General features: G+C 46.0%; 2 protein-coding genes across 8 annotated transcripts in view; both read left to right on the top strand.

The window, feature by feature from the left end:
* The first annotated feature begins 3,863 nt into the window (after positions 1–3,863).
* Positions 3,864–32,605, top strand: DAZL (deleted in azoospermia like). 6 transcript variants are annotated; one of them, XM_075586896.1, is made up of 11 exons: positions 3,864–3,975; positions 6,761–6,898; positions 6,985–7,076; positions 14,292–14,343; positions 14,591–14,657; positions 14,783–14,916; positions 17,819–17,899; positions 18,006–18,056; positions 18,851–18,967; positions 25,725–25,820; positions 30,943–32,605. In XM_075586896.1, exons 1-11 carry the CDS (start codon positions 3,934–3,936, stop codon positions 31,000–31,002), a joined length of 930 nt encoding a protein of 309 aa, XP_075443011.1. In that variant the 5' UTR covers positions 3,864–3,933; the 3' UTR covers positions 31,003–32,605. The 6 variants fall into 6 exon arrangements, with proteins under 6 accessions (XP_075443011.1, XP_075443010.1, XP_075443015.1 ...); XM_075586895.1 differs by having other exon boundaries at positions 25,722–25,820; XM_075586901.1 differs by lacking the exon at positions 3,864–3,975 and adding an exon at positions 4,065–4,144 and having other exon boundaries at positions 25,722–25,820.
* Positions 32,606–59,417: 26,812 nt separating this feature from the next.
* The window catches only part of RFTN1 (raftlin, lipid raft linker 1), a 252,601-nt gene continuing 247,997 nt past the window's right edge, over positions 59,418–64,021 (top strand). Inside the window, exon 1 of one of the 2 annotated variants that reach the window (XM_075586894.1) lies at positions 59,418–59,809. The gene's annotated coding sequence lies outside the window, so the exon portion shown is untranslated. Of the gene's footprint in view, positions 59,873–64,021 lie in introns of both variants that reach the window. The other variant, XM_075586893.1, reaches the window with a different exon arrangement.

Here is a 64,021-nt window from a genome sequence, read left to right as displayed (position 1 = left end):
GGGCCGCAGACAGATTTCCCGGGACCCAGGACTAGAGTAACGACTGAGCTACCCCCCCACCCCCCACCCCCCCCCCCCACACACACACACACGTACGTTTCGGCAGTCTTGTTATTTTCCCCATTTCACTCATCGTGAGCCCCCTCTATTCCCCCCCCCCCCTTCCCATGTATTTCTCTCCCCTCCGTCTCACTCCCTCTCTTCCTCACTCACCCCCTCTCTCACTCTCACCCTCCGTCATTTACACCGCTCTCACTCAATTCCTCCCCACCTCGTATGTATTTTTCTCACCAACGTTGCACTCTTATTCCCTCTTTTACTCACTCACTCCCTCACCTCCTCTCTTCTCTCTCTCCTTTCTCTTCATCAATTACCCCACTCTCACTCAATCCCCCCTACTTACAATCAATCCCTCCCTCTTTCCCACTTCACACACAATCTCCCCCCAAATACATACAAAAAAAACCCTCAAATGGATACAGACCCCCCATATACATACTAAACCCACCAAATACATACCAAACCACTCTACCCCCCCAAACATATACCAAACTCCCCCCACCGCCAAATACATAAAAGACAAAACATCCCTTAAATACAGAGACCCCCTGTACCCCCAAATACATACAGCCCCCCCAAATACATACAAATTCCCCACCACCAATACATTAAAAAAAATCAATACCCCCCAAATACATACCAAAACCCCAAACCCCAATACATACCAACCCCCCCACCCACCCCCCAAATACATACCAAATCCCCCACCCCCAAATACATACCAAACTCCCCACCCCAAAATACATACCAACCCCCCCACCCCCAAATACATACCAACCCCCCACCCCCAAATACATACCAAATCTCCCACCCCCAAATACATACCAAATCCCCCACCCCCAAATACATACCAAACTCCCCACCCCAAAATACATACCAACCCCCCCAACCCCCAAATAAATACCAACCCCCCACCCCCAAATACATACCAAATCCCCCACCCCCAAATACATACCAACCCCCCCAGCCCCCAAATACATATAGACCCCAACCAAAAAATACAAATCCCCCCCACATCTCAAATACATACAAAAGAAAAACACCCCCAAATACACCACACACACACACACACACACACACACACACACACACACACACACACACACACACACACACACACACACACACACACACACACACACACACACACACACACACACACACACGCAAATACAACTGTATGCTCATCTGCATGTCTTAGGCAGGTCTGCAACCCCACCTTTCACCATTATCACCCAGCATACAGCACTTCCACTGCAGCAAGGGATTCTGGGAAATGACATGCAAATGAGCACTCAGTGCCACTTTTTGCTTCAAAAACCATTTTTAACATGGTTCCCTATAGGCTTAAGCTTGCTGCATGGTCACAGCTTTGAGCACAGCCAGGGTTAAGGTGCATACCCAGAAAACCACCCACAGACAGCTGTTTCGACCTTAATGGGTCTCCTCAGTGTATATATATATATACACATATAAACACGTAATTAATAATACAAATGCACCTACCTTAGGGATGGTCTCAGGCCTCTGCTGCCCCGACTCTCCCCCAACTTCTTTGCCCAGCTGCCAGTCCTCTCATTGCCGCTGGGCCTGGCTCTCCCGCAGCTGCGGGCCTCTACCTCACTGACTGTCCCACGCCGAGCCTATGACGCAGGACCTCTCTCTCATGCCGGGCGCTCCGGAAGCTGAGCCCAGCTTGCTTCAGGCGCCTGCCGACGTCAGAGAGGCCCGGCGCGTGCCAGTGTCAGAGGCTCGGTGTGGGAGTCAGTGAGGGAGGCCCGCCGCTGGGGAGAGCGGGGCCCGACGGCAACGAGAGGACCGGCATCCCGGCAAAGAAGTTGGGCCCGGCCAGAGGCCCCCCGCAGCACCGGGCCCGTGACACTTCTTATATAACTTTATCATTATCATAAAACTTATTGAAAAATATCCAGAGGATTTGTATTTTCAATCAAAAACAATTACTGCCATTGAACCTAAGATTTACAAACGCTTAGGAATTTTCAGAACCCTTTAAAAATATAAATATTGGGACTTCATAAACCGCAGAAATAAAATGATTGGATCTTGAAGACTACGTTTTTATTATTAGGAAACCTGACCGTCTGGAACCTCAGGGTTCCGCAAACAAAACATGTTGAAAACCACTGCTCTAAGAACTTTGTAAGTGCTTTCCTCCTAATCGGACTCAAAGCACATCACAAAAACAGTACAGCAGGCAGATGAGGTTACAATCTATGAATTGAGTGCATGAGGCCCAAGGCAATAAAGTGACTTGCCCAATGTCATAAGGAGCCGACGTCAAGAATTGAACAAGGGTACCCTGAATCAGGGTTCAACAACAAACTGAGTGTCGTTGTTGACAAAGTCAGCGTCGTTACTCACTGAGCCGCTCCTCCCTAGAGAAACAGAGTACAAATTACAAAAATTAATTAAAGCACATGCTCAATAGGTACAGGCGTAGCCAAACTTAGGCCGCGGCAATGGTGCGAGCGACGGCGCTTGTGATGGCGTGCAGCTCTAACAAAATGCAGGGGATCTATGAGGCCGGCCATAGTGCGAGAAAGCACGACGGAGCGGCAGATTTTTCAGGAGACAAAAGGAATTTTTGTCGCACCACGGCCGTGTCACGTGAGCGGTTCAGCCAATGAGGGCGAACCAGCCTCGTGATGTCACGGCCACGTCTCCCCATCGCTGTGGATCTCAGTTCCACAGATCGCTCGGCCGACAGGCTCCGTCGCACGCACACTAAATCCGAGGTCTTACGTTCCCCAGCACTGCGGCAAAAAAAACCACAATGTGTCACAAGTGTCAAAGTTACAAAATGAGAAAAGTGGCAATGTAAATAGTCCATCAAAAATAGAAAGAGAGGCACTCCACTGGTCTTCCAAAGATTATAAAATGTATTGCGTAAGCATCAACGTTTCGGTCCTCTTCCGAACCTTTGTAAAAACATAGTGCCATAGTGTGTTAGTACTGTGTTTCTTAAGTGCCACTTCTTTTGAAACTCAGAGTACTACTATTTTTCTTTTATTTATACACTTCTGATTTCACTTTCTCTTACAAGACCAGGGGATTTATTTTACATAGGGTGAAGATTGATCCAGCCACACAGCTAGTCCCAATGGGGTTGGAGGGGCAGGGTAGTAGGAAATGTTTTATATGCAGATACATATCCTTTTGTTGTTTTGTTCAAACTAATGCTACACTCACCATCAGTAGCCAAAAAGATAAAAGGGAAGAACAAAAAGAAACGAATAAAATTAGAACACAGGACCCAGAGAAAACAGAAACATTCATTTTTGCACAAGAAAATATGTGAGAAGTTTACTTGCTGCATGATTTTATCTTTTTACAGAATCTAATTCAATTGATTAAGTGGGGGGGGGGATAGAGGGTCCCTAAATATTATAAAGTTGTATAAAATAAATGGAAAAATATGGCTTGATTTGAGAGGTGGGAAGAAGTTAGAAAATGAATTTGACAGAGAACATAGAGATGAAGCCATTTCTGAGGTAGCCACTGATCAGGCCGAGGGCTCTGCGGCCTACTTTCCAAAACATCAACCGTCATAAAGTTGCACTGATCCATGGTAGAATTAGAAGTGGCTTTGTGTTAATATAATCGTCTATGATCTCAAAAAGTGATCTTAAACATGTGTGTGTAAGAGATCATACACTCCTTAGGGGCAGAGCCACCTGAGCCTGCCTAGTCACATCCACATCAGTGTGTATTTCTATTTGTGGTCAGCAAACTGCACGCAGCAGAGTTAGGCCAAGCCTGGGAACAGACTATAAACACGCAGGGCTGAACCACTGTGACAGGAGCAGGCATGGGGCACGCTGGGAGGGCTCAGCAACCACAGAAGTGCCTGTCATGCACAGCAACTGTCGCAGATATTTACTAGGCGGTGGCAAGGTGAAAAGCTTCTTTCTCTCCCCCTCCATATTAAAACGAGGCCAGCCCCTCCCCCTCCTCCTTTCCCTCCCCCTCCCCTGTGTGGTTACTGGGCAATGTGCTGCTCCAGGAGAGGGTATAAATACCGGTCACCAGCGTGAGGGTCCAAAGAGTCACCATCAGGGGCAGGGTAGGGGTGTTTTTGATTTTAAGTTGTTTTTAATCTTTTATTTTCCCCCTCCTTTTATATTATTTTCTTTGCACTGAAGTTGTTTGCTGTAGCAGTAGCAATGGTAAGTAGACACCCCACATCAATATATAATGTGTGACCCACACTACTCCTATGATCTTCAGTGAAAACAGTATGAGGGGGTTACTGGGACCCCACGACATTGCTCCCCGTTATTTGGATGGGCACATCACATAAGTGATAAATACATGTACGAGTGGGCAGATGACTTGTTTGTGTGCGTGATTTATTGCATGTCCTGTGAAAGGCTCTTTTGACCAAGGGTGGGTAACACGTGAGATTATTCTTGGTTTCTTCTGGTAATGACAGATAAACCTCATTTATTACTGGGGAGTTTATTGGGGGGCGAGAGATGATATTCATATTTCCTTGGGAGCAGATTTGTGTTACAAGGTCAGGCTGTATTACATGAGCATGTGCTTGGGGTAATGTATGGGAGTCATACAGTCTCTATTCCTGAGAAAATGGGCTTGTGAAAATCTGATTACTATTATTTTTATTTTAGTTTTTTTTGTCACTATGGTGCCGTGTGGACTAGAGCTGGATTCAACTAATTATTCCCCTATTTGCCCCTTGAGAAAAGTGTTTAAGTTTAGCCCTGTCCCTCAAATTTGAGATCTACACCTCCATTTTGAGTGGCCTTGTATAGACCTACAACCTCCCAGCAATATCTATCCCAGCAATACCACATGATAGGCACCTGATCGGGAAAGAAACGGTTACAACGCGGAGTTGTTAATTAGTGCAGGCTGCAAGCCATTAACAGGATGACCGGCCACGTTAATGAGTAACGCCCAGGCTGCGGCCCCTGCAGATCTGACCCACTGACCCCCTGCTCATTGCGCTACAGCCATACAGCGCCTCTTGTCCTACTCTGCCTGGGTGTCCGCCCTCTGCGGACCCGATCTGAGGGCGGTGCAGGGAAATTACCCGGGAGAAGTCATGTTTAGTGTCTTGTTGCATTTACACATTAATCATTTGTGATACATTTTGCTGTCATGGGCTCATTTCATTTCAATTTCTCTCGCGTTTTTCTTGAACCCGTACAGGTCAGCAGACATTTTACCTCAGGTTATACTGGCCCCTGTGGCATTAAGGTTACAGGTCCCTCCCTGCCCCGCCTCGGGATAACACCCATTGGTGGCCCCTGAGCAGTAAAAGGTTACAGGTCCCTCCCTGACCGACCCTCGGGTTTGATTCGCAGCGGGTGTGGTATACACAGTTTGGCCACAAGGGGCGCATGTGCTGCCTTGTCCCTCAAGCTTCTAGAATCCCGAGTGAACATGCCATAATCGTGTGTGGGTGCAATTCGATTCAATGGAAACTGACGTGAGGCTAACCCTTTTGGCAATTAGAGTGGACCTAGAGTGTTTTGGTTTCTACTAAAATTGGCTCTCTTTAAGGCGAAGTTATACCAGATTTTGATTACCAAAGCACCGAGTGTTAGTCAAACCCTTCAATTTTTATTTAGTTTTGTCACTGACTTTACCTCACTCCGCAGAGCCACACAATTCTCATTAACCTTGTCGAATTCCGACTGATCCATGTGTAATTCACACAATAACCAACAGCACCTTCTGTATCCATTCAGTGTACTGTACATGTGCTTGGATTTGGCTAATTATATGTTTTTTGTTTTACTTTGCCCTGAAAAAATGAGCAAACAAAACTTATACAGCACAACTTTTATCAACACATTACCACTCGTGACCACGGTGAATAAAAAAAAAAGGGACTGATATGAGGTCGCAAAAATAACAATTGCAACCCATTCATAGAAGTGCTGCTCCTCTAGGAAAGCATCTGATTAGATGCACAAAAATAACAGTACAGGCGGTCCTTGGGTCCTTGGTTATCCAACAGAATCCGTTCTGGAAGTGGCGTTGGATAGTGAAACCGTTGTAAATTGTACAATCTGGAGTGCAACATCACCAGAGTATCTAAAAACAATTGAAATTGTGTAATAGTTTGTGGTAATGGAATGTATACTATAGTTTGCCAAGTTTATGCTCTTCTGAATTGAGTGTAACATATCACACAAACTTGTGTTGTTTTTTATATTCTCTGGGAGAGGTTGCGCTTCTGACTTGTTACGAGTTGCATTTAAAAATGTAGGTAACCATGTAGTATCAACTTAGGCTGAGCTCACACTGCCTGCTACAGCCGCGCGCCTCCACCACGCGCTCCTGCAGCCCAGCGATCTGAGAGCTTGCTGCAGGTCGCGGCGATTGGTGGCGTGCCGGGGGGGTCTGACTAATGCGAGCAGGGAGGGGGGCGGGAACAGAAAAGATTGCGCACCGCTGCTGTATCACAAAATCCGCCATTCTTTTGTCATCAGGATTGGTGAACTAATAACTTTATAGAAACTTCACTGCTAGTAGTGTCTAGCAAAGCATAGCTTGCCTCTGGCATCAGCAGGGTTAAGTCCATTGTGCACGTAGGTATTTTGAAGACTAATTTGCCGATCAAACAATGTTTTGACAGGGCAGCCAATTACTGTGCAAACGCCGTAAAATGTAATTACATCCGGTAATAATGTTTTTCTGCCAATCATAGTCTGCAGTCCCAGAGGCACACAGTGCACCAGTCCCGGGAGATGAGGAGCCCCAGTCTGTGGCAACCAGCCAGGGTTATGTACTACCTGAGGGGAAAATCATGCCCAACACTGTGTTCGTTGGAGGAATTGACATCAGGGTAACATTGTTTTTCATATATTTTAATATGTTTTTGGCCAAATTTTTTTTTTTTTTTTTTAAATTATTATTATTTCATTTCCCCAGATGGATGAAATCGAAATCCGTGATTTCTTTGCAAGATTTGGAAGTGTAAAAGAAGTAAAAATAATCACTGATAGAACTGGTGTGTCTAAAGGGTGAGTTAAGGCGTAGTCTGAACAAACTGTTAAAGGTATTTAGGTTATAAAGGTAATATTTTTATTTGTGTATATACACAAGCTGCCCTTTTGTTGGCGGTTTTGTGTCCAGAAAGCTGAATTGAAGTCTATATGGAAATGTTTGTCTCGAGCAGCCGCTACGGCATATGACGACAAGCTGTGTTCTAACCACTTACATTTGTAAAAAGAGGATGCAAATATTGATTGCAAATGTGCACCTTTTAAATGTGCAGTCCTGGGTAATTTTATTTTGTTAACATTTTAATGGCGTTTATTTTATTTTTTCCACACATAAATGGGAAGGATACAAAAATAAAGAGGGGGGTGGGGGGACAAGCATTTTGTATCAAATGTCTTACAAACGGCCACATGTACATATCATACAACATTTAGTAAACACCATATCCTCTCTCTCCCTCCGGGAGCGCACCCTTATCCAGCATCCCAAGCTTCCGAGACCATCATACTTCCTAGTGGTGTGGTTCAGAAACGAGGTATGTTTCTCCATTAATTGAACATCGTTGACCCTTCTAATAACCTCTCTTTTGGAGGGCGGGAGTGTCTTCTACCACGCCGCTGCTACAGCGCATCTATATCTAGCTGCTGTAGCTAGATCACAATCGCCATAAATTAAAAGCCCAAATACGTGTCAGATTTGTCTAATTGAAAATTCTAATCCGCAGATGCCGCCATTTTTAATCCGTCCGGTCGCCATCTTGGAACCGGAGGCCGTGGTGTGCATGTGCAATGTAAACTCATCCGGAGGCGAGACCCTCCTATGTGCACGCATGCGTGACAAAACCTTTAATTGAAGTAAAGCGGCGGCCATCTTTGGGGCCATGCTCAAGCCTGCCAATAGAGAATGTTGCCAAGAGTGGAGAATGACACTGCAGGAAACAGATAGCTATGACATACAAAGCAAATAAGCAATAAACAAATCCAGGCATCTGGTTAGACTAGGTGTGTCCGTGTGTGTGTCCGTGTGTGTGTGTCCGGCCACGCCACAATGTAATGGGTTTAAACCATCCCAAAGAAATTACAAAAGGTGCACATCGGAGACACTGGTGCATGGATATAAAACACCTGAAGGATAAATACGTGAACAAGTCCTATATTTTAATTCCACAACATGTACCTATAAATGACAAAAATACCAATATGGTGAAGTACGTTTATGATTAAACCCTAAGAGGATGAGGGACTCTTAGTAGATCTCCCTATTTTATGTTATATTCAGGACTTCTAACTGTCTATCTATTTGCTGCAAAGCCTTATTTAAAGACTATTGGGACTGTTATATCAATCTCAGAATTGAGCCCTGTGGCTAATCTCAGTGAACAGCCAGCGGTTTACCTGTTATGGGGAGTGACGTCACCATCGGAGGACCCGCGTAACTACTGATTACAGCTGAGCAGTGACGCTTCCGTGTCTGAGCACACAGACGGAGTGAGCGGTTTCTGAGATTATCAGCCCCTTTGCAGCGATCTGAAAGCATTTTACTGATATGCCTGTTATTTCTGCGACATTGTAAGTAGCCTCTGTTGCTTGCGCAAAAATTTTATTCCTAAATGTACTTCACCATATTGGTATCTTTTTCATTTATAGGTACATCTCGTTGTGGAATTTGAATATAGGACTTGTTCACGTATTTATCCTTCAGGTGTTGTATATCCATGCATCTGTGCCTCTGATTTGCGCCTTGTTTTTTTGTATTATATGTATATATTTATATATTGTATTTCAGGCAAAAGGTGACGCACTGTGACCATTTGCATGTCATTTCCCAGAATCCCTTGCTACAGTGGAAGTCCTATATGCTAGGCGATAATGGTGAAAGGCAGCAGGCCTGTCTAAGACTTTATTGGCTATATGCTAACAGTGGAGGTTTTGTCACATTTTTCACCCACCATAACTTAAATGTGTATGGTAAACCTACCCAGTATGGTAAACCTACCCAGATTGCAAACCCAGTACAACCAGACCCACAAGGTCGAAACAGCTGTCTGTGAGTGGTTTGACTGGCTTTGCATCTAATACCATGCTGTGCTTAAACTGTTAACAGCGAGCATTTGCTTATAAGGGTTCCATGTAAAAATGGATCTCGGGCAAAAGGTGACATTGTGATCTCATTTGCATGTCATTTCCCAGAATCCCTTGATGCTGTGGGAGCACTGTATGCTAGGTGATAATGGTTGAAAGGCAGGGGTGCAGACCTGTGTTAAGACATGTGAATGTGCTCACAAGTGATATTCTTTATTAGGTATGTATGTGTAGCCGAGCCCCCTCGTACCTCCTGGTGCGAGGAGGGGAGGCTGCAGGCTGAAGGGAGCTCCGTAAGGGTCCCGGAAGACTGGGTCGTGCATGCGCAGTGCAATGCTCGGCGCATGCACAGTCCGTTGTGGCGGCAATCTTACGACTCTGCAAGAGACAAAGTCCCAGGAGAGGCAGATAGATCTTTGGCGCGACCCGGCAACGTGCGTCAGTCTAGCAAGAGCCAGCAGAGGGGACAGATGCGTCCATGGAGCAGTAGCCCCATGACTAGGCCAGAGTAACCCCCTAGGCCCCGAACCCTAGAACAGGTTAAGTGTTGCAGGGAAGGCCCTATGTAGGGAGCCTCCCCTTAGTATTGCAGCTGCAGCTACTGTGCGGTCGAACGGACTGACATGCGGTGCCTGGGCCCAGGGCCCTATAGACACTGCTGGAGACGCCCCTGCTGGAGCTCCCCCACCAGGCGCATCACCTGTAACGCGAGAGGGTATTTTGCAGACCCCACATCGTGGGATCACAGATGTGGTTCTGCTAACCCAAGGATCCCCATAATACCCTGGTCTGTAGCCAGGAAGGTACCCACCATGCACCACCACAACACAGAGGGAGGGGGGGGGGGGTAGCGCTACCTCTCACATTTTGGGTGGGCCTGCTCTTGTGGACACTGAGGTTGTAGGTGCCCAGGGCAACCTCTGTACTGTGGGGGACATTGGGTTACCACATTGTGTTGCATTGGGCTATTGTTATCGGATGGTTGTCAGGGGGTGTGTGTGTGTGTGTGTGTGTGTGTGTGTGTGTGTCCCTCATAGGTGGAGGCGCTGTACCCAAGGAAGAAAGGGCTCACCCCAGGTTCCCAGTGGCGGAGGATTAGGCCGCCTGTGAGCAAACAGGTAATCTGCACGCGTAGTTCCCTTAGTCATAGCGAAAGGGGGCTACATATGTGTATATGTATTGGGGGGGGTTTTATGTTTGTTTTAGTTTTTTTTAATTGTGTTCTTGTATATATTTGGGGAAACATACAGGACACCTGCAAGCTCATATTGAACCCCCAATATATATATATATATATATATATATATATATATATATATATATATATATATATATATATTTATATATATATATATATATATATATATATATATATATATAAGCATATAGGTGTCACAGGAGTGCTACTGAGCATGGCGATATATATTTAAAACCAGAGACAGAACATGAAACACAGACAGAGCTCAGTGCACATCCAGTGAAACCTATACACGGTACAGTGCCTAAATATATATGTATAGATATCTATTAAATAAAATGGTCTCTTAGTTTAACATTTTGGCCAAATTGTTGTAAGCACCTGAGCCACTACACGGCAGACCTAACACTAATATAAATTCTTAATAGCCTGTGCATTACCAGGAAGAATGATTTATAATAAATCTGTCAAAATTAGTTGCATAGTTCCAAGTCTGAAGCTTTTATTCACCTGTACATTACCAGGAAAAGCACCCTGTATTACATTTGTCACAATCACACTGCAAGCAAGCAAGTTTCCCTGAGAGTTGGAGATGCTATGGAGTGAGCTTTTAACCATTTAAATGTGGGAGGGGGTAAGCTTCAACAATATAGGAAGAGCCACCTTCCAATCAGCTCAGACCAGCTGAACAAGATTTGCAAAACATATATATATATACACACACACACACACACACACACACACACACACACACACACACACACACACACACACACACACACATATACACACATATATACACACACACACACACACACACACACACACATACACACACACCTAGATTATATGTGTGTGTATGTATGTGACACAGAGGAGTGCTACTGAGCATGGCAATATATATTTAAAACCAGAGACAGAACATGAAACACAGACAGAGCTCAGTGCACATCCAGTGAAACCTATACACGGTACAGTGCCTAAATATATATGTATATATTTGGGGGGTGGGAAGTTTTTTGTATTGGAGTTATTTTTTTTATTTTTTTTGTATATTTTGTGAGGTAGGGGGATTGAGTGGGGTGAGTGAGAAAGTGAGGCGCGGGGAGAGAAATACATGTGAGGTGGGGGGCAGGGATTGAGTAATTGGGGTAGTTGATGGAGAGGTGAGATGGAAAGAAATACATGATATGAGGGAGGAAAATAGAGGGGGCTTACAAGGTGTAAAATGGGGGTGCTCACAACTCTGCGGGGGAGGGGTGGCGCTCATAACTAGTCCTGGGCCCCGGGAAATCTGCCTGCAGCCCTGGTGGATAGTATGCTGTCATCGGCCAAACATTAATACTGAATAATGCATCTTTTAAAAGTGAAAATCTGCATCCATAGAGGTGAAGGCGCACAGCAAAGAGTGGGTCAAAAAGCCAATTTAAAAATATACTTTATTGATCCCTAGAAGAGTAATGGAGGTGCAAAAAACCCTCCTACATGTTTCGTGCACCAAGCACTGTGATTGGTGCACGAAACATGTAGAAGGGTTTTTTGCACCTCCGTTACTCTTCTAGGGACCAATAAAGTACATTTTTAAATTGGCTTTTTGACCCACTCTCCTTGCTGTGCGACTTCACCTCTGTATGCAGATTTGGATTTTCAAGCCAAGTTGCAGCACGCTCAATACACCATTTGAATTGGGGATGCTCCAGAGATGTGAGTAAGAGACTTTATTCTATGCAAATGACATGCAATGTGGTGGTATAGTGTTCCAGGACCCAGCCCAATGAGGTCCTGCACAGGGAGTTTGCTCCTTTGCTCAGTTCCTTCAGGGAATATAGGTCCCCATTAAGGATACCACACCGCAGGATTCTTTACGCAATTATTACCCCCATGGTGTTTTTGGACTCATTTACAATTTTGTACTTATAACGGACCCGGCATTGGAGCGCATGTTCCACACAGAATTCTAGATCTTTTAAAAGTGGTTTAAAGTAGGTTTGGACAATAACAAAATTGTTCCCATAATAATTTAATGTCTTGCAATATATATTCAATAGAAAACAAAAATCAACGACATAAAAAATTGCTCTAGGTCATGGATTGTAAAATATAATTTTAGTAAAAATGCATTTCATTAAATGTAAAAAGCAAATACAATTTAGCATGTTACAAATTAAACCTTTGTAAATTCAATGTATTTTATGCTCTACTCCCCACGTTCCCCATGTGGACATCTTTACTAGAGGCAATATAAGACCAAGATAATTTAGCTTTCTTCTGGATAACCTGGCACTGATCAATTTATAAATATGCTGTTCAGTGTTATGTTCCTTAAGACAACGTTTGTTATAATAATACTTGCCACCAAGTCCATGTTTTTTGTGATCTTGCTAAAACTATTAATGCCAACGTGTTTCCAGGAATATTGGCCTTGTTTTGTATCGTGTGTGTATATGCAAATTCCAATTTTAAACGTTTCTTCCCAAATTTTAGGGTTTCATGTTAGGGAATTTTTTGCCCACTTTTATAATGATGGTTTTGCATAGATGAAACAAAGATTGAGCTGCTATAGTGAAAATGTAGGCTGCAGTAAGAATTTTATTTTGTTAAATACATGGATTTTTTAAATGTGTAATCTATGCCATCTTTTCCCTTTGTTTGCAACTAACAACTTGCTTCTGGTTTGTTTACTCAGGCTGCTGCTGTTCATTCAGTGCCAACAATCCTTTGTTTTTGTTTTTTCTACTCTGCAGGAAGTTCACTAGCTGTTAATGCACACAGTGGCTCAAATAAAGGCTCTGTTTGAAATGAATTTAGTTTAACTTTTGTGTTGAGTCGAGAATTGCATATCCATGTAGAACTTGAATTGGCTCAACATACCTTGTATTCATATATATGTCTTTGCTCTACATTCCTCTGCCTTGATTTTGTTTGACGGTTTAAAATACACACTTTTCTATTCCATTTTCTTGCATGGTTGTGAAATGCCGGTTCCAGGTAATTTACAGGGTTTAATTTTTCCGTTTTTATACAAGTAATCTTATTTGTCAACTAGACGTAGGTCAAACTATATACAAATGGCATAGTTGCCTGCTTAAAGCAGCTGTCTCACATCCCTTAATTGGGGTGGTTTAAAAAAAAAAAATACAACCCTTTTCTGAACATATTGGTTCCCCCCGGAGCTCATCGCTGGTCCTCCAATGTGCGGGGACCCCATCGTTCCCAAGCAGCAAGACTTCTAATGGTTTGACTTTTTTTTTTTTAACTTTTTTTATAGACTAGTCACCAATAGAAAGTGACGCTATAGCTTTCTTTTGGCCATGGAATAGAGCACTGACCCCACGCTCAGTCTGCTCCATGGGGCACATTTTAGCCAGGTGCCATACAGCGGGAAATGGGGAGGGGATCTGGACATTGGGGGACCACAGCAGATCCAGAGAAAAGCTTTTAAAAATGTAAATAAAAAATAATTCAGTCTTCATGTGTATTACTACTTTAAATAGAAGTAGTGTACTGTAGATAGCAGCAGCCTTCTGATAAATACATATATAATGCACATAATTTAATATAAAAATGTGTGATACCTTGCTTAACTTCCCAAGTTTGTCACTGCGACTCATGAAATGTTCTATCTCTTGTCCATCCTAGAAGTGCCCTCATACAGTTCTACAGTGAGTGTTGGGAATATCATTATTCTACATTTTCCAATGTCCCTTAATAAAAGATAAAGGCGACGTGCAGTGCCTATTTGGGTAGCAGAAGTTCTAGTACGGAGGTGCAAAACCTGGTGCTGTCCAAGGGAACCAACATCTTGCAAATATTCATAACCTGTTTCAGGAAGAGGATGAAAGATCACGACGGGGTTTAAATGTAGACGTGGCAAAGTGCTCATGGCCTGTTTGGGAGCTGCATGTGTAAAAAAAAATTATAATAATTTTATGAGCACAATTTTATTTTTTTCTTAGGTATGGATTTGTTTCTTTTTATGATGATGTCGATGTACAGAAGATTGTTGAAGTAAGTTTAAAGATCAAACTTAAATTTACATTTTGGCAAATGTACTATTCTAATTGTCATAAAATATAGCACTTATTTTAGTGTTAACTTTTCAGATTGTGTGAGATTTATATATAAGCTTCGTTGTCCAAAAACCGTTTTAGCAACTGACTAGTTACCCATTTCCATGCTTTTATTACCAGAGAATGAGAAGCAGGAATGGGGTTCAATAAATACTTTTGTAAGGTGAATTCTTTTCCATTTTCAGTCGCAGATAAATTTTCATGGAAAGAAATTAAAACTGGGCCCTGCAATCAGGAAGCAGCAAAATTTATGTAAGTAAATCCCAACACTATCTTTGCCTTCATTTCATGCATGTTAAAAGCCGCCGTCAAAACGTGATTATACGGTATGTATGTGTATGCATACATATAAATTTATTTCTTTTTCCCTACATCAGGTGCCTATGTGCAGCCCAGACCAGTGGTCCTTAACCAACCGGCACCTCAGTTCCACAATGTGTGGAGCAATCAGAATGCTGACCCGTATATCCAGCACCCTCCTATGATTAGCCCAGTTGCTCAGTATGTGCAGGTGAGACGTTCACTGTTTTATTAAAGGAGCAATCCAAGTGCCTTTTCTTAACTTTATATACATACATACATACATACATACATACATACATACATACATACATACATACATACATACATACATACATACAACACCCTGGATTGAAGCAAGGGGTCTGTGGAGTTGCACTCCATTAATTTCCGCTCCAGGTACCTCTTGCTTCCAAATACCTCCGTAGTACTGTAGCTGCTCTGCTACCAACGCTTTAATAATGTTTAAAGTGCCTTCGTCATGCAGGCCAATAGGAAGCCAAACCTGGTCGCAGCTTCCTATTAGGGCACGGGAGCTTTGAAATGTCGCCGTAACATGAACACTAGTAGCAGAGCGGCTACCTGCACCCCCTGCGGAGTTAAGTATCTCTGAAAACTGGGTCACCAGAGCTGAAATGAACGGGGTTCAGCTCTGGAGACCTCCTGCTTCTATTCAAAGTGGATTTTATTTTATTTTTGAGCCTAGATTGCCGCTTTAAAACCCATATCTATTTGTCCCCTATATAAGACAAGAGCACAGAAGATCAAAGTGCAAAAGGTATTAATTAAAACAAATACACATTGGGTGTAAATGTACAAAGATGTTTTAAGACTTGGTTGGAAGCTGCAGGCTTCTTTCACATGTGGAGACAAAAAAACAGCGCACAACGCAAATAGTGAAGTATGAAAGTAACAAGTGTATATTAAAATAGGGGATAAATATTCTGCGTACATCAAGGAATTAGGACATAAACATTGAGTGTGTTAAACACACAAGTTACCACTAGGCGGCCGCTCATACAGGAGTCAGGAGTATGTTTCCCTTGGCAGGCGTCTGGGACAGCAGCTGCAATGCTTTTCCTTCCTAGGAACACCTCTGCATTCGGTCACCGTCTCTGTGGGAAACTCCCCTCTGGTCAGCTGGGCTCCAGACGGATCGAGCAATCTGCAGCCTGCAGACGCACTGGGAGGGTCCCCGGATTGATCAGTGAGGACCTGGGTGGTTCGCAGAGCTCTCCGTTTAGTGCAGCCACAAGCAGGGGTGAACTGGCTGCGAAGTGCCGTCACAGTGGCGATTTCAAAAGTACACAGCAAAAGCGGAAAAAAGTCTCTAAAGTGCCCAAATTGCACACATAGGATAGAGTAGCAATAAAACACTTGGACCAATTACATCCTACATGTTTCGTAGTCACAATTGTAGTCTTCTTTCACATGTATACAGTAAATGCCATTAAAAAAAGCTATAAAAAAAACACATACATAAGAAAATGATTAATTTAGGACCTCAATTTCAGACTGTCACGGCCAAGCCCCTCAGTCACGCGCGTCAACAGAGGAGACATTGCTCAGGCGATAGCCACGCAAACCTATTTCAAGGTCTGGAGACACAAAAAAGAAAAAAGGGGTCTATTGAAAGCACTCAAATGATAATGTGAAACACATACAAAATGAAAACTGCTGATTAAAGAGAAATACAATACACATAGGTAAACCCAAAATATGTAGCAGGCAATATACGTAAGTATGGTAATGCAAATCCAGAGGAAAGAAACTTCCCCTAGAGATGCAATACAAATCAGCCAATCAAAGCAAAAATAATGTGAATGAAAAATATTGCCAGCATCTACACAGAGCCCAGAAATAAATAATAGAAATAAAAACCCTTAGTACTAAACGGCCTAAAGATAACAGCTGTAACCTGGCAGACACAATAAACCAGAGTGAAACAATAAGTAAATATCTGGGATATGCAACGACTGGGTTCACCTTAAAAATCAACAGAGAAAACAAGGGAGAAGGCATGTAGCAATAACTCCCTAATGCTGAAGCTTGATATCAGTATAAGCTAAAGCAAACAGAATGTTAAGTAGCCCAGAGGCTCCGTGGAGCAAATTGCTGTCCAAATACCGGCATCCCACTTCCAGATAAGGTAGGCAGCAGTCACGCACGGTCACACAGGCAAGATAGAGCAGCGTCAGCAGTAAGGCTAAGGCCCCGCTCCCAGAGTCAGCGCACCTGCGCTGCTGACAGGCGGTGCGCTGAGATACACAGACCGCGATCTGCGGTCTGTAGGGAGCGGGAGGTGGGAGGTGTGATCGGGAGGTGGGCGGGAGGTTTGATCGGGAGGTGGGCGGGAGGTTTGATCGGGAGGTGGGCGGTTTGACAGGGAGGGGGGGCGTGGCTTGAGCGGAGGGACCCGCTACTCTCTCCCCCCCCCCCCCCCCCTCCCTCCACGGACTCGGGCTGGAGCTGGAAAGTAAGTTTAAACACACACACGCAGGCACTCATTCATACACGCACACGCACACACACACAGGCACGCACTCATACACACACACGCGCGCACACACACACACAGACAGAGGCAGGCACTCACGCACTCGGGCACACACATACACACACAGATAGGCATGCACGCACTCAGACACACACACAGAGAAAGGCACTCACCTGCTGTCCCTCCACACTCCTCCCCGCTCCCCGAAGCCTCTCCTCCTCCCGAAGCCTCTCCTCCTCCCGAAGCCTCCCCTCCCCATTGGCTCACAGCCACACACGTCACGCGTCAAAGCTAGAAAACACCATTCTCTGGTGTCTCCAGCGGCTGACGCGCTACAGCGTGTAATCAGCTGTGCAGCCAGTGGGGACCGGGACCGGCTCGCGAGGATTCCCCTGCTGGTGGGGAACTCGCCGCCCGCGCCAACGAGCGCAGCGGGACCGAGGCCTAAGGGTCCAACTTGAACAGCAGTCAGCACGGAGCAGCAGTGGGTCACAGAAAAGTGAGTGGTATAGATGCTCCAAATTTCAAGGTCTGTTGTGCCACTGGCCACGGCCTTAGCCTCCACAACTGTAGGATGTTTTCTAATTTAAATACATATTTAATTTTGTTTGTACAGGCATGTCCATACCCAAGCTCACCCCCTGTTATAATCCAGCAAATTCCTATGGGATTCCAGCAACCTGCCTACAACTACCAGGTACAGACTTTTTTCTAAACGTTTCGATGAACTTGTCTTCCATGTCGTCAACGATGCTCAACAAGCTGAGCAATTCAGGCCTTAGAACGTCTATTCTGTTTTTCAGGTGGCACCACAATGGCCAACAGGTGATCAAAGGAGCTATATAATTCCTCAGGTAACAATGGGTTGGGAAAGGGATTTAACATTGTTGTGGTGGCGGACTATCTTTAAAAAAAAATAATAAAAAAAATCTCGTATTACAACCAGCATGCTCAAAGTAATAATAAAAATATATATACATATTTATTTGCTGGATCGCGATTTCAGTCCTCAGTGGGACTTTTTTTCAAGATCTTCAGTATGTGCTTCTGTGTAACATTCACAATCTGCTTCTCTACATGGGTGCTAAGGGGAGATAGTGACAAATCGAATCTTGGGGAAGTCGTCAGGTCTGGGGTATTTCAAGTAATTGCCGGATTTGTGGAGTTTTAGCATGAGCTACCACAATTTGACTGCACTGAGGCTCAAAAAAAGCCAAACATTTATGGGGATGCTGGGTTTAAACTCTAAACTCAACAATGGCTTAGTGAGAATACTGGTATACAGGCATACCCCGCTTTAAGGACACTCACTTTAAGTACACTCGCGAGTAAGTACATATCGCTCAATAGGAAAACGGCAGCTCACGCATGCGCCTGTCAGCACGTCCTGAACAGCAATACTGGCTCCCTACCTCTACCGAAGCTATGTGCAAGCGGGGAGACTATAGAGCCTGTTACACATGTGTTATTTACATCAGTTATGCACGTATATGACGATTGCAGTACAGTACATGCATCGATAATTGGGAAAAAGGTAGTGCTTCACTTTAAGTACATTTTCGCTTTACATACATGCTCCGGTCCCATTGCGTACGTTAATGCGGGGTATGCCTGTAATTCAATGGTTTTACATATGTTTTGTGTGCAGGCATATACGCTGAATTATCACTGTAGTGAAATAGACCAAACAGGGAATGAAATCCTGCAAGCAGAGTTTCCTGTACATGACCCAACAATGTCTCCCTCTGGAACCAGCCCTCAGAAGGTGAGCATGTATTTCTGACATGCTTATAACCAACTGTCCTGTCCTTATGCTTTTTCCTATGGTGCCTCTTCTACCAACCAAAAACTGGACCGTGACATGCATAAGAAGGGAGCTATGCAGAGATTGCTGTGGTGGTGTAACACCGTGCCACATGGCTACGCCACGCGCATACCTGTTTTATTCATGTTCAGTTTCCTGACTGGGTGCATTTGGTGGCCATCCATAATACGGAAGGCAGGCAAAGTAATGAATACTGCTGTAAAACACCACTTCATTTGACTTAAAGCTGTAGCTTGCATTTAAATCTGTTCCTGAACCTCACGTGCTATAGACATGACTACATATAATACAACACCGGAGTACAGGAAGTACAGTTTTGTATTTGTCACGCACTTTTTGGCATGGCAAGTGTGCTACTCTGTTCTGTTTTTGCGTAGCGTTGTAAAAGGTGTGCTAGCGACTGAGAAAAGCGTTTGCTTCTAAAGCATTAGAACACGGCATTGCTAGGGAATCTTGAGGGCTTTGAGTATTTCAGCATCTAGTACTGTATGACTCCACAAGCATGTCTGTGCATATGAAGAGGCCTGGGAGGTTTTGAAACCGCTGCACACCTTATTAAATCTATGAAGAACTTCTCGTTTCGCCTTTTAAAGGTACAGTTCTAGATAAGACCAAATTAAACAAATGCGTGATGTTTAAAAAAAACAAAAAAAACAATTCAAGGCAGTGGTGTGGTTTATTATTATTTTTATTTTTTTTAAATACAGGTTTGAATCGGGGTCTCTGGAGCTTGACCCCATTAATTTCAGCTGAGGAGACACTTTGCTTCCAGAGATGCTTACCTCCGTAGGGGGTGCCGGATCTCCTGCAGCTTAACGCCCCCGGTTACACGGGCCAATGTGAAGCCGCACTGGGTGACGTCACGGCTTCCCATTCGCCCGCAGTGCCCGGGAGCTTTAAAAAGCAGCCGTATAGTGAACCCTGGGGTGGCTACCATCACTCATTATGGAGGCAAGTACCTCCAGAAGCAGGGTGTCCTCAGAGCTGAAATTACTGGGGTTCAGCTCCGGGGGAGCCCCTGCTTCAATTCTATATTAAAAAAATGGAGACAGGAAAAACAACCCGGCTTGGATTGCCTCTTTAAAGCCGGCCAACAAGTTACATTTCAACCCCGGGGACCCCCTGCTTCCCGAGATACCTCTCTGCGGGAGGTGCTGGTATCTCTGCGGGCAGCAGCTCCAGGGCTTGTTGGGGCTAACATAATGGCATCGTTGAATGTCCTGCGTCTTGTGGGACAAAAGGAAGCATGTGTTGCCGTCCCTTGTGGCTTCCTATTGACCTGGGTCACAAAGGACATTTTAAACATTAAGGAGTTAATGTTACCTCTACTGAGGTAAGTGTCTCAGGAGCTGAAATGAATGCAGTTCAGTTCCTGGAATCCCCCTTCAATCCTTTAACTACAAACTAAAATAAACTGCAACTTGTGCTGCTTTAATAGGTTAAAATGGTGTGGGTTTGTTTTTTTAATTTGACAAACTAAATATTTAAGTTTGATTTTTCAAATCAATGCAACTGTTCTAGGGTGAATGTCTGTTTGTTTTTGTTTTAAGCAAAAAAAACATTATGGGGTAAATTTAGTGTCTGCTTAAAATTATGAATTCAATCCCGGTCAATGTTTTCGGTTCTATACAAACTTTATACCTTAAGGCAGGGGAGCGCAAACCTTTGTGCTTCGCTGCCCTGTCTTCCCTGCAGCGTCGCCCGCGCCCCCCTCCCTACCTTAGGGGTCGTGTGACGCCACGTTGCCATGGCGAAGCATCAGAGCGGCTGAATCTGGGTAAGTAAACTGTTCCAGGGGCCTCAAGCGATCTCCCCCGGCATTTCATTTAAATGCCGTGGGGAAGAGAGCGGGGCATCTGCAACAGCCCGCGACCCCCCCCAGCAAAATCTCCAGCCCCCCAGTTTGCGCACCCCTGCCTTGAGGTATAACCACTTCCAATGAGCCTATACGTCCACGACCGATATAGCTTGTAGAACTTGTCACTATTTCCCGTGTCGGCAGCAGCATTAAAAATCTCTAATTTGGATCTCTCCAGGTCCACTAAAGTAAAGTAAATGTTTCTAATTCATGTTAACCTATTTAATTTTGTATAGCTAATGTGTACACACTGTAGCAGGTTTTTTTTTTTTTTTTTTTTTTTAATTTCTTCCACGTCCTCTGGCAGCCATAACAGCTCCTACTTCTAGCTGGGGTAGGACAAGCGTTCTGACGTAGATCTAAAGGATGTGTGGCCTGCTCCCTGGTCTGTTATAGTCCTACCGAAGTTGGGGGAAGGGTGTCTATCTCCTTCTCACAGAGATGGTTTGCTTTTATTCTTTGGAAATGGTATTGCGGATAAGCTGGATGGGTAAGTATTGGGTGCCAGGCTCAGGGCTGCTCCGTGTGGTTGTCTGGTACGCAGGATTCCTCTCCCGCAGCCTCCACCACATGGACCTGGAATTAAACAGTATCTGCCTCTGGAACTCAGCAGCTTTCCAAGCAGCTATTCCCTGTAACTATAGCAGCCTGTACCGCCGGATGAAGCGCCATTTAGGCGCGAAACGCGTTTTGTGAGGTCATCACGCAGCTGTGCGTCATCGTGACGACAATAGCCGGAAGCTGCCATTGTTTCATCTCCACGAGGATGCCAAACTCTAGTTAAGCTGCTTTCCTAATTGCATCTGCCTTATACTTTGCCTACCTTTGTTTCAACTGTGCGTTTGTGGGGCACTGACTAGCCCTCGGACTAGTTTCAGTATCCATTTCTTCGTGGTAGTGTGATCTTGATGAGAGGATGTTTGGATCTATATGATCCTTTCTTTTTATTGTAAAGTTTTAATGTAATTTGTGAATTGCTTTTTGATATACATAAAAATCATTGTATGGCAATTGATTTTTGTTTTCGCTTTTTTCGAGACCCCCCCCCCCTTTTTTTTGTTTTGTAACTGTAGCAGCCTGTCTGCTTTACTCTGCTAGCCACCACTGCCTTGTTCTGCTCTCCCCAGTAGCTATATTGGCTTCTCTGCTCTTAAGGCCGCGCTTATAGTGCCGGCGCCGCTGACGTCACGCTGCGGTCGCTGAAAAAATCAAATTGAAGGGACTTCCAGCGATCGCGACCAAGCCGTCGCGCCACTCCAACTATAAACGCACATGACAGCGTCAATACACTTGTTTTGCCGTCACCGGCACTATATAAGCGCGACCTAAGACTATTCTGTCCAATCTGCTTCAGGGGACCAGAAATCTGAGCAGCCACAGCTGGACTCTCAGGCTGCTAAGCCCAAGAAAGCCGCTGCAAAATACAAATATTGTGCTACCTTCGATGTCCAGATACCAGGCGCTCATCCTAAGTCTGCGTAAAGTGTGTGGAAAATTGCAGAAGACGCTCCTCCTTTAAATAACTTTTGAAATTGGAATCCCAGACTAATTTCAAGCACTCCAGATCTCAAGTGTCTGATCCTGAGAGCCCAAGAGACTCATCTTCTACAGACTGCCAACCTAGACGAGTGGTCCTCTGACGATGAGGTCCAGGAAGAGCATGGGGCATTTAAAGTGGATTTCCTTGAGGTTGATCAATGTAATACGCATATTATTAAAGACCCTAAGGAGAAACTCAGGATCAAGCATTTTTGGGCCGCAAGAACTGTTTATTATCCCGGTTCACAGCTGCATTTCATGCTCGATTAACTCCGAATGGAAATTGGTGGAAAGACGTAGCAATACGACAAAGCGATTTATTAAGATATACCCATTTCAGGAAGACTGCAAAACATGGAGTCCACCTTCTACGGTGGATGCGTTGATTGCACACACAGGAAGACAGATGACCATCCCTTAAGATAGTTCTACTTTTAAATAACCATTGGGTCGAAGTTCTGACAGGGTTGCAGAAGCAATACCTGACTGGGAACAACTTTGAAACCAGCAACTGCCATGGCCAGTATATCCAGAATGGTGGGAATCTGGATCTCCAATTTGGAAGAACAAATTGAAGCAAGAACTTCCAGATTTCGATTGTTGCAGTATTTTTCAAACATCCGACACCATTGCTTTTTTCTTGTGACGCATCCATGGACATCGTCCGGCTTGCAGCAAGATCCTGTGTATGAATTAGCCACTAGGTTGGCGCTGTGGTTGAAGCCTTGAGTGGCAGACATCTTTCAATCTGAAGTTGATATCCCTGTCTTATAATGGTTCTTATCTTTTTGTTAAAGCTTTGGATGACACTATCAAGCTTTCTTGCACAAAGGGGCAATTCCTGCCACAACAAAAGGTCTAGAACATCCTTTGAGACCGCCTAGATGTAATTTTCAGGAGTCCAAATCCTACAGACCAGACAGGCCTTTTAACAAACTGAAGGGCAGCCTTGGTGGTCCCAGCCACTTTTCAGGGCCTGGGCCAGATCAAGCTTCAGCTGAGGTGAGCTGAAGAAGCAGAGCTCCTGAAAATGTGCTGGACCCAGTTGGCAAGATGACGCGAGTTGGGGGTATATGGGCAACGTTTATCTGCCGTTGGGTCTATACTACAGTGTATTCCTGGGTACTCCAGATCATAGAGCATGGTTATGCCCTAGAATTCTTGTCGGGTCCAGGCAGCCTCTTCAGGGAGTCTTGCCAAGCAAGAGACCCGCATTAAGTGGTCAAACTAAGGCAGGCTATTAAAGATCTCTGGTTCGACTCTTGATATTAAACCGTTACCGCAAGATCAACATGGTCAAGGCTTTTATTAAATAGTTTTTGGTTTACAAATAATCAGGGGGTACATAGCAGTATTTAATAAGGGTCAATTTGTTTTTTAAGGATTCAACACTTCAAGATTGAGGCCTTGATGGTGTTCATGTCAGCGGTACAAGAAGGCGATTACTTTTGTATCGATCTGAGACCATATCTCCATTCTGATTCACCAGGCTCATCGAAAATTACTCTGCTTTGCGTAGAAGACACACTTCCAGTTAAAGGCCTTTCCAGTCGGTTTGGCGACCGCACCTCGAACCTTCACCAGTCAGTGATGGCTGTGATAGCCTCAAAACGGCACCAAGACAAGATTTGTCATGCCTCGTCTATTGGCTAATCAAGGCTCCCTCTGAACACCTGGCACAACTTAATATCCAGTTTGTTTGAACCGAGCTAGAGGACCACAGATGGATTATAAACATGCAGAAGAGGAAGACTATTCTTGCTCTGACGATTCAATTTCTTTGGGTCCTGTTCAATACTCAAAGGGGTATAGTATCGTTAACCCCATTAAAAGTGACCTGCATCGTCCGGGAAGTTCACTCTTTCCTAAGAATTAAACATCATCCCACCTCTGGTTTATGTACCTCCATTGGGCTCCTAAACTTAAGTCAGAGGTGGTTCCATGGGCCAAAAAATTCCATGTTACAGGCCGATTTTTTTATTTTATTTTTTATTCGCATGAGGACCAAATTTCTCACACCGCAAGACAGGATTCCTCTATAGGCATCCAAGGGATAGTCTGCTTAGGTGTACCAAGAAGAAGAAACTTCAAAAAGGCAGGTCATTACTCCCTACACATGGAACCTCCTCACCACCAATGCCAGTCTGACAGGATGGGGTGCTTTCTGTCAATCAAAGGAAAAGGTGAATCGTGGCATTATTTAGCCATTACTTACGACGATTCAGCTGCTCTATCGGCATACCACTTCACTTGAAAGGTCGATAGCGAGGTCGAATAACATCGGAATTAATGCCTAAATGTATTATTCTGACGTAAATCCGCAGTGCCTAGATTTGCCTTTTTTTCATTAGATCACTGACAGTAACTGTATCATTCATTTATTTAATGTTGGTGTGCAGCATATACTCTTGTTGTGTTTACTGTCAAGACATACAGTATCAGTCCATGGTCAGTGGTCACTTGCAGAGACCAAATTGCACATCAACGTCCTGGAAATGCATGAAGTATTTTACGCGATCCAGAGAATGAATCAAGCATTTAAGGACTTTCTACTGTTTTGTCGGGCAATATCACAGCTGTAGCCTACATCAACAGACAAGGGTGAAATCGACATATGAAAGCTCAGCGGTCTCCATGATCTTGATGTGGGCAGAACATGCAGTTTGCCATCTTTCAATGACCTATATTTTTGGAGACAAATGTTAAGGCAGACTTCTTGAGCATGCAAGCAGTCCTACCAGGAGAATGGCAGTGGTGCTCTTGAATTTAGTACGTCAATGGAGCCTTCGATCAATGGACATGATGGCATTCAGAGCAAACAAGGTTGCTCACTTTGGCTCCAGATGGCAAGATCCTGAAGCCGCAGTTTGGGCTCCATGTCTCATAGGGACGTTTCCCCCACCCCAGATGTTATGGCTGTTATAGAGGATGCTGAAGAAAAAAGGAAATGTACCTACCGATATTTCAGTTTCTTCAAGTTCTCTATGGCAGCCTACTTTCCTCCCTTTTCTGTAGTTTTGGTTAATTTGTGCATCTTTTTAGGAGCTTAGCAAAACGATAACTGACCAGGGAACAGGCCACACCTCCTTATACCTGCGTCAACTGCACTCCTACCCCAGCTATTGGTTGTATACCAGCTGTTATGACTGCCAAAGAGGACTTGAAGAAACCAAAATATCGGTAGGTATTCCTTTTTTCTCTTAATTGTTTAGCATCTGCACATCTGGAGGGATGGAACCAGATTAGCAATATTGCATGAAGGGCACAAAATATTCACTTTTTAATGGTGTATTTCAGAAGTCTGTGGACAGAAGTATCCAGACAGTAGTATCCTGTTTGTTTAATCCAGAGAACAGACTGCAAAGGTCTTTTGTTTCTCAAGAGGATTACCTTAAGGTACACAATTGACTTTGATTGTATAACATGTTGTATACAAAAGCTTGGCATTGTTCTAGCAGGGCACAACCTTTTACTTTCTTATGGGCTATGTAGCAGTTGGTGTGACATCTTGAGGAAGCAATGTTTCAAAGTACTCAAATTGCAAAGCAAGTTCTGTTTTTCTGTGAAATACATATTCGTAGTAGTTTGACTGTCAGATGGGTTAAGAGGTCCATTGTATACATGTCAACTGAGGTCTCTGCACTAGCTTTGCATGGAGCACCTCAGGTAAAATAACCGGGTCCATGCAGAGCAATATATAGCATTGTGGGAAGCTGTTTTAAATCTGGCCAGAGTAGCTCATACTATGCAATTCCACAAGATTGAGTTGTTGTAAGAGCCTAATTGTTTCTTAGGCTAAGGCCCCGCTGCCTCAGACCACGCACCCGCACTGCAGACAGGCGGTGCGTGAAGAGGCACTTGACTGCTATCTGCGGTCTGTAGGGGGCGTGGCCAAAACAGGTCGGGTGGGCGCAACAATGACGTCGGGGCCATCACACTGTCAGGGGGTTCCCTCGCCTCCTCTCCTCGTTGCAGGGGGTTCCCACCCCCGCCTCCCCCCCCCGTGCATCGGCAGACACAGATTATGAGAGAGTCTGTGGGAGGGAGCAGGGGGGGCTCACTTTGTGCTGCAGCTGCTTTCTCCTCCCCTCCTCCTCTCCTCATTGGCTCACAGCCACACCACGTGACGCGTCGCCGCTTGGGATTACAATTCTCTTGCATCCCCTGGTGGCTGACACGTCACAGCGTGTAGTGAGCCGTGCAGGAATGAGGGACTGGGACCTGCTCGGGAGGATACCATCAGATGGTAAGTAGCGTGCACCGCCGGACGCAGCGGGACCAAAGCCTTAGGCCACATGTCCCCATTCCCCCTTAAGTGTTCTATTGTATACAGCGCCAGAGTGCCACAGACCCAGAGTGCCACAGACCTCGGTTACCTGTACCTGCGATTTGTTTCACATCCCTGATATCTGGAATGGAAAATGTGCTTATCCTACTTTTCCAAATCTTTTTAAATCTTCTGCTTCCCTAGTGGCCAATATCAAAGAGGAAACCCTTACTCTTCCTTTGTGGCCTGCCACTCCTATACTAGATGTTACATTTGTAATGTGTGGAAGTGGCAAGTTGCAATGGAAGAGGAAGGGTTTACGCTTCGATATCGGCCACTGGGAAATCTGGAACAAAGCTTGCAATAGGCATTGAAGATTTTAAAATTTGAGCTGCTGAAACTGTCCCCCCACTGGTCCAAAGAGCAAACAATCACAACCCGTTTCATTTTAGAATTAAATTGCACCAATTATAATTACATGTAAAATGTTTTTATTGGAAGGTGGCAGTGGGGGTTTCTTTTTATTTATTTAAATAGGATTGAAGCAGGGTATCTCTGAAGCTGAATCACGTTTGTTTCAGCTCGGAGGACCCCCTGCTTCCCAAGATAATTACATTGGAATGGCCTGCTGGTAGCAGCTCCAGTTGGGCAGTGTCTGATTTAAAGGTCCAATAGGCCAATAGGAAGCCGCAACGTCATTGCATGCAGCTTTATTGGTCCGCCGTGCCTTTAAACATGATATACCAGCATCGTCTTTTAGAGGCAAGTATCTTGGGTGCAGTGGGTCCCCAGGGCTGACATTATTGTGGTTCTGCTCTGGCGATCCTGTTTTCCACCTAGGGAATTATTTTTAAAGCCGAGTTCCTTTGAAAAACATATTTTAGTTAATCGAGGTTATCCATAATTGCACCTTTTTTTTAACTGCAGTGCCATTTAGCAACATTGTCACGGGAGACCAGGCCCACTACACATTTATATTTAAGGGATCAGTCACAAGGCAAAACAGGCAGTAAAATAAATTGCGGTTTATTCGGACAAGACCTCGGAAATACACAGAAATACAAGAAACAGAATATACACACTTACGGGGGTCTGGGGAAGAGATCTACCCTTTCCTAGTTGCAAGGCGCCTGTTCAGCAAAGGCTTACCTTGATAGGACCTTGGGCTCCTGGACCGAAATCCAGCCTACTGGCTAGGCCTCCCCATGCTTCCACGTGTGAATAGCTCTTTCACAGAAGCATCAGAAGTGAGAGGCCCGCCAGCAGCTGCTTGTCTTCAGACCTCCAACAGGAAAAAGAGAGAGAGAGCTGCTTTTACAGCACGCTCTTATATAGGCTGAAATCCTATCTAAATCATTGAGGGGTGTAATAGCCAATTAAAGCAGGGATTGAATTTACGCATTCACTGATAGGAGGGATAAATTCAAAACTTGCCAATAGAAACCTTGCTTATCAGTTCTGACATCCAGAGCCGTTTTTTCCCTGGCTCCGCTTTGTCTACCAACAGACATCCTGCTCACCAAATGGTTTCCCCCTCTCTGAACTATGGAATCTATGCAAACTAGCTAGCATCTTCCATATGCCTGGGCTTTCTGTATAGAACGTTATACAGTAGTAAACATTAAAACACAATATAAAGTACACTTCCTTACAGAATATACTTTGGGGGAGCCTTATACTTATAAGGGAAATAAATTGGGGAGATTTTGGCTTGGAAACCCTTTCTGAGCTGGGGCATTGAAATGCTAATTCACACTGCCTTTTGTCACCAACCTGGGTTTAAATCACAGGACAAACATAATACATTGCAGTTTTAAAACACAGAGAACCAACATTTGGACACAAGAGCTGACACTCTCAGCCCATACCATATGGTTTCAGGGGCAGCCAGCCGGGCTCCCCCTTTATTAAGGAAGGCCGACACAGCCTATCGTCACAAACATAAGGTGTTGCAGTGAGCACTTTTAGAATACCGCCACTTAGAACATTTTAAAGCCGCAGGGGAGTGTATGTAAGTAGTAACTTCTTTATGCTGGCATTAGAAATAACTTGTGCTAATATGGGACCTGTTAATAAACGCTCACTAATGCAATCTGTTGGTTATTTACAGTGGCGAGAGTGTGTGAACCCCGATGATGATGATGGAAATTCCATAGTATTTCCATGATAACCTTCTTGACTCAAAACCAGGCTTCTTAAATATCCAATTGGGTTTATATTAACCAAATTCCATGTCTTTTGAAACAAAATAATGTATGACTTAAACCTGGGGGTGCAAGATTTTCTGGGGAGGGGGGCAGTTGTAGAGATCTCGTGCTCTCCCCCAAGGCATTTAAATAAATTTCATGGTAACCTAGCGTCAAATGACACGACGTCACATGACCCCGCACAACATTTGACACCAGAGTCAGGGGGTGGCGGGGTGCGATTTGTAGAGCAGGCAGGGGTGCGCACGGGGAAAAGTTTGCACACCCTTAAATTGGGCTATGGCCACACTGCTGCTGAGCACATATGCTTTAGTGGTGGCATCGCAAACTCTCCAAGCATGAGCGCTCGGCTGTCCTGCTAAATTTTGCAAGTGGGTGAGTCATGGCCGGGGCTGTGGCACTGGCTGTGTTCATTGATTGGTGCTGATTGGTTGCTGAAGGGTCATGTGACCTTTCAGCACGCTTGAAAATCAATTTTCACTCTCGCCTAGCTTTGCTAAGCGCGTGCGCACCGCTTGAGCGTGGCCGTACTTATTGGGAATCACTGAAGTGATCGTGCCAAGCGCACTCGGCGACAGCGTGGATGCAGCCTTAGACCAATTAATAGTCCCGATATGTGCAAATGTAAGTGAAATCCTGCTTTTATCTGCTAAATTTAAAGAGGATAATTAGAATCGGATGTTTAAACAAAAAATCGGGTAGATCTTCAGAGGTGAGTTTGGGAGGGTGCCACCCCCACCCTATATGAAGCTTTGCCTTTGGTCTTCACCATACAGGTGTGTGGAAACACGTAAAAAAAAAAATCTGAACCTCAGAAAAGCAGACTGATGCTAATCAGTCAAAGGGTTGCAAAACAATTTCTAGTGATTTTGGCGCTCCACCAATCTACTGTCACTCGACAAATGGAGAAAGTGCAAGATCAGTCGTCCTACCAAAATTTCTCCAAAAGCAAACCAGCAAACCATCCAGGAAGTTGCAAAGAACCCCAGAGTAACATCCAAGGTTTCATGACTCGACTATCAGAAAAAGGCTGAACAGGAACAGTGTGTATGGAAGGACATCCAGCAGGAAACCACTGCTGTCTGGCAAACTTCAGATGGGCAGCAGTGTTTTGTAAAGAGCACATAGATGATCCACAAGACTTTTGGAACAATGTGTCCGGGACAGACTAGTCAAATGTAGAACTTTTTGGCTGCTTTCGAACCGAAGGGATGAGGTTCAACAGTCAAGCATAGTGGTGGGAGAGTGATTTGGGGCTGCTTTGCTGCCTCAGGACCTGGACGGCTTGCCATCATTGACACCCCCATGAATTCTGCATTGTATCAGAAGATTCTAGAAGAGCATGTCAGTCCATCCGTGAGCTCAAGCGAAAGTGGGTCATGCAACAATGATCCTAACACAAGCAGATCTGCAGAAGAAAAAAATCTGCGTTTTTAGTCAGTCCAGACCTAAACACCATTGAAATGTTGCGGTAGGACCTGAATGAAGCAAGCTGTCCATGCAAGGAAGCCCTCACATGTCACTAAATTGAAGCGGCTCTGTAAGGAGGAATGGGCCAAATTCCTCAAAACTGATGAGAAACTGACCAGCAGTTACAAGAAATGCTTGGTTGTCATTGTAGCTCAAGGGGCGCCACCAGGTACTGAATCTAAAGGTTCACATACTTTTTCACACATGGATATTGAATGTTGAATCATTTGTGGATAAATAAATGAAAATCCTTATGGGGTTCACAAACTTTTTCTCGCCACTATGTAATTTCACCATTAACAAGGATTACAAAATTTTTCATTAAATATCAAATGATAAATGCTACAAAGTGTTCTAGTGGTTTTATTGAGGTAACCTAATTACATTGGTTTATTTTTATTTTTTTCACTTATTCAGTGTTTTTTGTGTTTTACAAAGAGTAATTTTAAATGTTAGTTTGTACCTGTAGCATCTGTTGGAATTGCACTAAAATGAGTTACGGGAGTTTTTTACTCCCCATGTTGTGAACCAATTGCTGTTAATATGACGTTTGACCTGTTTTCCTTTTTCCAAGGACAAGAGAGTGCACCAGTTTAGGAGAAGCAAAGCGGTTTTCAAAACTGTCACCAACTGAAATGACACCTATCGGCTTGCTGCATAGTCTGGGCACAGGACGTCCATCATTCACTTTGGGCTTACATTTAACAATTATGACTCATAACACTTAATTTCCCAGTGGAACTGGAGCTTGTCGGGACTTTGTTAGGCAGTTGATGTTGTAGAGTTGAACGTTTCACGTGTTGTTTTTTTTTGTCACATTTCAATGTTTTTGGATAGCTTAGGTTTGAGGCACTTGAGTTGAATATTTAAAGGTTTTGTGTGTTTGCACATTTAGGAGGGATAGCACTTCGTTAACAAGGTTTTTTCACTTTAGTTATGTTGCTGTTTAAATTCTGACAGTTGAGGTTTCACTGTTTTAAATGTATATTAAGTAGTTTCAAATTTGTAGTTGGCATTTAGAATGTAAACCAATTTTTTTTTATTATTATTATTTATGGCACTTAAAACTTTTGTTTTATTTTATTTTTTAACACTTTCTTAGACTTGCCACAGTTTGCGCCTATACACAAGTCCGTCTGCTATCTTAGTCACCGAACCAAATTACAAGTGTAAAAAAAAAGAGCGAATTCGTGTATAGCATTTTGTTTAAATGTTAAATCCGTGCCTTATTTGTGTTCAATGCCCATGTTTGTTTGAATACCTGGAGTTAAAACAGAAGTATCAATTTGGTTTACTAGGAGGCCGTCTCCTTATAGTTGCTGTGCAGTCTTTCTGGGCTATAAATCGTTACTAAAGTTCACAGCCATACTGTACTTAATGCAACAGTGCCACCTAGCTGACCACTTTTTGGTATGTTTCTTATTCGTACTTATGGATGAGATATTTTAGAGTCCTACAGAAATGTTAAGTGCAGGAGTAACTCCTTGCCTCATGCAGGCCTGATTTTAGATTGCTTACAAAACATTTGACAATTAGACGTATATTCTAAACATCTGACATGCTGTAAGCAAATGCAAAATCTCAAGAGGGGTGATACTGAAAAAAAGTCTTAATCTGGCTATCAATAATGATTCAGGGTCTGAATGCCAGTGTTAGGTTACTGGTCTACTTGACCACTTCTTGAAAGTGGTCAGCTAAGTGGTGCATTGATTTCTCCTATTGGAAAGATTTCCCTGCAACGGTTTGTTTGAGACATTGCACTTAATGACTTGTGTGTATCATTCAATTCCAGAAGCAAAATTTGGTTTACGAACAATGGGGAGGGGGAGTGAAATAGCAGAGATTGCTAATCAAATTTCTAAAATTACCAGTTTTTTTTTTTTTTTGTTTAATCACAGAAATATCTTTAAGGAACAATTTTAATAGCAATTATGTAGTTTTTAGAGGCCAGACGTTTTTATTTAATTTTTTTTTTTTTTTTTTTTAGAAAGTGGTTTTGCGTTAAGATTTATAATCCTTTATCATTTTTATTGACTGCAGTCTTAAGAATTGTATATTTAAGGCACATGTACATAGCGTTTCACACCAGCAAATTAATGGCGCTATATAAAGGCATGCATACATTTATAATAACTATTTAAGTTTTATGGGACTGTAGCACTAGGCATATGTGGTGTGATTATGAAACTATTTTCTTGTGACGAATGTATACATAAAAATGGGTACATTGTAAAGGAGATCCTGCCTCTGCTTTTTTTTTTGTGTGACTTCAATGACCATAAATATTAGAGGAGCAATTCAAGCCAGCAATTAAAAAAATAAAATATCTTTAGCATTGAAGCCAGGGGTCTCGTAGCGGAATCGCCATTAATTTCTGCTCCAGGGATACCGCCAAGTAGGTGCCAGTAGCTGCTCTGACTGAGCAAGCTGGGATTTAAAGTTTCTCTCCTGCGTCACATGGGTCAACGGGAAGCTGCACTGATGCAGTCAGTTTCCTATGTGTCCGCAGGGTGCGAGTTCTTGAACCGCAGACATTACGTGATTCCTGGCAGCTGAGGAGAGCTACCAGCACCTATTTTGGGGGTTTGTATCTCCGGAAGCAGGTGGTCCATGGAACTAAAATTAAAGGGGTTCAGCTCCGGAGACCCCCTGATTCAATTCCATATGAAAATGATTGCTACTTTAATGTTCTCATGCTCCTGTGTGCACCAGCCAGAATGTTCTTAGTATGCAATCGATCAATTCATATATGCAAGCAGAGTACATTATTCCTACAATAAGTGTTTAACGGAGGATTATAGATCAAGAATCAGTGGCTCCCTGCGATAGGTTTTCTGAGGCACTTGAAACAAATGCAATATGGAGGGAGTAGAATTGGTTGTTATGAGAATGCCCCCTCATGTTTTTTGAGGTGGTGAAACAAAGGCAAACAAGTATTTCGTAAGGCTGGCTTTGTGTAAGATGTGCTACCAACTTAAGTATATTCCTATAAAATCTGTAGACGGTGAAATGTTTCAAGTTTAAGGGGGACATTTTTATTTTTTTTAAGTTGTGATATAGTTAAATAGTTTGAACATGGTATTGGGTACAAAAAGAAACTACCTCTAATATAGTGTAGGAACTTAACTGTAAATCACTGGAAAGAGATGGTTTTCCATCTCCACTAATATAATATTTATTTATTAAACAAAGTTGTTATTTAAACCTAACTCTAATTAGCGCTACTGATCAGACATGCATTAAATTATGCACTGTCAATAATAATAATCTTATATTTTATTGCTGTAAATCCCGCAACTAGACAGTTTAAAAAGATGTGGGCTGAAATAAGCATCCACTAGTGCTTAGATAGGGTGTCTTTTATTTGCAAATTTTATATTGTAAGTGAACTTGCACCGACGGGTGCAAAGTGACTGAATACCAGGCTGTTTAATTTGATACAGCCTGGTATTTAATGTATCAAGCAGTGTATAATCACACTGCACTAGGTCAGACACTCAACACTTATATACTTTTTAAAGCAGAGCATTTTGATGTGACCTTTTGCTATGTTACAATTTGCTTTAACAGCAGAAACCTACTGATACTTTACAACTAAGGTCAGAGGATTAAGATTGAGGTAATAAATCTACACTAACATCTAAGGTTATATTTATACTATGGATGGGTCATATTCAATCATCCATAAGTATTGATCACCATTGATGTATCTCTATTGACCTCTAGATTGAGCACAGCAATCATTAAAGTGGCATCTACAAACATCACAGTAAAGGGTTAATACTCACCTCAGCAGCCTAGCCATCAGAGTGCCAACAAGATATAGGCGATTCACCTGTATCTTATTACTATTACTGACGTGATATTGCCTACATCAGTATTACATTCTGTGTATGTTTGATTGCAACGTCGCCTTACACAGAGTAATACTATATACTGTGAATTATAACAGTGTCCCTGATGTGTTTGTTTAGGGTCAATATCTACTATATTAAGAGGCTGTGCTCTCATGAATAATTCATTGTGTCGCTATAAATTATGTTTATAGTTTACATTTAGTATCACTGCAAATATCACGCTATATAGAGTTTCCTGTATTTGTACACTTACCTTGCACTTTATCACTGTGTTTATAGCAATTATCAATGATACTTTTTCCTGAGGATATAACCGATTAACCTATCCTCATCACCAGCTATTATATAGGGATACAGCATTATTGACAGTGCATAATTTAATGCATGTCTGATCAGTAGCGCTAATTAGAGTTATGTTTTAACAACAAATTTCTTGTTTAATAAATATTATATTTGTGGAGATGGGAAACCATGTCTTTCGAGTGATATACAGTTAAGTTCCTACACTATATTAGAGGTAGAGTGCATGATCATAGGGAATACTTCTTCACCTTTCCAATTGTATCTCTGATTCCCAATTGCACCACTCCCATTTACTAGCAGAGCGGAAACCTCTCTTTCTTCATCTAACAGACAAAAAGAAACTAACCACATCAGCCATATACAGTAGTGAAGAACACGCCAGCTGTCTTAGTTGGAGCAGGGCTGTTTGGCAAAGCTGATTAATTGAGATGCAACAAGACTTTTTATAGCCCAAATTAGTAAATATGAATGCAGTGGGTTGTTGCCATTTTGCTTTATACAATGTAATAAAAAGTTTGTTTGCACCACTTACCTTGAAGATCCCCTGCAAAAACCACCTGGACTGTTTCATTGCCACTGTGCTGCTACTGTTCATACATTCAGACCTATCATCATTGTTCAAATACATGTTTATGCTGCCACACTGTCTTTTTTTTATTTTTTTACATTCAATTATTTTTAACAATACAAAATGAGCCATTTCGTTAAAAAAAACAAAAGCAAAGTGCACCATCAAATGCTTCTGTTGAGAAACTCCATGTATTTCTTCAAGTGTTTGCAGCTGCAGATACATTGAAGTGCTTTTGATCATGCTGGCACTTAATAATACTGTGTTCATAGTGCAAAGTACTGATACAGCACTGCATGACCAATGATTTTAATCTTGTGGTGTGTTGTGGTCTAGACCAGAAGTTATCAACCTTCATTTTTTTTTTTCCCCTCCCTATAGGTACCTCCTATTACTAATGCTCAGTTGTGGAGGCACCCTTACAATAAATTAAACCGCTACACACACACACACAGGAGATTCAGTAGCACGCACAAATAAAAGGACCTTGTCATAAAACACAGGACAGACGCCCTCTGCTCACTCCTGCCCATGCGGCTGCTTGGCCCATGCTCCTGACACCTCAATCCTGATTGGCTGCATAAGGCTGAGGCCCCCTTGCGCTGATCGTGCTATGCGCTTGGCAAGCTTACCTCTGAATGGGAATCCTCCCATTTGCTCGCTCATGTGGGCACACACGCTCTCCCAAGCTTTGTGCTTGGGGGAGATGCGGTATACTTTTGAGCGCAGAGCAGGGTCACTTGACCCGGCTCTGACCAATGGGAAGAGAGAGCGTGTTCTAATGGCTCGCTCATGCTTGGAGAGCTGGTGACGTCACCGCTCTCAAGCATGAGCGAGCCCAGCGGCAGCGTGGCTGCAGCCTAAGACCTCGGACATGGTCAGCGCACCGTGCTGAGGCGCGCTTAACGCTCGGCACTGAGCCCCTGCAGCCGCAATAAGCGGCTTTAGCAGGGGCTCTCTTACGCAAGAGTAAGTCTTAGCAAAATTTAAAATTTTCGCACTTGCCGGAGCGCAGGGCCAGTCACGTGAGTGGTTCGCCCAATGCGGGCGAACCAGCTCCGTGACGTCACTGGCCCGCCCACCGACACGCCCCTGGACGGTGCGCTGTGTAAGGCCTCGGCCAGGCTCTCTGCTGGCGCGCTGAGGCTCAGGGAAAGCGGGTGCTTTCCCTGGCCTTGCGGTTGCTTACCGCACGCGCTGTCGGGGCGGGCACGTCACTGGCCGGGGGCGGGCCAGTGACGTGACGGAGCGCTCACGTGACCGGCCTGTTGCGCCGGCAAGCGGGGGAATTTTAAATTCCCCTAAGACCTACGCTTCCGCGCGCTTGCGGAAGCGTAGGTGAGTCCCTACTAAAGCCGCTCTAATTGCGACTGTAGGGGCTCAGTGCTGAGCGGGAGCGCGCGTCGGCACGCTTCCGCCAGCAAGCAGGGAACATGGCCGAGGCCTAAGGCCAGGGAAAGCACCCGCTTTCCCTCAGCCTCTGCGCGCCTCAGCACGCAATCAGTAACTATGGACGCAGCCTTAGGCCTCGGGCATGGTCAGCGCTGAGGCGCGCTGGTACTTACCAGTGAGCCCCTACAGCCGCAATTAGAGCGGCTTTAGTAGGGGCTCGCCTACTCTTCCGCAAGCGCACAGAAACGTAGGTCTTAGGGAAATTTTAAAATCGAGCGCTTGCCGGAGCGCAGGGCCGGTCACGTGTGCGGTTCCAATGAGGGCGAACCAGCTCCGTGACGTCACTGGCCCGCCCGCCGACACGCCCCCGGATGGCGTGCTGTCTAAGGCCAGGGAAAGCACCCGCTTTCCCTGAGCCTCAGCGCGCCTCCGCACGCCAGCAAGAACCTTGGCTGAGGCCTTAGGCTGAGTTTATAGTGGAGAGTGGCCGTGCTCTCCAGCGCTTATGCTCACCTCTCACCAAGCGGCTGCTTTTCATGTTCTTGCCCCTCAGACAGAGCGTGTGCTCTGGTAGGCGGGGCTTGTGGGGCGGAGAGTGGACAGGGATCTGTGTGATGGGTATGTGTGTGTATATATACATCCATGGATATATATATATATAGTGCTTGACAAATCACCCAAAAATCTACTCGCCGAACCAAAAAATCTACTCGCCACCTAATCCCGCCCCCAGTCCCGCCCCCGCTTTAAAAAAAATACATAAATAAAATAAATTGAGTAAATTCCTAGTAAGAACATTCGTTTTTGACATAAGTTTATTTATTGTATTACATTATACTACAATTAGTCCTTGTTACGTGTGTGTGTGTGACTAGTTTCCTGTACCCCTTAACCATTGTCTGGACGCCCCCGCTTCACAATATTTAAAGCAGCAATCCCACCTGGGATCTTACCTGATCCGCAGTCCCTCAATGTCCAGGTACCCTCATTCCCGCAATGTTATACATTGGAGGGGAGGTGTTCCCTACCTGTCTTCTGGGTTAGGGGAGGTTCCGATGTCTCCCGTGTGAAGCTTGAGTCAGATCTGGAAGATAGCAGTATGGGGAGAGACAGAGAAGGGGGGGAGAGAGAGGAGAGAGACGGGGGGTAACTGATTGATTGACTGGGGGGGGTGTAACTGACTGGGTGGGGGGTGGGATAACTGACTGGGTGGGGGGTGGGATAACTGACTGGGTGGGGGGGTGGTTACTTTAACTGACTGGGTGACTGGGTGGGGGGGTGGGATAACTGACTGGGTGGGGGGGTGGGGTGACTGACGGTGGGTGGGCTGACTGACTGGGGGGGTGGGGTGACTGACTGGGTGGGGGGTGACTGACTGGGTGACATGGGTGGGGGGGTGGGGTGACTGACTGGGTGACTGGGGTGGGTGACTGGGTGGGGGGTGGGGTGACTGACTGGGTGGGGGGGGGGTGACTGACTGGGTGGGTGGGGGGGTGACTGACTGGGGGGGTGACTGACTGACTGGGGGGGTGACTGACTGACTGGGTGGGTGGGGGACTGACTGACTGACTGGGTGGGTGACTGACTGACTGGGTGGGTGGGGGGGTGTCTGACTGACTGGGTGACTGGGTGGGTGACTTGGGTGACTTGACTGGGTGGGTGACTGGGTGGGTGGGTGGTTACCTCTGGTGTCCTGCACACACACATTCTCTCTCTCCTATACACACACACACACACACACACACACTCTCTCTCAATCTCTCTCCCATATATACACACACACACACACACACACTCAATCTCTCTCTCTCATACACACACTCTCACACACTCTCTCAATCTCTCCCATACACACAGAAACACTCAATCTCACTCTCATACCCACACACACACACACACGGGAAGGGACGTGCGCGGAGGGGAGAGAGGAGAAACACCCTGCTACTTCCTGCCGCCCGGGGCGGGAGCACCGAGGGGAGAGAAGCACCCTGACTACTGCAACATCCTCAGACCCGCGCGGGCAGCGGTAGCACCGGAGGGAGGGGGGGGAGAGAGAAACACCCTGACTACTGCAACATCCTCAGACCCGCGCGGGCAGCGGTAGCACCGGAGGGAGGGGGGGGGGGGGAGAGACACCGACTACTGCAACATCCTCAGACCCGCGCGGGCAGCGGTAGCACCGGAGGGAGGGGGGGGAGAGAGAAACACCCTGACTACTGCAACATCCTCAGACCCGCGCGGGCAGCGGTAGCACCGGAGGGAGGGAGGGGGGGGGAGAGACACCGACTACTGCAACATCCTCAGACCCGCGCGGGCAGCGGTAGCACCGGAGGGAGGGGGGGGGAGAGAGAAACACCCTGACTACTGCAACATCCTCAGACCCGCGCGGGCAGCGGTAGCACCGGAGGGAGGGGGGGGGGGGAAGAGACACCGACTACTGCAACATCCTCAGACCCGCGCGGGCAGCGGTAGCACCGGAGGGAGGGGGGGGGAGAGACACCGACTACTGCAACATCCTCAGACCCGCGCGGTCAGCGGTAGCACCGGAGGGAGGGGGGGGGGGAGAGAGAAACACCCTGACTACTGTAACATCCTCAGACCCGCGCGGGCAGCGGTAGCACCGGAGGGAGGGGGGGGGGAGAGAGAAACACCCCGGCTACTACAGTATGTTACGTCCCGCGCGGGCAGCGGGAGCACCGGAGAGAGGGGGGGGGAGAGAGAAACACCCCGGCTACTACAGTATGTTACGTCCCGCGCGGGTAGCGGGAGCACCGGAGATAGGGGGGAAGATGTATCAATGTATATATAAATATTTAAAGTGTATTTACCCCACCTCAAGCATGTGTCCAAACTACTCACTGACCGGATCAGTGCAGGAGCTGACACAATTATACAAGAGGATACTATGGAGGAGGAGGCACGCACTCCCCCCGCCCCCCCCCCCCCCCCCCCCCATATTACTTACCCGTGCAGAAAGGGCGGTTTGAAGTCCTGGCAAATCCATCCCGCGTCACAGCCAATCAGCTCCGGTTTTTTTTTTTTTTCGAGCAGGGGATTTTTTTTTTTACACAGCAGGGGAAAGGTTACTGGCCACGAGCCAATATCCGATCGCAGCTGGCGAGTTGGCGACCGGGTTTGTCGAGCACTGTATATATATATATATATATATATATATATATATATATATATATACCCCAAAAGAAAAAAGAATTTCAATTTTTTTTTTGCGCACACTCAGCACACTGCACACACTCACTGCATGCACACACACACACACTCCCATACACACACTCACCCTCTCTTTCACACACTGGGGGGGGAGGGGGAGAGAATAGCGGCCGGCTCCTCGTCTCCATCGCCCGCCCCAGGGGCCGACCGCACACCACCCGCTCCCACCACTGCTCCGGGACACCCTCCCCTTCCAGTGGCCGCACACCCCACCTCCATCTCCCGCCCCGGGGAGGCAGCCACGTGGGTCAGGGCTGAAGGGGGACACCTCCCCCCTCCCGATCGGGTGCGCGGCGGCATTTTTTTGTTTTTTTAATTAGCACGACCGCGGAGGGAACAATGGCCGCTTTCGTCTCGGGTCTAAGCTCATTTCTGAGCTGCGCTCTGATTGGAGACTGTGCGGTCACGTGACCGCACCTCCAGCAAGCGCTGAAACACAGATTTACCTGTAGCCAATAGCTGAGCGAGGTTCAGCAAGCGTGAGCACGCAAGTGGAAGCTTTCACTCAGAATGGCTATATAATGTGTCTCAGATTCTATGCTAAGCGTGCCTCAGCACGGATCAGCAAGCACTACGACACTATAAACACAGCCTAAGACTGTGTCCATAGAGCCTCAGCCTGTGCTCCTCCGTGCTGAGGCTCGCCTGCCCGTTCAGCAGCGATCCCATGGACTGGCAGGCGAGCCAGCGTGTGCAATCGAGAGGCGGGGCAATGACGTCGCTGGGCCAATAGCCCGCGACGCACCGACGTTGACGCTGCTTTGCTGTGATTGGAGGCTTTCAGCCGACAGCGCCCTGAAAAACAGCATTGGCTGACGGCTGAAAAACCCAACTCTTCCAGCACGTCTGCCGATGCTCGCGTGAGCCCCCTCTCAGGACATCCTCATTGAGGATGCCGGGGCTCAGCGCGGAGCGTCCGCACGGCTCAGCGCGGCCTGTCCTTCCATGGACGCAGCCTTAGGCAGCAGCATACAGTTTCACACGGGCTGAATCAGGCATGAGGTAAATTACTTGGTGAGGATCTCAGTTAGCTGTACTGAGATCTTCACCTTTGAGTGCAGCTAACTGGGTTCTTTTGTTAACCTTGAGTTGACTACTTTTGTTTTATGTATGTTCATAACCCAGTGCACCTCAGTTTCTGTTCCAAGCCTGTATTAGGTTGAGCGTTGTTATTTCTCTGGTATTTTTTACTATTGGTGAGGATCTCTCCTGCTGCTCCAAATCCTCCCTCGATCAACAGGGCAATACTTGGAGAACATAAAGAAGGGACAGCTGATCGGCAGCCGAATGGAGGCACCAGCGGTGATGTAGCAGAGGGAGGGTGAGACAGCCTCTATGCCAGGGGTGGGCAACCTATTTTTCAATGTAGCCACAGGTGTGGCGAATTAGAAGTGAAAATAGCCACACCCTGTAAAAATTGAGGTATTATGTTGCGCATGCGAAAATTTTAAACAACCCACACTGAACAATTTTATAAATTCTCCCACCGCAACCCCCCTCCTCTCACCCCCCTCTTCATCCTCTCACGCCACCACCACTACCGTCCTCATCGTCATCACCTGACCTCCTCATCACCATCTCATTTAACCCCCATCATCATCATCTCCCCCCAGCACCCTAGATCTCCCCCAGTTCCTTTCAGAAGTCCCCCTCATCATCAAGCACTCCCCCCCCCCGTCCTATGCGAAGGGCACATAAGAGGGTGCATAACACGCAGGGTGTAGGGCAGGGGAACTGTGGCGGCGGGAGGGGGTAACTCCGCAGCAGCAGTGGGGGCATTGTGGGTGCCAGTGTGGGCAGGCTTGGTGCAGCTGTGGGGGAGGTGGGGTGGTCTGGGCAGCATGGGAGGGGATGATGAGGGCTGCGTGAGAGGGTGATGAGGGCAGCGCGAGGGGAGGGTCAGGGCAGCGCGAGGGGAGGGTCAGGGCAGCGCGAGAGGGGAGGGTCAGGGCAGTGCGAGTGGGGAGGATCAGGGCAGTCTGGGGGGGAGATCTGGGTGGTCTGGGAGCATGAAGGCTGCATGAGTGGGGATCTGGGCAGCAGGAGAGGACATCGGGGGGGTCGGGGTACCTGGGCATCGGGGGGGTATCCTAAGCCTGGTGTGAGTGCTTATGCAGGCTGTGGGGGTTTAAAGAGGCTGTGCTGGGGGCTGCTCCCGGGTCTATGGCTCATGGTGGAACTGATCAGTGCAGCTGAAGTCACTCTCAACCCTCTGACAGTGGCTGGAGCCGGCTGGCTTCTCCCTCCCAGCACAACTGAGGAGCAGGCACCGGAGTGAGGCTGGGGAGCTTCCTCTCTGTGCTGTTGCAGCTTCTCCTGTCCCTGTGGCTGCCGGTGCAGTAAGAAGCAGGGGGGGGGGGGGAGAGATAGGAGGATAGAGAGCTTTCTCAGCGTGCTGCTGCTTCTCCTGTCCTTGTGGCTGCCGGTGCAGTAAGAAGTAGGAAAGGGGGGGGGGGGGGAGGGAGGAGGCTCTATTTACCACAGTTTCACTGCCAATTCGCCACAAGTGGCGAATGGCGACAGGGTTGCCCACCCTGGCTCTATGCGTTTCGTTTAATACACTTCATCGGGGGGCAGTCTCATGACTGGTGCCGATTAGCTGTCCTGCTAGGAGCTGGTGCCTTAGGCTGCGTCCATACTGCCTTCGCCCGCGTGGAAGTGCGCATTCGCGACGTTACCCTCTTGATGCTGGTGCATTTTTTTAGACATGCTAGACGTGCTGTTGGGGAGGCGTCTGTGACTTCACAGAGGTGGCGAACCGCTAACGTGACATGCCCGTCGCGCCGAGAATTCAGTTTAAACTGATTCTCGTGCAACGCGCGCCCCCTCCTGTTGTCCGTGCGGTGTATGGGTGCGATCAATGCCTTTAAGGCAATGTGATCGCACCCTGTGCGGTCTTTGGCAGCATGGACTGCGCCTTAGGCTGCTTCCATACAGCCTGCGCGGAGTCGTGCTCGTCCATGATGGTTTTTGGACATCCTAGACACTGACCGGGGCGTGTCTGACGTTCCAGAGCTGGTTCGCTCACGTGACCTGCCCGTCGTACCCAGAAATCAGTTTCAACTGATTCCTCGCGCAGCGTGCGCCCCCTCCTGCCGTCACCCGCCAGGTCCATGGGTGCGATCAATGCCTTAAGGCAATGTGAGGCGTGGGTGACATCACGGAGGCGCAGACGAAGGCTGTATGGATGCTGCCTTTTACTCAGCTGCTGTGCTCGTCTGCAGGACTTTCCCTGCTTGGAGGTCGGACCATTACCAGCCAGGCACTGCATTTTGTTGTGATGCTTACAGCAGGTGTGCCAATGTATCCTATACTCGATGTGAGTTTTTAATATTTTGCTACTTCTCTATGTAAACTACTTTAACATTTACCAGTCCCTTTTGCGCTCCTTGTTTTAAATTACGCTGGCAACAGCTAGTCAGGGTAGAGAAATCAGCCCAGCGCACTAGAAACTGCTCTGCTTTCTCCCTGCTCTGCAAGGGGAATTTCTGCCAGACCCCAGGGTACCGTGTAACCCCCGATTGAGAAACACTGATCTAGACGTTTTACTTTCATTTAATGTTCCGTTCATAAAAGATGGCGCTTGTATCAAATTCCATACTGTCATGGTGCTGTGAGAGAAGCACAGGGAGCCTGCGGAGGTGAACAGTCCAGGATATCGGCGGTGCGGTGAGCTGTGGCAACCACCCTTACCTTCCTATCACTTTTATAGTGAAAAAACGCTGATTTTGATTTTATACATTGTGAGTGCACATTTTATACTATTTCATAAAGTTTATTTGTTTACCATTGATCTGCACCATGGAGGTCTGTCTTTATCTTTACATGTACACCTGCTACTGATATCTCAGTCCCAGCTGCTTCCCGTGTATGGTTAGAGGGACCCACCAGAATCCACTGATCACGCCACTGTACTTATCCTACCTACATCCTGTGAGTGACAAGCACATAGAGGCCAAGCATCAATATTATCTCACACCTGAACCATACTATCTGCACTTAGTGTGTTTTTTGTCTGTTGTGTTTTCTCCTACATGCTCCCCCTGGGTTGAGAAAATATCAAATAACATAAAACACATTGAAAAACTAAATAAAAATAGGTGAAATAAATATTTACACAATTTAAATTGTAATGTGAGAAAAGGCTTATAACTGATCCCCCAAGTGCTGCCTGACCGAATGGACTCCTCAAAATGTAGTTCTGCTTCGGAAGATAAGGTTCCTGCAAAATAAAAAGTGTTTGGCGCATAAAGTGAAAGGAAAAAAAATAGTGTGGTATGTTACAATAACTCAAACTTAATTCAGATGGTGAAATATGCACTCGCATGCAAATATCTTGTTAGTAACGTGTTAATGGCAGGTCTTACTAAATCCCCTCACGATCGTCCATTAGATTTTCCTTCAGAACATGTAAACAAAAAGCTTATTTAGTTAATTTAGACTTTCTTTTACATATTAAAATGTTCACTCAGCGCAAACGATATTGGTCTGGGGATCTTTCAACTCCTGGTGCTCTCAAATGGCGTCTTCTCGTTCTTCGATTAATATGTGGAGCGCTGATCTATTTCACAAACCTAAACAGAACCTTGCAGAGCATGTCTAACCAAATTGTCTACATCTCTGTTAGGACCGTAGTTAAGAGGTCTTCTAGTTGCATGGTCAATGGGGGCTATGGAATGCCTATGGTGTGTTCATCTGGATTTCTTGTAGCTGTGTTCTAGAAGTTCATCTTTAACACCGTGTCTACAGTACTTTTTGGTTTGTACAAAAATGTACGTTTCAAAAGTAAATAGCAACTGTCTTCATTTTATGGAATGAGTAGGAAAGGGGTTAACACAGCACTATCACAAATTACTTTCTTACTTGAGACTTGTTGTATATGCAAATTCTGTTCTCCATTTAATTGCACTATTTTTTAATTAACGGTTTGGTCCAAGGCTGTAAAGTTTCATTCATGCATAGTTCTCACTTGCTCGCACAGGAAGTTACCTTTTTTTTTTTTTAATTTGTAAAGCTAATTGTATGCAAAGCTACAACACAATGCCTTTATATTCGCATGCAAAACACGTATTCAGCAATATTCTATTTGTATGGTAAAGTAATACACGCCAATTCTCAAGCAGGCTAAATACAGACTAAAACAGCGTGTGATTTGTAAATGCCCTCCAGTAAAATCACTTTTCTTTTCATGAACAAGTCGTTTTAATCGATGTCAGCATTGTTGTAAAGATTACCATTCAAGATAAATGCACCAGTGATATTATTTGGCTAGTCATTTCGGCAATCTAAAGCGCGTTTTGAATATATTTGTGCACATCAATATGCATGTCCAGGGCATTTTTTGATCAGAATACACGATATTCAAATTGTGTCCATTGTGTTTTTCCCCATATTGGATTTGAGCTGCAGGTCTTGGTATGGACTTCAATTTAGAACTACACCTAAACGGTTAATAAAGAAGTAAATGTATCTATTTTCCATTTAGTATAGACTGTGACCAAACCTGGTAGATTACCAGACAGGACGAGTGGAATGAAACATTTGGATTCTGGAAAGTGCAAGATAACAGACGATAAGATCATATACTGTAAGTGAAGTGAAACATTCTAATCGGAATAATGTAATAGACACAATTTACTACGTAAAAGATGAACAGTTATCTGAAAACTGAATTGATAACTATTGTCAAGTGTTGTAATAATTCAATATAATTGGGATGGGGGGAGGAAGTTATATTAAAAAGGGAATCAGTTCATCTGAGGCAAGGCTCCCAAAATCCAGTCCTCGAGAGAGCTACCATCAGAGTTTAATTGTGAAGAAATCTTAAAAACCTGTTCTGTTGGCTACTCTTACGGACGAATGTCTTCCCTTTTGAGCTCTTCATAGGACAACACAATACTTATAGTGCACACGAGAACATCCTATTCGTGTAAAAAAAAGTTTTTCATGCAGAATGTCCAAAATCCAAGAAATGATTAAACTCACAAACAGATATGATAGTGCACATAACATGATTTGCTAATCGTTGATGGTACCGGTGGCTTCAGTAGTTCCCAGGACTGCTACAGCGCACATTGGGTCACGACACACCTTATGACTTCAGATGTACCGATTCCGATCCAGCTCAATATTTGACACGTTAAATGTAGAAGACCAACGCTGTAATCCCGGAGAAGGTGCTAAAAATGCCACAAAGGTGACTAGGGTATTAAAATATTTATAAAAATGTACAAGATAACCACTGGGTGGCATCCAAGGAGTATTGAATATGAAAAGAAGAAAAGTAACCCAGGAAGACAAAAAGTAGGAATTTAAATAGCTTTCATGTTTTATTAATTATGACGGAGGCAAATTTTCTTATAAACAAAGGAGAGCCTGTTATTGTTCTGAGAATGTATTCATGCATTCAAACAACACAGGGTTTTTGGTGGACCAGCCAGAAATAAATGAAGGTTATATACTGATGGTTCATCAAAAATGTTTGGCTCTGAAACTTTACAATACTATAGACGTGTAGGTAGATGATGACTGAACTTGCTAAATATCTTGTCTCATCAGATAAGATCCCAGATCTAAAACCACTTGCAAGTTTGTATTAACCTTTGCAAGTCACTTCACCTCCCAACCATAAGCTGGAAAGGATTGTGACTGTATTCTGTGTACAATGCAGTGTACACTAACAAAGGCGTCATCACTCTATGCAAATAAACCTCAGTCTCTGAAAGAAATTGCTGCAAATAAACTCTCCTTAATAATATAAGTGCACACATTATTTACTCAAGCAAATAACGTTAAGCAGGATTTAACCCCCTAAAAAAGCCTGGCATTATTTGTAACTGCCGTTATTCTAAATAATATGAAAATAAGCTCTAGCTAAATGATATTCATCTCCTGTTCATTAAGCTCTGTTAAGGTTAATGCAGGGAAATAATGTAGCATTTACCTGAGTGTGTCCCTGAAATTGGGCTTCTGTGAAATGGGGAAAAGAAAGAGTTAACGGACCCTCTTTATAAAAAGGGTCTCTCAGTAACATCACATTATTTGAAGATGATGTAATGTGAAGTATGAATCTTCATAGGATTAATTTTAACCACTTCGCTGCCATATGGGCCATCAATCCTTTGTCAGCATAACAGACACTTGTCAGGGGTAACCCACCAAATATGCATGGGCTCATTCTTCATCCAATGATCCCAATGGCCACATCCTCCCCATTCTGAAACTCAGGCTCCACTCTTAGAACATGTGAGGGTGGGAGGGACTGTGGAGTTTTGAACTGTGGTAATATGGGATTTTTCACCCAACTTCCAAGGGAAGTGAAAGAGATATGAGTTTCATGTGACTGTATTGTGATAAGGTCAAAGTAATGTAAACGCCTTCACTGCCGGAGCATCACCAAACCCAGAGGCATAACTAGGTGTTTTTGCCCCCATCCAATCCCCCTAAATACAGTACAGTACACTGATACACAATACAGCATACTGAAAGACACTGACACAGTACAACACACTGATAGATACTTGCACACTAACAGCGACACATCACAGCACACATGACACACACTGCACACTGAAAGACACACTGCACACTGAAAGAAACACACACAGCAGCATAGTTACAATCCGCACACAGACCAACACTGACACACAGCAGCATCGTTACTGACACTGCAGCAGCACACTTACACATAACACACTGACACAGCAAGACAAAGACACACAACATACTGACATCCTCCCACTGGCGTCATGTAGGTTTCCCCGCCTCAACCCCAGCCTCTGCCGCCCGCTCTGTTCCACCCTGCTCACTGATCGGCACTGCACTAACCCACCTGTCAGTCAGCACTGCAGCCATTCCCCCTCTCACTGACACGGGTGCTAGGGAAGCAGGATTGGGCGCTGTAGCCAGCCACAGCGCTGTCCGATCAATCAATTTAGCGCCGCAAACACGGGCCAGGACAGATTTCTGCGCTCCGCATCTGGCATCATCATTGGCAGCTGCTTAACTCTACTGGAATGCCAGTCAATTATTAGAGCAGCGGTGCGCAAACTGTGGGGCGGGGGGCGCGACACTGCCGACGGGGGGCGCGGGGTTTACAGAGGCCCCGCGCGCTTCCCGAAGGCACTTAAATTAAGTGCCGGGGGAGCTGCAGGGCCTCTGTAAACCTAACTTACCGTGGCTCCGGCGGCTTCCTCCCTGCGGCGCCATGGCAACGCGGCGTCAAAATGACGCTGCGAGGTCATATGACGTCACGTTGCTATGGCAACGTGACGTCATTACACCGGAGCGCGGGTAAGTTGGGGTTGGGGGGGGCGCGGCAGTGAGGGGACAGCCATCAGGGGGGCGCAGGGAAAAAAGTTTGCGCCCCCCTGTATTAGAGCATTGTGAAATATTATTTGATGCTCTAATTTTTGGGATACACAGAACAAAGGTAACCACGGTCACAGCAGGCCCTTTAGTATGCACTCATGGTTAGGGTAACAATATATATTGAGATATAATATCCACAGGGGGGACGCTACACTGTAAACTCCAACCAAAGCAGTAACCTCCAGTATAGGAGTGGCAGGACATATGACTGCTAAAAACAAAAACAATAAATCTTTAATAGTATTCAAACAGCAACGCCGAAACAAAAAAGGTGCAATGAATATAAGTGAAAATAAAATTGGAATAAAATAAGTCCCCAGGTAGGGACTGCACTGGACCAAACACATTTCCTATAACTTGTGTAGCCCCCTGTAAACAGCACAGGCTATACCTATCTTCCTTCTGCTGTGGTAAGTCCTGTTAAGATCAGGCACCAGTAATCATCCTGGGTTTTCCCCCTTAATAGCCCTATCCTGAATGATAGACGCAGGCCTGGACTCTGCTGCAGACGTGAGCACGAGGGGAGGTCCTGTTGACATCACAAGGGGCGGGGCTAGCTCTATATTTAGCAGCCAACTCCGGTGAGTAGTGTTCTTCGTTCGAGATTAGTCAGAGTCTGGAGTTGCCGGTTAATTATGCCGGGAGTAAGCAGTTCCGCTAACAGGCCATGAGTCAACAAATCCTGCGGATCGGACCGAGGATTTGGAGAGAACTACGGTTTCCCCTGCGCAGAGTGCAGGCGAAAGGAGAGCGGAAAGTATCAGCGTCCTTTAGTAGAGCTGACAGAGTTATAGACTTGGTGGACCAATGCCCTCACCCCACTGCCAGGGGTGATGGGGAGAATCCAAGACCCACCGCGAGGCTAACCTCGGGGGTGGGCCACGGGGTATTGAAGCCCTAGCTCAGACCATCCTGCCGGAAGAGTGACTTGGAGGGAAGGAGAGGAGGAATTATCTGGGCGAAGGCGAGTGGTGTATAACCCGTCCTGGCTATTGTGTTGCGGCTGTTGGAAGCCCTTATCGTTGGGATATTGTTGCTTTGTCAAATAAAGAGACTATTCTTCATCCGTAAAGACTGAGTGTGACTTGGAAAGTACTACCCTGGGACCTAAGGGGTTCTTCTATACCGGTCCTGTCCCATATTCCTGGGAGTATAGAAGATGGAGGCGCTGCACCACTAAGAGATCATGGAGGCTACCACCCCAGAAGCCCGGTCCTGGCTCCCGCACAACATCGCAGGAAGCTCAGGCCCTCCTGTTCCTCACAGGTACGCACCACACCGCATGTAATCTGCCCTCATGCACCCTAGACACCACCGTAGAGTCTGGGGGAGGGGGGGAAGCAGGGTTACACTTGTGATAAATATTGTTGAGGAGCAGAGGCTATCTCCAACAGACAAAGCTAGGGTCCAGGGACCTATTGTAGAAGAACAAATCCTATGACAGGGAGATACAAAGTAGAGAATGCGATAACTAATTCAGGAGCTCAAAACATAATGTATAAGCTTAAAATACAATTTGATCTACTGTAGCATGGCGTGCGATCAGCCAGTAACTGAGATAAGGCAGTCTTTTATCCTGTGTACGGATTGTAAAAATGCCAAAGTGGGGTAAAGCTTCTAACAAACGGTAGAGAGTGACATGCACTATACATTATTTCTACTGTGGTATTCATGTTTTGGTCCCATGGGTAAAAAGTAACTATTTTTTTCCGATGAATGTGCAGTGCCTGAAATATTCTTGTGCGCACTTCTAAGATCATGGTTCTGACAACTTCATAGCCAAGATGCGGTCTCACATAGCAACATTTAATGAGACTTGTAGTAATGTGAAACCTCTTTGCCATTGAACACCTTCTTATATTTTTACATTCCATAGCTTAGGATATGGTTGATACCTTTTAAAATTTAGGCTCAGCAACCTAACTCAGTACAAGCTTAATAACAAACACCACCTAGTAGGGCCACCGACAGATGTCCCGGGTGGGCAAGGACTAGAGTGTCGAACAGTCTTGTGAGCCCCCCATTTCACACCTTGCAAGCCCCCGCCTCTATTTCCAATTCTCTCCCATCCTGTATCACTCGTATCCCCCTCTCTTCCCCCTCTCACCCCTCTCTGTAACAACCCCTATTTCCTCTCTCCCTCCCTCCCCATCACTCAATTACCCCCTCTCACTCTCCCCCTTCACTCAATCCCTCCTCCCCCACCCAAAATACATACAAAACACCCCCCCCCTCCCAATACATACAAACCCCCCTCCCCCAAATACATACAAAACACACTTAACTTGGGGATGTTCTCAGGCTTCTGGTGCAACGGCTCTCTCCAGCTCCTGCTGGCCTTCTGCCGGGCTTCCCTCTCACGAGAGAGAGGCCCGGCGCAGGAGAGTGAAGGAGGCCCGCAGCTGTGGAGAGCTGGGGCAGTCAGAGGACTGGCAGCCGAACAAAGAAGTTGGGCCTGACCTCTGGCGAGGCCCAACTTCCAGTGCCAGCCGGCAGTGCGCCCCACAGCCAAAGGGCCCGGGACACTTGTCCTGGCTCCCCCCCCCCCCCCCCCTGTTGGCGGCCCTGCCACCTAGTGCCCGAGGTGGCTAACCTGACTGGGAGTTAGAGACAGAATTTACCACTGTCAAATTAAATTAAGTCCCTTTAATTTGTTTTTTCATTGTTATTCTGTGCAAAACAACTTGTAATTTCCACCCTTGGACAAAAATTGCAAAATAAACCCGAATGTGCTGCGTATCTATTTACTCTCTTTCCCTCCCCCCGCCCCCAACCCCCTCACACATACACAATTCTTCTCCCCCCCCCCCCACCCAATTCCCCCTTCACTTCCCACTCAATTCTATACCCACACACGCGCACATACACGCAGGGCAAGGAGGAGAGTGGAAGTGCCGGCCGGTCGGTCCCCCGAACTGTAGTTGCTGAAAGAGCCGGGTTGCTGACATCTGGCCTACATTGTAATTTATCTGTGCATTTTAGGTAGGGGACGGACGTGAAGCACTGATGGGCCATGGGTTGGCCACTCCTGACCTAGTGGAATATATACATGCTTACCCTAGGCGCTATATGGGGTAAATGGGGGCTCATACATTACTCACAGAGAAAGATTCTCAGCTTCCTTTTATAGAAATCAGTAGTGGAGTTTTAATTCGTTTTTAAAATAATAAGCATCAGTAGCAATTTGTTAAAGAAAAATATATTTTGACCAACTAAGTGGTAATAGTACTTTGCGTCATGCCTAAAAATATTAGATTATTTTAATGATGTACTGTGAGAATAATGCCTTCATTGCATGAGGGTCTTGCAGTGCACTGGACCATCACTGAAGTAGTTCATACGCAATTAAGTTAAAGAAGGATCTGCATTAAAAGACTTTAAGAAACCCAATTGCTGCCAGAGCGGCAGCTAATCGATGTGTTGCAGGCCTCTATGACAGCAAAGGGGTTATACAGAATTATAACTGTTTATCTCTGTATTCTCTTTCTGGTCAGAGCAATTTAATGGCACTTAGGAAAATGCAGTTTTTTTTTGCTGTTTATTTGATAAAATGCACAGTATTTATTTTTAAACATATATCGCGTTCGGAAACTATAATACACATCCTTCCTCCTGCACAGCCATTTGGTTTACAATGCAAAGCACATAACGTGAGTTAGTGAGTCATTAATCGTCTACTGTTACACATTATTAAGATAGATAGCAATATTGTGGTAAAAACCATCAAAACCACCTACTTAAACTGGCACCAGACAAAATTAACTGACAGGAACTTTGTGATCCAAACTGTAGTACAATTCCTTCCAAACGTTTTCAAATCTTTTCTGCTTATTTGTTACCCTGTTTTGTAGCTAATTTTTGCACTTGACAACATGACTGATGTTTTATTTCAGAGGAACCTCCTTCCTTTATCATGACACTTATTTTCAGCATTGGCCACACTGCAGCAGTTTAAATGCAAATGGACTAAACAAAGTATTATTGGATAGATCTCTATAAGGCCGCGCTTATAGTGCCGGCAACGCGACGTCGCCCGAAAACAAATGCATTTCCGCCGCGTGCGCTTATAGTAAGCGCGACAGCGACAATGCGACGGAGCGACTTCGCCGTCGCGAAAACTGGTAGCCGGCAACATTTGATTTTTCAAGGGCTGTCGCCTCATGTGACAGCCCTTGAACCAATCAAATGTCAGGAAACTGGCGACGCTACCGCCCAGCGAAATATAACTTTCGCCTGTGGTGACGGGTGGCGTCACCCGTCGTGTCACCCTCGACGGCAGTATAAGCGCGGCCTAAAATGCACTGGCCCCAGAAAGTCACTATGACACCTATTAACTGACTAACATGAGAGTTCTTTATAGATGTAGCTGAACACAACATTCTGGACTTGTTTTCCATATCTCTTCTGTCAAAAGTAGACTTGTGAGCCCTCAAAAGCTTACGTACAACACATACGTGAAACTCTCATTCTGACAAGTATGAAAACGTTAACGTGGGAAAATTACGGATTGACGAAAAAGTGAATATTTCCTGTATCTGCATCTGGTGTTTGGACTTCAGTGTGACCTTTTTCAAAGTAATTTTATACATTTCCTTTGGAGGATGGGAATATCGGTGAGATGACACAACATTTACATAGTTACATAATTACATAGTTACATAGTAAATGAGATTGAAAAAAGACTTATGTCCATCGAGTGCAACCTATGTTGAATTTAGACAACAAATACTCCTATATTTCTACTTACAGTACTGTATATTGATCCAAAGGAAGGCAAAGACAAAACCCCAGTGAAATATTACCCAATGGCTCATAAGGGGGAAATTATATTTTTTCCTGACTCCCATAATGGCAATCAGATTTCTCCCTGGATATACCTATCCGTTCTAAAAAGAGGTTTAGTCTGTTCTTAAAGATATCCATTGTATCTGCTATCACACGGGTAATGTGTGATGCATTACCCTTTACTATGGCAACTGAAATAACTCACACAAGACACAATTATAAGGTGGTGGTAAGGCCGCAGCACACTTTATTAAACCACCATAAATGCATCCATTAACCATTAGATTAGAGACAAATTAACCTCTTGCCTCCCAGCCTGAGAAAACAGCTTCATAAATAACAATGGCTCCGCCCAGGGATGTAGCTAAAGCCCGGAGGTCCCACTCTTGGGGGGTCCGCTCTCCCCCAGTCAGCAGTCTTGCCCCCTGCCCGAACATTAATTCCCTGCAGCGGGCAGGAAGCACAGAGGGAAATCCCTTCCTCTGCAGGTGGGTGGGGCCTGGGTAAGGGGGCGGGGCCCTAACATGCAGCAGGAAGGACAGAGGGGAAATCCCTTCCTCTGCAGGTGGGTGGGGCCTGGGTCAGGGGGCGGGGCCCTGACATGCAGCAGGAAGGACAGAGGGAAATCCCTTCCTCTGCAGGTGGGTGGGGCCTGGGTAAGGGGGCGGGGCCCTGACATGCAGCAGGAAGCACAGAGGGAAATCCCTTCCTCTGCAGGTGGGCGGGGCCTGGGTAAGGGGGCGGGGCCCTAACATGCAGCAGGAAGGACAGAGGGAAATTCCTTCCTCTGCAGGTGGGTGGGGCCTGGGTCAGGGGGCGGGGCCCTAACATGCAGCAGGAAGGACAGAGGGAAATCCCTTCCTCTGCAGGTGGGTGGGGCCTGGGTCAGGGGGCGGGGCCCTAACATGCAGCAGGAAGGACAGAGGGGAAATCCCTTCCTCTGCAGGTGGGTGGGGCCTGGGTCAGGGGGCGGGGCCCTGACATGCAGCAGGAAGCACAGAGGGAAATCCCTTCCTCTGCAGGTGGGCGGGGCCTGGGTAAGGGGGCGGGGCCCTGACATGCAGCAGGAAGGACAGAGGGGAAATTCCTTCCTCTGCAGGTGGGTGGGGCCTGGGTAAGGGGGCGGGGCCCTGACATGCAGCAGGAAGCACAGAGGGAAATCCCTTCCTCTGCAGGTGGGCGGGGCCTGGGTAAGGGGGCGGGGCCCTGACATGCAGCAGGAAGCACAGAGGGAAATCCCTTCCTCTGCAGGTGGGTGGGGCTTGGGTCAGGGGGCGGGGCCCTGACATGCAGCAGGAAGCACAGAGGGAAATCCCTCCCTCTGCAGGTGGGTGGGGCTTGGGTCAGGGGGCGGGGCCCTGACATGCAGCAGGAAGCACAGAGGGAAATCCCTTCCTCTGCAGGTGGGCGGGGCCTGGGTCAGGGGGCGGGGCCCTGACATGCAGCAGGAAGCACAGAGGGAAATCCCTCCCTCTGCAGGTGGGTGGGGCCTGGGTAAGGGGGCGGGGCCCTGACATGCAGCAGGAAGCACAGAGGGAAATCCCTTCCTCTGCAGGTGGGTGGGGCCTGGGTAAGGGGGCGGGGCCCTGACATGCAGCAGGAAGGACAGAGGGGAAATTCCTTCCTCTGCAGGTGGGCGGGGCCTGGGTAAGGGGGCGGGGCCCTGACATGCAGCAGGAAGCACAGAGGGAAATCCCTTCCTCTGCAGGTGGGTGGGGCCTGGGTAAGGGGGCGGGGCCCTGACATGCAGCAGGAAGCACAGAGGGAAATCCCTTCCTCTGCAGGTGGGTGGGGCCTGGGTAAGGGGGCGGGGCCCTGACATGCAGCAGGAAGCACAGAGGGAAATCCCTTCCTCTGCAGGTGGGTGGGGCCTGGGTAAGGGGGCGGGGCCCTGACATGCAGCAGGAAGCACAGAGGGAAATCCCTTCCTCTGCAGGTGGGTGGGGCCTGGGTAAGGGGGCGGGGCCCTGACATGCAGCAGGAAGGACAGAGGGGAAATTCCTTCCTCTGCAGGTGGGCGGGGCCTGGGTAAGGGGGCGGGGCCCTGACATGCAGCAGGAAGGACAGAGGGGAAATTCCTTCCTCTGCAGGTGGGCGGGGCCTGGGTAAGGGGGCGGGGCCTGGGTAAGGGGGCGGGGCCTGGGTAAGGGGGCGGGGCCCTGACATGCAGCAGGAAGGACAGAGGGGAAATTCCTTCCTCTGCAGAGCCTCCATAGATGGGCGAGGCCTAGGTCAGGGCCTCAAGTAGTACAGTGTGGGGCTGGAGCTGCAGCCTGGGAAAGGTGAGAGGGAGGGGAAGGGTTAAATCACAGGGGTAAAAACAGACATGAAAGGAAAGGATACAGGAAGGAAGAGAAACAAAGAGAAAATGAAGTACAAGAGAGAAATACATAAGAGAGAAATGAAACAGAGAAGAGAGAGCGAGAGACATGAGGGGGCCCTGATTATTATTTTTTGCCCTGGGGCCCGCACATGTCTAGCTACGCCACTGGCTCCGCCCCCTCCAGCCAGTAACTTAAAATTACCATAACAACTAACCAATCAATGTAACCAATCCTGAACCACCATAATGAAAATTAATCCAATTTTATTTACAGCCGAGATATTTAACACCATAAATTGGGCTCTGCCCAGCCAACCAAAAGAATGCCTTTTGTATACCTTGAATCCCCAAATTGAAGATATCCAAACCAATATCCAAGTGTACCAAATTCTGCCTGTACAAGCATTCACCACCACCTTCTAAAGCAACATGCCTACAACCATACCCCGAATAGATTTTACAAACCTCAGAAACAACCATTTCAAACATGGCATGATCCCTGACAATGCTAAGCCTACCTTAAGGCAGAGGTGCACAAAATAGGGGGCGTGACATTTTCTGGAGTGGAGGGCGGCGCTTACAGAGGGCCTGCGCTTACAGAGGGCCTGCGCTTACAGAGGGTCTGCGCTTACAGAGGGTCTGCGCTTACAGAGGGTCTGCGCTTACAGAGGGCCTGCGCTTTCCCCAAAATTATTTAAATGAAATGCCGGGGGAGCGTGCGTGAGGCCTCTGTAACTTCCCTTACCTGGTCTCTGGCGACGCCATGCGGCAAAAAAATGACGCTGTGGGGTCACATGAAGTCGTGACATCAGAAGGCGCAGGAGAACAGGTAAGGGGGGGGGGAAGCAGGCATGGGGCCCAGGTTTGCGCACCCCTGCCTTAAGGAATGCAATAGAAACTTGAGCCAAATCCCTTTTCATTATATGAATTAAATTCAAAGTCTGAACATGCCCAATATCATATTGAATATAACACTTGGCAACCCCAACCTATTTTTATTCATCAATAACTCTTGGTAAAATGTGTTTCCATTTAAGCCCTAACCAATGCACTGAATACTTTTTGGCTGTCAGACCCAGGATTAACACTCTATAATCGCCGTCTCGCTCTCGTAGCTGCCCAGTGGATAAAAGAATGTCTAAGGCCTCGGTCCCGCTGCGCTCGTTGGCGCGGGCGGCAATGTAGCGAGTTCCCCACCAGCAGGGGAATCCTCGCGAGCCGGTCCCGGTCCCCACTGGCGGCACAGCTGACTACACGCTGTCGCGCGTCAGCCGCTGGAGACACCAGAGAATGGTGTTTTCTAGCTTTGACGCGTGACGTGTGTGGCTGTGAGCCAATGGGGAGGGGAGGCTGCGGGAGGAGGAGAGGCTTCGGGGAGCGGGGAGGAGTGTGGAGTGAAAGCAGGTGAGTGCCTTTCTCTGTGTGTGTGTCTGTGTGTGTGCGTGCCTGTCTGTGTGTGTATGTGTGTGCCCGAGTGCGTGAGTGCCTGCCTCTGTCTGTGTGTGTGTGTGTGTGTGTGTATGAGTGCGTGAGTGCCTGCCTGTGTGTGCGCGCGTGTGTGTATGAGTGCGTGAGTGCCTGCCTGTGTGTGTGTGTGTGTGTATGTATGTATGAGTGCCTGCGTGTGTGTGTGTTTAATACTTACCGAAGCTCCAGCTCCTGCCCGAGTCCGTGGAGGGAGGGGGGGGGGAGAGTAGCGGGTCCCTCCGCTCAAGCCACGCCCCCCCTCCCTGTCAAACCGCCCACCACCCGCCCGGCTCCCGCTCCCTACAGACCGCATATCGCGGTCTGTGTATCTCAGCGCACCGCCTGTCAGCAGTGCGGGTGCGCTGACTCTGGGAGCGGGGCCTTAGCCTTAGTCTCCAAATCAACTTCTTTCCAACACCTGAAAAACAGATAATAGGTTATTCCTGTACCGAGTTAAGTCTTCCATACAACCTGAAGCGCTCTGGCTTCCAATGACCAATTTTTTAAAGAAATTGAATCATTTTAACCCAGACGAGCGGCTCCGTTGCTGCACCTATACAAATTAATACAAACAAAGTTCATTATCAGCAATTGCCAACACCCGTAACAAACCCTGAACACATAAATAAATGAAAACTTAGGCAACCATGCTCTATTTTCTTATACAAAACGGGGCCCTGACCCTTAGGCCTGGTCTTTAAAAATACTTGCATGTTTAGTACTGAAGAGATAACATACTAACCCCTCTTCCTGACAGATCTGTTTTTGAGTGCCTGATAATAAAAATATGCAATGCATTTATCTGTGAGACTCATTCAAAATGAACAGACCGGCAGAGCGATTTTTACTTGCTGAGAAACTTACTGATTCTCATAGCAGGAAAGAACGCTGCTGCAAAAACTGCTTTAGACAGGAAACACTCAAATATTGAAAAACAAACACTATTCGGGTTTTAAATCTTAAGCAACAACCCTGGTGTGAGAGGCCTTCTGTTGTCTCCCACCGTTCTACCTTTTGCATAACTTTTAACGGCTGCTTAATTAAAATTACTTTGTCAAATCCTTTTGAACTGACAATTTAAGGAAATGCAATACCGCCATTTTTTTTTTAAATGGCTGCAACCGATAACCCTATATGGGGCATCTTCACATGTTTGACATGGTTATGTGAATTAAAAGGGGCGTGCTGTACTCCACAATGAAAAGATAAATACATACAGTTTGCCGGTGCTGCTGGTTCAAGGAGGTACCTGTCAGGTATATTCCAAGGTAATTCTCAGGAAAGAAGGATCCAACGCTCTACGGATTTCTGAATAAAGAAAATGTATTGTGCCACACAAACGTTTCGACCAATAGGTCTTTCTCAAGTGACTAGGCATCCTTCTTTCCTGACATGGTTATGTCACAGAATAAATGAGTGTGAGGGGGGTTAATGAGTGTAAGGGGGGGTAGGGGCGGGGGTTAATGAGTGTGAAGGGAGTAGGGAGGGTTAATGAGTGTGTGTATGTGGGGGTTAATAAGGATGAGGTGGGACAGGAGACATAAGTACAGGGGCAAGGGGTTCTCCTTCGCCATCCCTTCCTGCAGTCCCCTCTGCATACCTCTGGGATGTCATGCGGCATCACGTTGTCATGACAACAGGGGCACCCCAGGGCATCCCGTTACCATAGCAACCGGGCGCCATTTGACGTTGCGGTGCCATGATGAGGGACCCTGCATGAAGAGATGGCGAAGGAGAAGGTAAGAGAGTTACAGAGGCCCCGCGCTCTCCCCCGGCAATCAGTTTAATTGTCGTGGGGAAGAGCGCGATGCCTCTGTAACCGCGGAGCTCGGTGCGGTGGCACCAATGGAACCGCCATCAAACCAGCCCTGGCTCCAAGCATTTGCAAATCATTCATCGCTCATTATGACCTTGAACTTTTATTTCCTAGAGGATGGACAGTCGCTGTCATGAAAACCACTTCCGGCACCAGCAGCCACGTGACTGGTAGATGTGACTACTGGTGCTGCCGGAAGTGTTTTTCATGACAGCGACTGTCCATCCCCTAGGAAATAAAAGTTCAAGATCGGAGGGGGTTTCTGGACAGCTAAAGATGCCTTGATGTGAGGATCTCACACTTGCCCGTGTGAGTGTAGCTGCTATCTTTTATCAGCTTTTACCCCCAAACACTATTGATTCTTTTTGGTTCATTATTTTTTATTTATTATTTTTTTTATTTTCATTTTTGGCGATTACATTCATGTTTAATTACTAACCGAGTGGTTTTTATATATACTTTGATGATTCTCTGCGCTTACCACAACTATACCTCTACTGACATATGAGGATCCTTTCAAGGTTGAGCTGCAGTTCTATAAAAGGGACAGCATAATACTGTTACCTGGTTTTATATTGTTATTTGAATTGACTTTATTTATCAGACCCACTATTGTTATAACTTTTAGGGGAGAGCCGCAGTTATCCTATACATGACTCATTATGACGTCGCATTTGTAATCCTGGATTTCGGCGTCACGTATTATAAAAACTTAAATGTGACAACCCTAATCTAGTGGCACAGCAGTAGCTTCACACAGTACTGTACATAAACCTTCCTTGATTGGTACTGACCTCCTGGGCTAAGAGGGAAGAGAAAGTATTGGAGAGGGAGGGGGCGCCAGAGGTTGTGAGATGAGGATTTCCTGTAGGAGAGGGGAGGCAGCCTCTCGGGGAAGCTGTGTGTATTGTACATCATCACATCACTGCTTCATGCTGTCTGCTCTCAGCTGGCTCAACTTGGCACCACTCTCTCTCTCTCTCTCTCTCTCTCTCTCTCTCACCCTCTGTTACTTGCTCTGGATTCAATTGGGCTGGGGGGTCTCTACCAAAGCGGCTCTGCCATTCATTTGTATAAAGCAAAAGAAGAAAGCTGAAAGCAGCGAGAGGATGTGGTTGAATGGAACATATTTTGCCTATGACTTCTAAGCCAGAGGAAGTGCACAAGCAGCCGCAGCAGCAGATAAGAGCTGACGGTTCTTATACTACTTGGGGACTTGGATTCTGCCACTTTCCTGTGTGTGCCCCCTCTGCTATTGCAACCCACTGACCTGCACAAACCTCCAAACTTTGCCTGTGCTCTTCCTGCTATGAGAGTGTCTGCCGGCTGCTGGTGAGTCTGGAGACTGAGATATTTTGACACAGAGATCTCCAGGGAACAGACAGACCGCTTCAGGTAATCACTGGCAGGCGGCACACTGACTGATGGAAGGGTGTGGGGGGGGACCTTTGCCACAAGGGGGTTCATGGTCCCAGCTAAAACTTGCATGACCCTTTTACCAACCCGACTTGCATTTGCTGTATAGATTAGCAGTGTGTTGTTTTAGAGATGTTCTGCAGGCTTCTCCAGGATTGCAAATGACTCCTTTATATACATGCACACATGGTAATGTGTTGCTGGCTGTGCTAGTAGTCCACTTAGATTGTAAGCTCTTTGGGGCAGGGTCTCTTTGTGCCTTATGTTGTCATTTACCTGTTGCACTTATTCCCATTGTTTGTAGTGTATTTACCTTCTATTGTAATGTTATACGGCGCTGCGTATATTGTTGGCGCTATATAAATAAATGTATACGTACATAGTGGAGAGAGTGATACATTGTTGCTGAGAGGTGTCGTTGCTTGTCCTCCATCCTAAGGCTGCGTCCATAGACACTTCGCCCGTGCGGAGGCTGAGGGAAAGCAGGTGCTTTCCCTGGCCATGGTACACGCGCCGTCCGTTGGCGGGTCTAGGGGTGTGCCAGTGAGGCCTCAGGGCTGGTTCGCCCTCATTGGGCGAACCGCTCACGTGACATGCCCGTCGCGCCAAGAAAGCCATATAGACGCGATCACTGCCTAAGGCCGCACTTATAGTACCGGCGACAGCGACGCAAAGTTGCGGCAAAACAAATGTATTGCCGCCGTCACATGCGCTTATAGTAGAAGCGACGTGACGGAGCGACGGCTTGGTCGCAATCACTGGAAGTCAAGTTAATTGGATTTTTCCAGTGACCACAGCGTGACGTCACCGTCGCCGGCACTACAAGCGCATCCTAATGTTGAGCTTGAAGCTGAGAGCCTTCAGGCAGTAAAAGTACTGGGGGATAAATATTGTACAATACTAACACAGTACTAAATGGACAACTTCTGATAACATACTGTTTATATGCATCACGTTTCCGCATACTGTGTATAGAACAGGTCAAATATTTTCATCAGAATAGGAACTCTTGTCACCATCTCTATAGGAAGGATGTCACGGACATGAAGACACAAACACATGATTTTATTTATGACCATTTTACGATGCATTGTCAGCAGAAAACGTCTTCATGGGCGGTGTTGAAATGTGTGATGGATATTATAATATATGCGTGACAACAAGAGAAATCAGTAAGAAAATATTAGAATCATGTTTATTATATGATACATTTTAGTGATTAAGCACACAAAAATTAGAATAAAGAAGTTACTGTGCAGAAGAGCTTACAATCAGATATATTCATTCTGAAGATTCATGATCAATAACAACTATGTGTGACTGACGCTGACCCAATGAAAGTTATCAGAACAGATAAACAACCCAGTTGTATTGCAGGAGCTAAAAGCTACAAAACTAAAACCTGGATTTGGTGACCCGAAACCTAAGCGAGCTGTACCCACCCCTAGATTTTTCAGCAATTCTTTGCTTTACAAACTGGTTGACTTGAGGTCACTTTCCAGAACTGCTATTTTCCACCAAATGTCAATCCTGTCAGCAAGCACATAAACCAGGTTTCATGGGTATGCCATTTGTGAACCAGTCCTGCTGAGATAGCCGCTACAATGTTAGATGGATTCTGAAAATATTCCCCACTTCCTAAGAGAGCTGTGGTACTGAATGTACTGCCAAAGTGTAGCCCCCATTGATCACTACACGGTAGTTCTAGCTGCTCTGGCTGCTGAAGTACTGTATAACAATATGGGAGTGGCACATAGGATTTTTTCACAGCAGGGACTTTTCAAACTGAAAAGTTGCTTTTTCTGCAGTATTGAATTTTTTTGTATGTGTGCGTTTTTATCTACTGCTGTAGAATTCTTAAAAAGGTGCAAGCAAGCAGGATTGTGTGAACTGTAGCAACCCCCGAACTTCTTAGCACACGTCAGGCTTTCGACATATAGAAGTAGTTCTTGGTATTGTTGCCCCATATAAAACGGTACAGAATTTCCAAAGGATTCGGTGGTTATGTGGTGCATAACATCACAATACATGCCACCGGAGAGAACAATTAAATCTGCTACATCCGTAGGACTATCATGACATGATGTTAGTTAATAGTACCTTTTATTTCATATAGAGCTTTTCTCTCAATGGGACATAAATCACTTCACTTCTACATTATAGTGTGTGGTACACAGCGCTGTACATACATATGATTTTTCAGGCACAGTCAGCTTTTAATCTATGTTTGGGTGCCTGAGGCACAGGGAGATAAAGTGACTTGCCCAAGGTCACAAGAAGCCAGGGCTGCAGACAGATTTCCCGGGGCTCAGGACTACAGTTCTGACCGGGGCGCCCCCCTTCCCTCCCCCAAAAAACTTTCCACCCCACCAATGCAAAAAATTTCCAACCACCAAATACATGCAAAAAAAAATCACCACCCCCGCAAATATACAACCTCCCTCACCCCACAAATACATACAAAAACCCACGTACCCAATACATATAACACATATATATATATATATATATATATATACAGCTCAACCCCATTATAACGCGATCCGCTACAAAGCGAATTTGCTTATAACGCGGTGCAAGGGTGGCTCCCAGTTTTTGTATTTATGAATACTTTACAACACGATTATTGGTATCTTAAATACTTTATTGTACAATGCATACAATTGTACATTATTTCTAACGCGATCCACTTATAGCGTGATGTGATTCTTTGGACCCCAAGCACAGAGTTATAAGGGGGTTGAGCTGTATATATATACCCCCAGCACCCCCCTGAGGAAGGTCCTGCCAGGACCGAAACGTTGGGTTTATAGTGTGCTGTTTTGTCACTGCTAATACATGTCTTTTTGCTTTATCTGAGTGTTGCTGCTTTTGTGCCTTCTCTTATGGGAAGACAGGGTTTCTATATATATATATACAGTGGTCGACAAATCACCAAAAAATCTACTCGCCGAACAAAAAAATCTACTCGCCACCTAGTACCACATGTGTGCTGCTTGGGCCAATAGGAGCTCGCCACGATGTTAAATCCACTCGCCCGGGGCGTGCAAATGTATAGGTTTGTCGAACACTGTATATATATATATAATATCGAAAAAAGAGAGCACAACCCCATAGCGCAATAAGAAATTTATTGGGAAAGGAAAATGAGAACAAGTGGAACAAGCGCACTTACAGAATATAAGTTAAAAACAAGCAATAGTGAATCATATCACCGCCAACGAGGCAGGGAGATTAACCCTGAGCTGTATCCAAGCAGCTTACACTCCAGACCATCCGTCTTAGAAAAAGAGATGTCTCGATGTAGATGTGGCACTCACTGATAACAGCACACAAAATAACGTGCGGCGCGACCCGGCCACGATCGGGTCGCGGAGTAGTGACTCAATGTCTGGTACCACGAGTTTCCAGCTTCCTAACGCTTTTCGTCACTGACAGCGACTTCTTCAGCGGATTCTGGGTAGCGTCATAGCCCAGCACCTTAAGAGTTCCTCTGTTATCAAGCTAAACATAATTCAGCCAATCAGGCTGCTTAGCAACCCTGCACCAAGGATCCTTCCTATTTCCCTTCCCCAATAAATGTCTTATTGCGCTGTGGGGTTGCGCTCTCTTCTTTTTTCGTTTTAGGTACTTTTTAGGATTGGGTTAATCCTTTTGAGAGCTGCAGTTTATCCCCATTGCAACAATTGGACTCTGATTTCTCTACCTTGGAAGGAACATTTGGGACTGGTCATTTATGTTATCTGTTTGTGTCTTGTATGCCCTGCTCTACAATTTAATATTGTGCATGCGTCTATTATTAACCCCTTGTGCACTGCGTATCTAACATTATTTGGTTGTTGTTAATATTTGGTTTATGTGCATGTACCTTTAGTTTAGCGCTACTATATTTGTTTTTTGTTTGTGTTTGTGTGTGTATGTATATATATATATACAGTGTTCGACAAACCTATACATTTGCTCGCCCCTGGCGAGTGGATTTAACCCCCGGGCGAGTAAATATTGGCCCAAGCAGCACACGTTTGGTACTAGGTGGCGAGTAGATTTTTTGGTGATTTGTCAACCAAAATCAAATAAACAAACAAACATACATACATACATACATACATACATACAAATAAACAAACA

Source organism: Ascaphus truei, chromosome 2 (genome assembly GCF_040206685.1).
Source record: "Ascaphus truei isolate aAscTru1 chromosome 2, aAscTru1.hap1, whole genome shotgun sequence".
In the NCBI taxonomy this organism is placed as follows: domain Eukaryota; kingdom Metazoa; phylum Chordata; class Amphibia; order Anura; family Ascaphidae; genus Ascaphus; species Ascaphus truei.
The sequence above is the reverse complement of the archived record's forward strand: the minus strand, read 5'-3'. Positions and strand labels throughout refer to the sequence as shown.

What these genes read in the sequence shown, in the direction of transcription:
- DAZL (XM_075586895.1), top strand. Translation starts at nt 3,934, where the DNA reads ATGCACAGCAACTGTCGCAGATATTTACTAGGCGGTGGCAAG. An exon ending in TTGGAGGAATTGACATCAGG is followed by an intron (nt 6,899 to 6,984) that starts GTAACATTGTTT and finishes TCATTTCCCCAG; the next exon opens with ATGGATGAAATCGAAATCCG. An exon ending in CAGTTGCTCAGTATGTGCAG is followed by an intron (nt 14,917 to 17,818) that starts GTGAGACGTTCA and finishes TTGTTTGTACAG; the next exon opens with GCATGTCCATACCCAAGCTC.